General features: G+C 43.5%; 1 protein-coding gene and 2 long non-coding RNA genes across 5 annotated transcripts; 2 read left to right on the top strand and 1 right to left on the bottom strand.

Moving 5' to 3' along the window:
• Positions 1-33,373: 33,373 nt before the first annotated feature.
• On the bottom strand, positions 33,374-34,643 carry LOC136546039 (uncharacterized). Its single transcript, XR_010781225.1, has 3 exons — positions 34,491-34,643; positions 34,144-34,399; positions 33,374-33,870 (listed from the first exon to the last, which is right to left on the bottom strand). It is a non-coding gene; the product is annotated as an uncharacterized lncRNA (long non-coding RNA).
• Positions 34,644-35,931: 1,288 nt separating this feature from the next.
• On the top strand, positions 35,932-40,286 carry LOC136546038 (uncharacterized). Of its 3 annotated transcripts, none has more exons than XR_010781224.1 (6): positions 35,932-36,266; positions 36,350-36,715; positions 37,313-37,386; positions 38,396-38,505; positions 39,808-39,843; positions 39,950-40,286. It is a non-coding gene; the product is annotated as an uncharacterized lncRNA (long non-coding RNA). The 3 variants fall into 3 exon arrangements; XR_010781222.1 differs by having other exon boundaries at positions 39,687-39,843; XR_010781223.1 differs by lacking the exon at positions 36,350-36,715 and having other exon boundaries at positions 39,687-39,843.
• A 1,754-nt stretch (positions 40,287-42,040) lies between these two features.
• On the top strand, positions 42,041-47,310 carry LOC136546037 (carotenoid 9,10(9',10')-cleavage dioxygenase-like). The gene is made up of 13 exons (XM_066538015.1): positions 42,041-42,246; positions 42,354-42,497; positions 42,614-42,716; positions 42,840-43,102; positions 43,196-43,378; positions 44,687-44,765; positions 44,860-44,941; positions 45,174-45,236; positions 45,323-45,461; positions 45,614-45,929; positions 46,147-46,205; positions 46,283-46,438; positions 46,535-47,310. Exons 1-13 carry the CDS (start codon positions 42,121-42,123, stop codon positions 46,637-46,639), a joined length of 1,818 nt encoding a protein of 605 aa, XP_066394112.1. The 5' UTR covers positions 42,041-42,120; the 3' UTR covers positions 46,640-47,310.
• Positions 47,311-72,089: the final 24,779 nt, after the last annotated feature.

The following is a 72,089-nucleotide window of genomic DNA, read 5'->3' as shown; positions in this document are numbered from 1 at the left end:
AACAAATAAAGACACTACTATAGATTGATTTATCACTGTCGTCACTTTCACTGCCGTAGCAATAGAAGCGATAGTGTGATACTTGCATCGTCGGTTGGAACGATAGCGAGGCCTCCTAGGACTAAAACCAGCAGTTCAGTCTTCTACCACCAATGGATTAACGATAGATGCGGTAGTGATATTAGGGTTGCATTTCCTCCGTCGCATGAAAAGCTAGGCCGATTGGGATATGCATTTTGCCAGCCGGCCCTAAAGTAGCATTTTGTCAACCGGTGGTAAATTCAGCGTGAGTGTTGAATTTTCTCAACTTCTAAGGCCGTCAAATCACCATTACTTCCACCACCTAAAGCCTAAGAGCTGCGTATCCACTGCTCTATATATACTTCAAGCCCGGTGCTCTCTAAAACAACCCCTCTTCTTCATCCATCATCCCCTTCTCTTCCAATCTACAAAGAAAATATCGGACAGCTCTATCAAGTTTCCATGTAGCCCATCGTCCAGCAAGGATGAATTGCCTTCAAACCACTCAGCTGAGGAGAATGTCTCCTCCTCTGATGGGATGTCTAATTATAGTCCTCCGTGGAGCTTTGAGAAGGAGGACCCAGAGGAGGAGGACGAGGATGACGCTGACGCCGAAGACGACGACGATAACTCTAGCGATGACTCCGATGACTCTGACTTCGCCTCACCTTGTCCCAAGCGAGCGAGGCGAGCTACGAGAGGACATATATTTAGATTAAGTAGTTTATAGTTATTATAAGTAGTTTTAATAGTTTAGGTTAGTTATTATGCTTTTGGACAAGTACAATCATATACTCATCCAAATTTGTATCTATATGTTAGATATATAAAATCAATCAATGAAAAAATTCTATTTGCCCAGATTTGATCTCTTTAATGCCACATTTTTTATATGAAATGCAAAGCAAGTTCTTTCAAATACTACTTCCAAAATACCAGTGCACGGATTTGATCTCTTGGTGAATGTTTTTAATTTTTCTGTATATTTGTGAATGAAAAGGGAAAAACTATCATGTACGGTTGCGGTTGTTTCTAGAAGAATCTAAAAGCAGTTGAACCACTGACAATCGCCATATTATAGTGTTGGATTAGCGTGGCAATGGTCAGCTTAATACGAACACTGTTTAACTTATCCTGTGTCGTCCATTCTCACTGCCAATCAATCTAGACCATCTGTTTGGCAACAAACCTAGAAGTGCCCGGCCCATTGCCAACTCCCCTTGGGACCTGTCGGCGCCTTGGCGGTGGTTCAACCAACTAAAAACCCCCAATATGAATCCATTGGTTCTCCCTACCCGTTGTTGCTTCATCTTCATTCTCCCTACCTGTAGCTTCATCTTCATTTTGACCAGTCGCCTGTACTTGCCCCGCCTAAAGCACCTTGCATTGTCATCATGGACAATGCCCCATGAAGGTTAGATGAATTCGGTTACCCCCCTGTTTGTATTTGGTTCCAATTGGTTTTGGGTTCGGTATCAGTTTTGTTCATATTAGGAATTCTTCATTGCAACAGATGTCTTACTTCGAAAGAAGTCATTTCAATGCGAGCAACCTTGCGTTTGGGCGCTAGGGGTGGCACCAGGACCCTAGATGATGTTGTTTGCTACTTGGGGATGGAGCATTCACTCGGACCGACTATTGATTGTTGAAACCGCTGTTCGTCACCTTCTTGGACCACAAAATTTGACAAGAATAGTTCAAGACCCTGTTTGTGGAGAGATTTTTGTGCTTTGCAGGATTGGACAAGAAGTAGACATACTTTATAGATACAATCTGTCCATGGACGGAGATGCTATTATCTTCACTATGGTTCACTACTTCTAGCTTTCAGGATCACATCAACCAATTGAGTACCTTAGCAATTGCCTACCCATCCAATATTAAATCTTAGAATTTGTGAAACTTTTATGTTAATGAAGTTTATATGCACTGATGAAACCTCTGGATTAGTATGTATGAGTACTGCATAATCATTGAACTATTACTTTGGTTGAACTATTAATTGAATTAGTTGGTCTTGATTATGGTCCACGTGTACACCTCTATGTAAGCACAGAGGATCCAAAACATGCCTTCTATAGGTGGATAGTACCCTGAACCGTCAGTGACACATCATTTCATCTTGGCGGGAGTGAGAGGGTTTTCAAGGATGTTTTGGTGCCTTGGTGAGAGGCAAAAGCGTTGACAAAAGACCTGCGCCGACCTCTTTCACTCAGAGTGTGTAACAAAAGACCTGCGCCTGACTGCTCCATGGCTGCATCTAGCACCAACTCTTCCTAGTGGTCGGCACCATCCCAGGGCACCATCATGAGAAGAACACCGGCTTCCAGTGGAGGAGGCTACAATTGGAGGGTGCCGCCCATCCCGTGCCGTGTCAAGAACCACCCTACACATACAAGCCACCACTTTAGTGTTGCTGTGGCTTGAAGACGCCTTAGTGGATTTCATGGAGTGATGGAAACCTAGGACATCGGTACCATAGATGCTGCAGGGCAAATAATGTAACTCGATTTCTTTCTTGCTCATTTTATTTTCGTAATGCAAATGCTAAAATCCCGTTGTACTTATGGTAATTTGGTTTTTTCGTAGCCCAACTTAGATTGTGGGTTCTTTAAGTGGCATGATCCCCCATATGGAAAAATTCTGAGGACTTTGATTTTGGATTTACGTAAGAAGATTTGGGAGTTGAAGGCGGAGGCCAATGTTACAATAAATGAAGAACATCTATAGGAGGAGGAGGAGATTATACCATAGATTAAAGAAATGGTCAGGGTTCCAACAAAGATGATGGACGATTTCATAACTTTGAGAAAGAAATGTGCTTCATGTTCTTGTTTCACCTATTTTGTACTTACCTTAGTTCTTGATATGTTCATTGGCAAGTTGTTTAGTTCACCACAGTAGATTCAAGTATCAATTTATGCATCAGACTAAAATCTGTCACTTTTGTACAACTATTGTTGAACTAAATGCAAGGTGATTAACCAGGTGTTCAATTTATTGAACTGGAAATGATAGTAGATCCAAGTATCAATTGATGTATTGGAGGCATCCTACTTCCCTGGACACTAGGCCCTAGTACAGGGGCAGCCAAATTATTGAACTATATATACACTCTCCTATGGTTGTACCACACCTTCCTCCCATCCATTCCCCACTCTACTCCCTTGCTCTGCTTCACCCTGCTAGCATTGGATGAAAGGTAGCCTCTCCCGTGCTCTCTGCTCCTTCACCTCCAACCTCGTCAGTGCACAAACTTTCAATGCACCATCCCTGCTTCTCTGCTCCATCCAGATCTAAGGTAACTACACTGGATCTGCTCCTTCACTGAATTCTATATTCCTTTGTATTGCTCACTCGTGCTCTCTGCTCCTTCACCTCCAACCTAGCTACAATAATTTTGTTGGATCTGTAGATGAAAATGCATCTTCTTGTTCTTGAGTTTATGGCCTTGTATATCCATGGAGTGCAGCTTGTGAGCCTTATTGTCCTCAGTATTGGTTCACCGAATTAGTGCTTTGTAAACAAAATCGATGAGCTAAATGAAAGTGTGCCAATGGATGTGGATAGGGTTGTAGTGGTCAAGGCGTAGGATGACATGGAGATTGACAACGATCCCGTAGAGGTTGACAACGATCTGCAGGATTTTATGGAGATTCACAATGATCCCATGGAGGTCGACTAGGATCTATATGGAGAATGATTAATTATGCAACCAATGATGTACATATGAAGGCTGTTTAACTTTTGCATAGTGTCGACCTAATTAGTATCTGTCTTATTGACCTACTTATTCAGTTTGAATGTATGGAACTCAAGTTGGATTCCTTTCAATCCGAGAGTACTAGCATTGTGCTTTTCTTATGTTTTCTAAGTGCGTGTTTTGGCTTTCTTTCAATTTAAATCTATGTACCATATTATTCACCATTGAATTCAAGTTGGCTTCCTTTCAATCCGAGTACTAGAATTGTGCTTTTCTTAGTTTTCTAAGTGTGCAGTTTCGCTTTGTTTCAATGCCAAACGTTAAGATTGTGTGCCAAAGTGTTCATCACCGTATCATATGGAGGTCTCTAGGTGGTAATAGGACCTAGCCATCGGTGATGGTTCTGTGCATTCACCGCCACTTAGTTGCAAAATTTCCAATCCTACGTTTGAACCCTCCCGTGCGGAACTAATGAAAGTTCAATTTCCACGTGCCATAAAAGTTACACAGAGAGCAAGCAACCCCCTACTCCAACATCCCCCCTAATCTACCCACCCCGCCGCTGTCCTCTCTCCCCCCACACACATAGCTTTTCTTTTCCTCATTGCTACTGTTCGTCATCGCTGCTCCTGCTCATCAACACTTCTCAGCTCTTGCTCTGTGTTGGTGCACATGGCCAGATTGCCCGTACAGGTCCACCGACGAATGAGCTGCTGCTGTCACCGGCGTTACCACTCATGCTCATAGCCACTAGATCCAAAGGCAAGTGTAATAAGGCCTTACTTGCATCGTCGTCCCTTCTCCTCAAAACTCATCTCCTTACTAATATTTATTGATGCAATTCCATGGAAAGGTTGCCTCATCTCTTTGGTTGGTGGTGTCCTTCCAAATGAAAGAGGCCCCCAACATGAGGAATGTAGTGGATAGCCTCTCAGATGATGTGCTTGCCGACATCTTCTGCTACCTCCCTGTCTAGTCCTAATGCTGCTGCAAGTGTGTCTGTCACTCCTAGAAGCACGTCATCTCCGACTCCTGTCAACATAAGAAGCTTTCATAGACTGTCATTGGCTTCTTCTATGGAAACTGGTGGAAGGGCAATTGTCACTTCACTAGCATCATCAGTTAATGGCCCTCCTTGTCCTTTTTGCCCTTCCCCTTCAAAAAGTCCTAGTCTCAAATTGTTGCAGCGGCCTCGTCCTTTGCTAGTGTGCTGGGCCTAATGGATTACATCGCTATGTTGTTTGCAATTCGGCAATCCACAAATGGCATGTACTGCCATGTAGCATCTGTTCTATTAGTCAGGCTCACTTAGGTTTTGACCCAACATCCTCACACTTCCATGTGATTGAATTTGTTGAGGTGGAGGGTGCGTGCGTAGGTGTGGAGATCTACTCATCTAAAATTACAGCATGGATCTTTAAGGAATCAGAATGGGTGATGGTAGTATTGTTCTACATTCAAAATTGAGAAGTGTTTTTCTTAATGGTTTTATGCACATGCTTGAGTACTCTATGATAGTTGCTGTGGATATGGAGGAAAAGACATGGAGGACAATTCGTAAACCAGGTGGTGCTGAAATGTTCATCCATCAAACTCAGGGTCACCTGTGTGTGTGTTGTGCTGATTTTCGCAATAGGTCTTGGCTTTTAGTTTGGATACTTGAAGACTATGGTACTGATAACAAGAGTTTGAAGTATGTTGTGGGCATGGAGGAACTATTTGGACACATGAATATTAAAGTTGGTTCTGAGCTTTGTGATGAGGAGTTCAGAGTGATTATAGTTCACCCGGAATGGAATTTCATTTTCCTTGTTGGGAAGGATAGAACATTGATTGCACATGACATGGACCGTAGAAAGGTTCATGTCATCCATGCCTGTGTCATCCGCTTTTGTAGATCAAGAGGGCGTTTACATATGAACAAGCCTTACTATCTTCCTTATGTTCCCTTATTCATGGAGTCATTAGCGGAGCAGTAAAGGTGCATTTCCTGCATTTCATCATCACGACAGTCTTTGTTCAGGTAGGGAGTTGTTTTCATTCTATGTATGTATAGGCCAATTTTGGCTTGTTAACTAAAGGAATGGTATGTTCAATATTATTAATTATGTTGCTTTGTTTAGGTTGTGGATCAGAGATGAATAAGAGGGGTTCTATGGTGCATTGGCTACCAATCCAAAGGATGCACTAACTATATTCATTTTGTATTGCAAGCAGGAGTGCCACATAGAAGGAGCACAACTACATCGTTTCATTATGTAAGTCTATATAGATAAGTACGTTTAGTATGCTCTATGTACCGCTTGTGTTAGGACATTAGTTGAGAAAGATGTTATGGTAGCGTCCATTGTTATTGTAAAAAGTACTCTTGTTTGTGAACATGATTTATGGATGTAATGATTATATATCTATATGCTTTGTGTTCATGAAGCTATTAAGGGCCTAGCTGAATTAGTAACTATTGTGAAACCAAATGAAATTCTATCACCGTCGTATGTAAACACCATTCATTGTTTTGTTATCACCACCGTCGCTATATGTATGATGTGGCAGGGATCGAAAGTATATCACTGCCGAATCCTTTAGTAACCCAACACCGACTAAACGATCATCAAAGGTGGATCGTGGTGCAAGGCGACGGTGACCATGACCTTTGTACTAGAGGATCATATGTTGAAGCGATGGTGGTGTTAACCTCTACACAGGCGTCTCAGTCGTCGAAGCGACAGTGAACCTACACCGCTAATAGTCAGGTGAAAGTACAAGGCGACGGTGCTGGTGACCACTACATAGGCAGTTGATGTGCCCACACGATGGTCTTGATGGCCTCAACATAGGCGGAGTATTTGCAAATGCGGCAGTGTTAGTGTACATCCATAGCCAGGTCATGCTCCAATGCAGCAGAAGTAAGGACCTAATCATGGACAGATCATAAGCCAATATGACGGTGTTAGTGTACACCATAGTCGGTCCCAGGTGCTAATGGTGAAGGCTATGGCCATCACTATCGACAACTTACCGCTAAAGCCAAAATGTGGCTACGATGGGGGTTATGACATGGCTATGAAAGGTCCGAGTGTAGTAGTGAGAGCAATCTAAATAATCTCTTAAATGGAAATAATGAATAGTTGCTCTATTGTAATTCCTTTTAAGTACCTAGTTTTCAGCCTAGAATTCTCTCGAGTTTTGGATAAAACTATTTTGATATAAAGATTTGCTCTAAACCTGAAACTCATGGGTAGCATATACTTGATCTAAGTCTAGGTAGTTGACGGATATGATATGAGAAGGTCTGAGCTACTGTTTATCTTGTTCCAAGTAACACTAAAGTTCTGGAGATTTATCTTTTGAAAAACACAAAAATGCTACATGATGAGTTACTCTATGACAAAGCTTGAATTGCTACCAGAGCCATACATGTTATTTATGCTAGGAAAACCTTCACTTATATGCTGCTTGTTTTGCATTGAGTTTAGTCAAGCTTTGTTGACCCTTATGAGAGATTTGTCATGCTCTTAAAATCAAGATCACGTACACACCACCCAAATATGCACTACTCCTACACTAGGGGTAAGCGCAAAACATGCCTTCCATCTAGATCCACCCAAAAATGTTCTACTCCTGCACTGGGGGTGAACACAAAAACATGCTTGTTAGGTTTCTACTCAAAATAAATGCTCTAAGTTCTTGTTGATATCTCTCTCAAAGTTTTGTTGCAAAAAAGAGACATGGACTATGCAAAAGTTATTCATAAAAAAAAGACAAAAGGAAAAAAGAGAAAAAAATGGACACAAAAGTTTTTGAGATATTTAAAACAATGGGTTCTTAGATGCCCACCTAAAAAGAAAGAAAGAAAGAAAGAAAGATGAATAAAGATAGCCCCTAATCTTTTGCAAAAATATTTCTAAGTTTCAAGAGAGAGATATGTTTTCAAAGAGCATAGTAGAATTAGGATTCCACCATATATCCACACATATATTCACACACATGCACATCTTGATTTGATTATATGACTCATCTCTCTTTAGATCCGTGGTTTGACTTTACAATATAAGCATTGCAAGTATGCTTTAGCTTTCTCCCTACCTATGAACTCCACATAAGCCTTAGTGGTAGGAAGAGAAAAAGGCATAACAACTTTATTGCCATGGTGAGAATCCACAAATACCACATATTTTGAGAGACTTGAGAGTGTCATACATTAGAATCTCTGAATTTTATTTTGAAAACTTATAAAAACTCTAGAACAATGGTGGAACAAAGAACTTGAGAGATAGTGCTTGACTTGATCGTTCTGTCTTTCAATTACTCAAGACCTAAGTGAAGGCTAAGAGCCCCATGGTTGAAGGTAATATGGGTAAGTTTGAAAATTAGATCAATTTATTCTAATTTGGAGGAGAATTCTTGATTGAACACATGTGTAATTTTAAGGCATGAAATCATTGATGCTACTCCTAATCCATTGCTGAGTTTAGCTTTGCTCAGGGACGAGCAAAGGTTAAGCTTGGGGGAGCTTGTTGACGGTCATGAACATCAATTATAAATCATCAACATATCCTACATATATACTTAATTCCATCACCAAACATAGGTCTAGGGGTTTAAACTAATGAATTCTATGAGCTTTGGTGAATATATGAATGCAGGAGGATTTAATCAGAAAACAAGCAAGGTGGACCCAATCGTTAGAGCAAATCACATTTATCCACGATGAAACCAACTTGAAAAGATTCTAGAACCATCCAGAAGGCTAACCACTAAGACCCGACCCCACCTGTCATAAAGGGAGACCGGTTGGCCCCACTTGTAGTTCGAACAGCCTGTGGGGTCCATAGGTCAGCCCCTCCTTGCTATGTCGGTTCTCCACCACCTTAAAGATCAAATATATGCCATTGCTCAAGGTCGGTTTGATTCGAGGGTCAAGATTTGATGTTGCCCCCTATATATACGCCCTTGTACCTCCTCCAGCGGGGCATCCTAAATCCAAAAACCCTAAGCCACAATTCCTATCCTCATCATCAGGATCGGAGTCAGCAATCAAGAGAAGATTAGTCCTCCAAGTTAGGATCTAGCTTTTGTACATAGAAAATAGTGAGATAGAGAGTGAGGGAAGAGTTTAGAGGAAGTGTCGGCCTATTGGGGCTATCTCTATGGCTTGTACCTTGGTAGATCTAAGTTCTACCTAAGCTTGCTTCTGAGATATCTCTGGTAATCAACTTCTAATTCAAGTAAGTATCATGTTTATATTGTTTATTAGGTTCATGACTCTGTTGAGTGCTTTATTCTCTTCCTAGGGGGAGTAAAGTATTAATCGTAAGTGTAATCATGGTGCTTAGACTTGGGTTAATCGTGGATGCACCCTATATTCTAGACCGGTGGTAGATCATGAGTGTGACATTCTCATTGAGTCCTCTGTAGTCCACCTCCCATCTGTAGGCCAAGTAGGACCCAGTTACTATGGAAAGCATCCTCTACTAGTGTTTTTCCTTAGTAATGTCCCTAGTTGAACAGTAGAAGACATAGCTTACCCAAGTTAGAACTAGAGAACCTTAGAAGTCCTCTATATGCTCCTATTTATTCTTAGCCTTGTTGCTACCCCTAGTTAAGTTAGACAGTAGTTAATCTCACATGTTTCCCTATGGATACGATACTTGGAATACTTCTGGGTGAAAGCTACATCAGTATTCGTACGCTTGCGGATTAATCTATGTGCGTCTAAAGTATACCAACATCCACCAATTAATAAACTCAACTTATATTACTTAAATCCTCTTTTGTGAATTAAAGGAATTATAATGAATTATGAACTTGATTATGATAATGTGATTAATGATGATAAGGTAATGGTTACCATGATGTGATATGAACTCTATGAACCTAAGGATAATAACTATGAAACTTAACACTGGTAAACCTAAACTAAACAACCATAGGGGGCGAGTGAGGGGTAATTTGTGTGGTGCAAGTTACCTTGGTAGGTTCGCCTGGTGAGGATTCCTGTTGGGAGATACTCGCTTCGGTCACATAAGGACCGGTTCATAGACCCTCTCGCCTTATGAGATATTACGTATAGCCACATGTCTAATATGGGTAGACTTGCTCTCACACCCTGTTAGATAGAAGTATAATTTCTATTAGGAAGCCGATGTTGGTAGCAGAATATTAGGAGAAGACACGGATGCTATGTGATCTTCCATGGTCTAGTTGGCATGGTTGCTATGTTCCTCCACATTAAGCCCCTTGACTTTCACCGCATTCGAGCCCATATTATTGTTTATTATGATGATTTGGTATCATCGGCACTATTATGTTGGGATGATTTGGTATTGTCCTAGATTATATGATGGTATGTTGTGGTATCATCCGAGATTATGAGATGGGACGATTTGGTATCCTCACGAGATTAGTGTGTGTTCCAACCCCTGAGAAGTCACGGTAGAGTTATATGGAAATCTGAGGACGCATCCCTTTGGGTATGAGGTCTCGTTTGGCCTGTCGTGCCACCTCTATCATGTGGGGAAATTTGTACACCTCTATAGATTTTATTGAATCTATTCAAATAGCCATGTCCTTGGAATGGGCAGATGTTGTGATGAGTACAGGCCCGATCTTCCGAGAGGTAGCCGGTAAGTTTGATTTGTGGAGATCTCGACGTTGGTGATCCGGCTTCAAATCAGACACGATTCGAACCCTGCAACCGTTACACCACTGCTCCGTTGGTTATCAACCAAGCACAACTTGATTGACCTCGCCAAGAAGGCTTTTCCTGCAAGCGAATCAAAGAGCACAAGCAAGAAGGTAAAACACGCAATCTGAAATTACAAATATGAATGACGTGGATATCAATAGAGGATTCAAGAACTCGGTTCCAAAGGACTAATCGACACAGTGGAGGAGATCAAGAACGGGGGCCCTGGATCACTGTAAAAGGATTTGTCACCACAGTTACAATGAACGATTCAGTTTCTCGATGGAAAACTAAACTCTAAACAAAACCCAATTGTGTAGCAGCGGTGGCGGCTGTGTTTATAGTCTAAGACTCGACCTAGGGTTGGGGACGGCCAGGGGTTGGGCGCCCACAACTTGGGCTTAAGGCCCGACACGATACATGGCCAAGTTGGCCCAAATAGGTGATGCAGCACCTTGCCATGGTCACATAGAATGATCCACAGACCATCTGGAGCTGGGACCAGATCCAAAACGACGGCATCGTTGTCCCCTTTCCAACGCATCCAAGAACGGCCCATTTCGATGTCGTATGAGGAAGTTATGACCGAAACAGTGATGACGTGTCTGTTGAATCCGAGGACGACGTGGCAGCTGAGTTGGAAACGAATTGCAACTTGGGAAAGACCATGGCGTCGATGTGTCCAGCGTGGCGATGTCCTCATCATCCTCCCCTTCTTGAATTGGAGTCGTCCTCGACTCCATCTTGGTGATGTCCTCATCATCCCCTCCTTGTAGAATTGGAGTCGTCCTTGACTCCATCCCATCATCAGCGAACTCCTACAAAAGGTTAGTGACAGCAGGCAATGCACCAGACATAAAAGGTTGACAAAACATAGTATAACATGGTGCATCAGGATTATCACATAACTCAGCAGTAGCAGGAGTTGTAGCAAGAAAAGCACCTCCTTTTAACTTAATCCCATTATTTTTAGCAATGTCTGTTGGAGGTTTATTTTTGATCTCATTAGCATGTTTAATAATATCCGTAGGAGACAAAGGCAGCAATGTAATTTTCTTGTCCTTATGTATGATAGTGTATGTATTAGTTCTACCATGGTGTAAAGCATCATTATCAAATTCCCATGGGCGACCTAACAAAATGGAACAAGCTTGCATAGGGACAACATCAAAATCAGCAGTATCATGATAAGAGCCTGTAAAAAAGCTAATGCGTGCTGATTTAGTTACCTTAGTCTTACCACTATTATTGAACCATTGAAGTTTATATGGATACGAATGTTGTCGTGTGGTCAAGCCAAGCTTGTCAACCAAATCTGAACTCACCAAGTTGTTGCAACTCCCGCTATCAATGATAGTGAGAACACGACAACCCTGCACAATGAGATACATGTGGAACAAATTGTGGCGTTGGATCTTCATCTCTTCTTCATGACCCACACGTGTACTCAACACATGCTGCACAAGAAGGCTAGGGTAGTCCGCGGCAGCAGCCACAGAGTCAATGGTGATGGCCTCCTTATCATGATCGCCCTCGGTGGGATCTGCATCAATGTTAGCAGCAAGGGCTAAATCATCATCAACATCACTAGCACTTACATATCCATCCTCGGTAGCAATGAAAGCGCGATGACTGGGGCATTCGTTCATGACATGTCCCATGCCTTTGCATCGGTGGCAAATGATTTTAGAGCTGGACGAAGAGGAGCTAGTAGAAGCACCCGGAGTGCCACCTTTCTTCAGCTGTGGAAACTGCACATTAGACAATTTACTTACCCCAGAAGAAAATGGAGGTGTAGATGGCTATGGTGCAACAGGAAGCTTAGGCGTCTCCGGCTCGGAACGCTGCTGAAAATTCCTCCCATTGTTAGACCTGAAAGGCTGGTGTTGTTTGCGTCCCTGTACTTCTCGTTTGGCCTTAATAGCAAGATGATACAATTGGGAAAAATTGCGCCATTCTTTGTAATCAAGTATGTTCTGTATATCATGGTTTAAACCACCAAAAAATCTAGCACTAGCATCATCATCATCTTCATTTATACCACAACGTGCTAAACCAATAAGCAATTCTTGATAGTATGTTTCTACTCCTTTATCACCTTGTTTTAAAGTTTGTAGTTTCAAACATAAATCACGTTGGTAATAAGGAGGAACAAAATGAGATTTCATACGTTGCTTTAAAACATTCCAAGTTTGAGGCACAGCAGCAGCATTATTGGCATTGCAAAGATCACTCCACCAGAACAAAGCAAAATTAGTAAACTCACTAGTAGCAAGTCTAACTCTATGCTCAGCAGGAACATTATGAGAATCAAATTTTTGTTGAACAGCAAGCTCCCAATCTAAATATGCCTCTGGATCAACATTACCAGCAAAAGGAGGTAGACTAAATTTAATTTTAGCAAAAGGATCATTATTACCATGATTATTACCTGCCATACCGCGACGATTGAAGTTGAGGCGGCGACGGGCACCACCGTCAGCATACGCATCTTCATCACCAAAAGCATCCGCATCTTCATCATCAGCACGATAAGGTGGAGGGCGTTGCTCAAGCTGTTCAATGCGGGTGACCAGATTGTTCACGTTGCGCGTCAGCTCGGTCATAAGATTGCGTTGTTCAGTCATGAACGTTGCAAGCTCGCCCTTGGACATGCACTCATTGAAGTCCGTCGGAGTTCCTGCCATGGTTAGAAGATAGAAAAAGACAACACCAAAGTATTATCCCTATCAACTAAAAGGAAACAAGTGGTGGTGATGGTGGTGAAAGTGGAATGCAAAATCACAAGTGGCTTACCACCGTCTTGCCTGTATTCTTACCAACGCCAAACAGGAGCAAAACCAAAGTGGCGAAGCAATCTGTTGTTGAGCGTGGGTAACAGTTGCAAGATGAACCTGTGCTAACAGAAGAATATGTGGAGCTATGGGTAGGCACACAATATGACAGCAAGGATTAGCAATTAACGAGTGCAGAGTAGCGATTGTTCAATCTGGATCCAAAGTATAAATCACAGGTGCTGGCTAAGACGTGTCGAGACGTAGCGCAACAAGGTGAAAACAAAGGACGATCGAAAGAACTCACAGAACAAGCAAATAGCCTAGATATCTCCTTTTTCCTGAATTTTTCCCGGATTTTTCCAAAAGGCACTAGTAGGAAACAAACTTTTTTTACTATTTTTTTTATACTTTTCTCTGAACAAGGATCACAAAAGATGCAACCACAAAAATTGGCACCTACAACTGAGGTGGGATGTGGTCTACAGAAATTCAGCACGTTCTCTGAAAAGCGTGCAAAAACTTTGACAATTTTTTTTCTATATTTTCCTGAATTTTTTTGGCAATTCTGATGAAACCAAACAGGGCGAAGCCGAGTTTGGGTCGGGTCCAAATGGTGTCAAGAAGCTGCACAAAAAATTTCAGATTTTTCTGATAAACGAGCGAAAAGTTATGCCTGTTTTACCGAAGGTATCTCAAGGTATGTTTTCCGGGAGGCACAACACGGCGGCGGCAGTTAGGGCAAAGCGTCCCTAAACTCTAACACCGATCACAGCAGTAGGTATTCGCCTGATGATGTAAGGAGGGCTGCGATGCAGGCAAAATAAGAGCGGCTGGCAACCTATCTAGGGTTTGCGCGGCGGCGAGAAGTTACACAAGGTGGCTAGCGGGGCAAGTCGAGTAATGTGGTGGCTACGACTTGTTGTTTGGGAACGGTGGATGGGATAGCGGCGGAAAACAAAATCACAGCAACGGGCGATTGAACTACGACCACGAACACAATCCTAAACCAGCAACAAGACTCGACCACGGACACAAACTCAACAACACGAATCTGAAACGAAATTGCAAAGGCACAAAGGGCGATAGGACAGCGGAAATTGAAATATTTTTGGGCTTTTTGTGGACTCTAGGTAATGAACAAATATGAATCTAAGGCAAACGAGATTATACCTCGCGGTAAACCTAAAATATCTGATACCAATTGATGAGTACAGGCCCGATCTTCCGAGAGGTAGCCGGTAAGTTCGATTTGTGGAGATCTCGACGTTGGCGATCCGACTTCAAATCAGACACGATTCGAACCCTACAACCGTTACACCACTGCTCCGTTGGTTATCAACCAAGCACAACTTGATTGACCTCGCCAAGAAGGCTTTTCCTGCAAGCGAATCGAAGAGCACAAGCAAGAAGGTAAAACACGCAATCTGAAATTGCAAATATGAATCACGCGGATATCAATAGAGGATTCAAGAACTCGGTTCCAAAGGACTAATCGACACAGTGGAGGAGATCAAGAACGGGGGCCCTGGATCACTGTAAAAGGATTTGTCACCACAGTTACAATGAACGATTCAGTTTCTCGATGGAAAACTAAACTCTAAACAAAACCCAATTGTGTAGCAGCTGCGGCGGCTGTGTTTATAGTCTAAGACTCGACCTAGGGTTGGGGACGGCCAGGGGTTGGGCACCCACAACTTGGGCTTAAGGCCCGACACGATACATGGCCAAGTTGGCCCAAATAGGTGATGCAGCACCTTGCCGTGGTCACACAGAATGATCCACGGACCTTATGGAGCTGGGACCAGATCCAAAACGACGGCATCGTCGTCCCCTTTCCAACGCATCCAAGAATGGCCCGTTTCGATGTCATATGAGGAAGTTATGACCGAAACAGTGACGACGTGTCTGCTGAATCCGAGGACGACGTGGCAGCTGAGTTGGAAACGAATTGCAACTTGGGGAAGACCATGGCGTCGATGTGTCCAACGTGGCGATGTCCTCATCATGTTGGGATGGCATCTATGATTAGACTTCTTTTAACATGGAATTGTGATAATCTAGTAAGAGGTATTCTACTAATCTGGTAAATTGTAATTGAGCCTAGGAACTAGTGAGAATGGTAATACTCTTTCAGGGCCCAACCTATAATTATAATTACTTCACCCTACCACTTTTACCTCAACCACTTTAACCACCTCCACATGTAGCCTTCCCCTTCCACCTCACCCCCACCCAAATTTAGGGCTTGTTGAGTACTTTATGTACTCAACCCCCTCCATTCTATGTTTTTAGGAGTAAAGCTATAAGAGCACATACCCGGATGGAACTATTGGAGCTATGTGAGGATAGGACAATAGGAGAATGTACAAGTATGGAGCTATCGAGGACTGCGCTAGGACAATCAGAGTATACCCAAAGATGGAGCTATACGACTACACGAAGGAGCTACACTAGGACTGTGACGATTGGGATATTGGAATATGCTTAAGGAATAAGTCTAGGGTTACGTTCGCACTCCAAGTTGCCTATAGGAATAGAGCCACGACAACATAGGACCATTGTATTAGAACTCTAATATGCAATATAAGGCCAATGGCCTAAGCTATGTAAACCCAAACCATGCATGTAATATGTTTCCCCCATTAGCAATAAAAGTATGGTTCTTTTTATATCAATCTTGTTCGAATTGTGCATATCAGCAATTGATCCAAGGACTGATACATGACGCACAGAGGACACTAAATTAGGGGCCCGACATTGGACATAGGTGATTGACCAAGAAGGTGTCCATTCCTTTGTCCTGGGTGCCAGAGATCCTTATAGGAGCTCGTTCGGTTGCTTTGGCGATGTCCAAAAATGAGAGCCAACCTTGTAACAAACTCAGGTTGTTACAATGTCATTGTCTTAGATTGCTGCAGCGATCTCATCCTCTGCTGGTGCATTGGGTTTCGCTATATTGTCTGTAATTCGGTGACTAAGAAATGGTTGGTACTGCCAAATAACATCTGTTCTACTGGTCAGGCTTGCTTAGGGTTCAATCCGACACTCTCCTCACACTTCAATGTGATTGAATATGTCAAGAAGGAGGAGTCTAGGTCATCCGCTATCCTAGACCTACCTGGAGTCTATATATCAATGGACCTAACTATATTCCTTATGTTCCCCTGTTCTTGGAGACATAAGCAGAGTAGTAAATCCGCATTTGTTGTATCTCTTTGTTATGACATGTCTTTGTTAAGGTAGGGAGTTCTGTTGATTCTATATATAGGGCCATTTTGACTTAGTAATAAAACAAATCATGTGTTGAACATTATTACCTCTGCTGCTTTGTGCAGGTCGGTATGGATGCTTTTCAACAGATTTCCAGGTATGTCTCAGAGATAAACAGGAGGGGTTCCATGGTGCATTCGCTACCAATCTGAAGGATGCACTAATTAAATTCACTTTGCGAAGCAAGCACTATTGGCACATAGCAGGAGCACAACTACCTAGTTTTCATTATGTAAGTATATAGACAACTACCTAGTTTTTGTTATGTAAGTTTGTACTCTTATTTGTGGACATGATGTATGCATTTGATGATTATATCTGTATGGTGTCTATTCAGTAAGCTATTAAGGTCCATTTGAATTAGTTATTACATTGTGAAACCAGGTGCAGTACCATTACATAAAGTCGGTTACGCATAGAACCGCCATTGATTGTTTTGTCATGACCATCATACCACTCCCCATTGTATGCTCGTCGCCATTGGACTGTACCACTATTCGATGGTGAAGCAATCATCAACACCACCGGTACAACATAAGATGCGGCAGGACCAAAAGTTTGTCACTGGTGAAACATTAAGTAAGCCGACACTGACTACACAATCATCAAAGGTAGGTCATACTACAAGGCGATGGTGACCATGACCTTTAAACAGATGGGTCATACTTCCATTCGACAATGATCTTTGCCTGGTTACAGAATGGACAGGTTTCAAAGCGATGGTGAACCCGCACTTAACACTGACGGGTCATGGTAAAAGGCGTCGTTGATCATGAGTCATACACAGATGGCTCATAGACCAATGCGGCGGTGTTTATCATGTATCACCGTCGGTTGTCAACCAACTATGATAACCAGGACCATCATCGTCGACAACTCACTGCCGAGGCCTAAAACCGGTTGTGATGAGGGTTTATGAGTTTCATCCCTGTAGTTGAACAGTTTATACATTTTTCTCATGTGAATATTGCATTTGTGGTACCACTTGCAACATTATACATTTCCATGGAACCCTATTCCTCAAAAATGAACTATATTTAGCTAAATCAGGTTGAAAGTTGTAACACCCAAAATTTTTCATTCTTTAAAATAACTAAATTTGATTTAATTATGTTATTAAGTGTGCATTCAATTATAGGAAATTAATAATTTTTGGGGAATTAAAAATCAATTATAAGTTTTGAAACTTTTGATGCATACATGCTGCAGCACTATTTATTCATGTGATGATTGTTCTTGAATTAGAATTCAAATGAAATCAAAAATTATTTGAAAATGCTTTTGGGAAAATTTGTTTGGAAAATAAAAAGTGAAAATGATCATCTCCCCCTTCCTTGTTTTTGGCCCGCAGGCCATTTCCCTAGCAACCGCGGCCCGTTCGCCCTTCCCCCTCCCCTTTCCGCGCTCGGCCCAGCCCGGCACCGCAGCCCAGCCGCGCGCCTCGGCGTCGCCAGCCCAGCAACCGCTCGGCCCAGCAGCCACGCCAGGCAACCGCCCACGCCTCCACGCCCAGCCGCTGACCGCCTGGGCCCGCTTGTCGGTGCCGTCTTCACCCCCGCGCTCCTCGGAACCGCCTGGCCTGGCCGCATGCCGCAACCGCCCCACTCCGCATCATGGGAGCGTGGCCCCCCTCGTGCCCAGCCGCTTTAAATCAGCACCGAGCCGTCTCCGCCTCTCCCTGCTGCCTCTACGCCCCATTTTCCGTTCACCCGCGCGCGTGGGAGCTACAACCGCCGCCCTGAGGTCTCCGAGCTCCGCCGACCGCCCCTCCGCGTGGACAGCCTCCTCCGAGCCGCCTCCGTCTCCATTTCCCCCTTGGTGAGCTTCGTCGTCCTCCCCTCTATCTCCCCGAGTAGTTTATTTCTCGTTTTGTTGGCTTCTTGAGCCTTGGCCACAAGCTCCGCGGGCCATGGTCGTCGGCCATGGTGGCCACCGTGCTTGCCGCCATTCCCAGCCACCAAAACGGCATGGCCGCGACCCCCTTCCTCCCCCGCGTCTCCTGGTTCACTCGGTTGTCCATTTGGTGAGCCGTAGGCCCCTAACCGCGTGCTCCGGCGAGTCCACTGCCGCCGGCCATGGCGCCTGGCCGCCGATGACCCTGTTCTGGCCGGCCATTCCCCCCAGGCCGATCCTAGCCGCCCATCGCGTGATCAACGGCCAGGATTAGAAGATACCCCTTCGTGGGTGATTTTGCAAAAGAGTCCCTGGACTTTTCTAAGTACTAACCCATAGCCCAAAGCGTATTTCCCAAATGCGCAATCCCGTTTGGAAAGCGTAAACTCCACGGCTTAAGTCAAAAATACGTTTTCAGTATTTACAGAAATGCCATTTGAACTGTTTCGCTTATAAAATTGTCGTTTTAGCTCCGAATTGATCCATTCAAATCGCGTTAGCTTCGTAATTTCATAAGCTACATGTTGGAGCTACTGTTAGTCAAGTTTAGAACTTTTTAATTTCATGATTAGATTTAATTAAATATATGGCTATAGGAAAAACCTGTTTAAATCATAACTTTCGCATTTTAGCTCCGTTTTTCGTGAACTTCGCGTTGACGTGATCGTAGAGAAACGTAGATTAGTTTTACAAACATTTTATCTTGATTTCAATACTATTGGTGTACTCTTCTAATGATGGGAATGTTTGCTTTGCATGAATGCTTTTGGAATGTTGATGTTGCCGTGTTGGTCGCGTTCAGACGGTGAGGAAAACGTTGGAGACCAAGAACTCTTCAACAACCAGCAGGACCAGCACGAGTTTGTGAACCAAAGCAAGTATAACATGGGCCTCCCTTGATGTCCTATTTCACTTTAATCAATTACTCATTTGCATGTGTCTAATTTTGATACCCGTAAGGACATCCTAGTGATTGTTTATCCTATTCCTTGTCTCCTATGGGTTAAATGCATATGGGTAGATTGCTAGTGCTCTAACTGAACTTGACATACATGTTGATGAATGGTACTATGGAACAAAGTGAGTAACATGATTTATAACAACTGTCCCATAGGGCGAAAGTGCAAATGACCTTTGTTCATGTTGCTCCCGGCCCTCCATAAGGACTTATCTGTCGGCAAAAGCTAGGACTAACAGTGCAACCAGGAGAGTCATATGGCTCTAACTTTAGCTCAGTAATAGGACCTTTCCTAGCTAGTTAGAGGTTACCTTTTTGGCACAAATGGGGCTTGCCACTTTGGGTATAGGGCTGCCTCTGTTCCTATGAGTATAGCCGCGATGGATATGTGCCATAGGAAAGGGAGGTCCCTACATCTGCCTGCTAAGGAAACCAAGTGGCCCTAACTTGTTAGGGAAACCTATGAAATGGATTCATAGTGTACCCTGCCCGCTCACCTTGGTAGTGACATGGGAGTAATTAACCCGGGCATATGGGGATCACGACTCGCGGTGAATGTGCACCACCTCTGCAGAGGGTAACAAACTATTATAACAGCCGTGCTCACGGTTATGAGTGGCCCGGAAAACTCACAGAATAACTGGTTAATTGTTGATGATCATTTAAAGTTGTTCAACGATGATATATGGTACACCTGACCCCGATATTTGTTCTTATGGGAATTAAATGGGAGCTTAAGCATAACTTGATAATACTTGAGAATAAAAGCTTGACCTATTAAAAAAATGCTAACTGCAGTAAACCAGAGTCTATCCTTTTTGAGCTTCATAACCCCATGTTAGCTTGCTAAGTACGGAATGTACTTATACTTGTTTATTTTCTTTACTTGGATAAAAAAAATCCCGGATGGATAACAGATGACAACGGGTATGAGGATTTCTCGGATAATTATTAGGCTTGTGGTCAACTAGTTGACCTTCCCTGTGATGACGGCCATGAGAGTTTTATTATCTTTTTATTATTCCACTGTGATGTATAAGACTAAGTTTTATTATAACTCTGATGTATGAGACACCGTGATGATACTCTATGTAATTTGTCAGCTTGTGTGTGTGATTGATTCCTGGGCACACACGAGTTTTGTGCATTCAATTTTATCCTTAAAATTGGGTGTGACAAATTGGTATCAGAGCCGTGTTGACTGTAGGACGCAAGCCTAGTTAGAAAATGGTCGTTTTAGCATCTTTGCTCCTCTGGTTTCTTGCTTACTGACTTATTCTTGTTATTTTATTAAAACATTTATGCTTTTCATACCTTAATCTATTATTTAAAATTGTTGATTCTAATTTCATTTCACTTTAAATCTATAGATGTCTCATAATCCAAAGACTGCTCGACTCAGCACCGCCGGATATCGTGCCATGTTTACCCCACGTGCCCCACCGGTGGAGAGAGAGATTGTGATCATCTCCAACGACAAGGAGATGGCTACACCGACGCCTACACCTACTCCTACACTAGTCGCCGTGCCCGTCTATCCTGTGGTAGCTACACCTGAGGAGTCAATGGCTACTTCCCCTACACCTGCACCCTCCCCAGCTGCCCCCGTGGAGGACGAGGAGATTGGCTAGAAGTGCAAGTACTACTTCAAGCCAGCTCCAGAGATAGCCTACTACCACACTCTCCTCACCCACGTGCTGGATGACTACTTCCCCGACTTGCACGCCTCCATCAGCTACCACTACGCCGAGTACAAGCACCCACTGGAGGCTACCTTCTGGAAGGTAGAGCTAGTGGTCACCGCATGGAACGATATCATTAATGGACATGAGGTGGAGACTGTCCACTATGCCCCTGCCAGGAGAGCCCATGCTTTGGATGGCATGGAGGATGCAGCACAGAATGCCTACATCCACTACCATGGTCGTCACTTTGAGGCCATGAGGGAGGATCACTTCAGGTTCCTTCCTCAAAATGATCATGAGGGTGTTTGGCAGGTTTTGGCTCCACCAGAGAATGACCCAACTCTGGAGGCAACGGTGCAGCATGTCCATGCTATGTAGGGAGTGGATGATGAGGTCAAAGGAGAACTGCGTGCATCTCAGAGGGCGTAGAGACATCTTCAGAAACAAGTGGATGAACTTCGAGCACAACTTGGAAAACCTTTCATCTACAAGAAGAAGCGTCGTTCCTTCACCATGATTGACACCGCTCCATAGGTGTTAGGTGCCTTGATCTAGATTACCGCGTCGATAGATTTGTGTTCTTTATTAGTCTTGTTGGTCTTGTGAATTGGTTGATTAGATGTTTGAATTGTGAACTTGGATTGATTTGGTATTTTTCTTGATTGCTGGAAGTTTGTGGGCATGTCCACAACTTCCTTAGATTGGAACTTTTAGTTTAGAATGAAGTCTTAATGCAGATGTTTCGTTTTATCTTATCTCTGTTGTGCTGATTTCTGGAGCAGCCTGTGTTCTTTATCTGGTATCTCGAGATCTGGGATGATAAAAATTCTGAAATTTTTGTGGAGATAACTAGACCTTTGTATCTTTCAAGTGTCTTTGGAATCACATCAATATCTGTTCAGGTTTGGGAGATCTAGCTGACACAAATTGATGTTCCTGCGCTGTCTGGAACTCAGAACAGTTTCGGTTTAACTCTATTTTTGACTATGTGCGAGTTCGAATCTGTAAAAGTGGTCTAAATGAAAGTTGTAGCTGATGTCCTAAGCTTTCTAACGAATCTTGGTGCACCTCTGTTGGATCTCTGAAACTCGAGTTATAACAGTTTTACTGAACTGCTGAATTTGAACCTTGCCCAGAAAATTCTCAGCATTGTTTCTTATCTTTTGTAAGCTCTCTATAATTGGAAAAAAATCTCTAAATTTTGCACATTTGTTGGAAAACAGATGGCCGCAAGAGGAGGAAGAGGCAGAGGCCATGGTCGTGGGCGTGATGCTCTTATAAATCCACCACCGCCACCTATGACCATGGAACAGATATTGGGAATGCAAGCGCAGCTGATGCAAGCTATGATGCAGCGCTTGGACAATGAACCTGCAAGAGGGCCACCGCCTGTCTAGGTTAGAGATAAGCGTGGAGAGTTTATGAAAGGTCATCCACCGGTGTTTACCCATGCCTTAGACCCTATGGAGGCAGATGATTGGTTGCGTGCTGTGGAGAAACAACTGAACATAGCACAATGCAACGACCTTGAGAAGGTGTTGTACGCCTCTGGGCAACTCTAAGGAGCTGCTCAGGATTGGTGGGAATCATTACAGTTTGGACGTCCCAACAATACTCCTGCTATCACTTGGCAGGAATTTAAGAACAGTTTCCGGTCATACCATATTCCTGATGGACTAGTGAAACTGAAGCAGGAAGAATTTAGATCTCTCAAGCAAGGATCAATGACTGTGGCGGAGTATCGGGACAAGTTCGCACAACTATCATGCTACGCTCCTAATGATGTAGCGGATGACAAGGATAAGCAACGCCATTTCCTCAAGGGACTCTATGATGGACTGCAGCTCCAGCTGATGTCTAATACTTATCCTAACTTCCAGTCTTTGGTGAATCGCGCAATCGTGATTGATGATAAGCGCAATGAGATGGAAGCTAAGAAGAGAAGGCTCTAAGGGCAAGCTTCTGGAAGCAACACTCGCCCACGTGCTTATCCCTAGCAAGGTTACCAGTAGAGAAATCAAGGACCAACTCACCAGGGAAACCGTGGTCAGTATCCTCAACGGAACCAGTTCCAACAACGCCCTCAGTATCAGCAATAGTTTGGAAATCAACGTCCCCCGCAACAGACTAGCAATCCTGCAACACGCCAGGGAGTGCCTAACAATGCTCTTGTGAAGAGTGGTGCACCCAACAATCCCAATGCCTGTTATCGATGTGGAGAAGTAGGTCACTATGCTCATCAGTGTCCTAAGAAGAAGAACCAACAAGCACCTCAGAACCAGACCAACAATCAGAAGTTCAACGCCCGACCACCTCTCACAGTGAAGGTGAACTATGTGTCATCTGATGCAGCTCAGGAGACGCCTGAGGTCATGTTGGGTACGTTCAGCGTCAACTCTATTTCTGCTACCGTACTTTTTGATTCTGGTGCTTCACATTCTTTTATCTCCCAAGCTTTTGTTAGAATGCATAGCATACCTTTGTGTGCCATGAAAAACCCCATACTAGTGAATTCCCTAGGAGGTAGTATGCCCGCTTCTTATTGGAGCCCCTCAACTAGCATTTCCTTAAGGGGGGTAGACTTCAAGGTGAAGCCTATTGTGTTGAGAACAGCGGGAATTGATCTTATCCTGGGAATGGATTGGATGAAACAACACAGGGCAGTGATTCAGTGTCAGGAGAAATCTGTGGTTGTGACATCATTCAATGGGGATAGAATCTGTGTAGAAGTAGTAGTGCAAGCTCAGCCTACAGCCACAGTGAATCAGCTAGATGGTGAAGTCAATGAACAAGATCGTGTCGTGGAGGAGTTCCCAGATGTCTTCCCCGATGACTTGCCAGGTATGCCACCTGACCGAGACATTGAATTCATTATTGAATTATTACCTAGAACTGCACCAATAGCTAAACGTCCATATAGAATGGGAGTTAATGAATTAGAAGAGCTTAAGAAACAACTAAAAGAGTTGCAAGAAAAAGGTTTCATATGCCCCAGTTCTTCCCCGTGGGGGGCACCTGTGATCTTTGTGGATAAGAAGGATGGTAGTCAATGGATGTGTGTGGATTACCGCTCACTTAATGAGGTTACCATCAAGAATAAATACCCTTTGCCTAGGATTGATGATTTGTTTGATCAGTTGAGAGGAGCTCATGTGTTCTCCAAGATTGATCTCCGATCTGGTTATCATCAGCTTAAGATCTGAAACTCAGACATACCCAAGACAGCATTCACTACATGGTATGGATTATATGAGTACACTGTTATGTCTTTTGGATTGACCAATGCACCTGCATACTTCATGTATTTGATGAATAAGGTGTTCATGGAGTTTCTAGATAAATTTGTGGTAGTATTCATAGATGACATACTAATATTCTCCAAGACTGAAGAAGAACATGCGGAACACATAAGGATGGTCTTGCAAAAACTTAGAGAACATAAGTTGTACGCTAAGCGGAGCAAGTGTGAGTTTTGGTTAAAGGAAGTCTCTTTTCTGGGTCATGTTGTCTCCAATGGTGGAATAGCGGTGGACCCAGGCAAAGTGCAAGATGTACTGAATTGGAAACCGCCAACTACTGTAAGTGAGATTCGTAGCTTTTTGGGATTAGCTGGTTATTACCGAAGGTTCATTGAAGGTTTTTCCAAGATAGCCAAGCCCATGACAGCTCTGTTGGAAAAGAGTGCTAAGTATGTATGGTCGGATAAATGCCAGGCAAACTTTGAAGAGTTAAAGAAGAGATTGACTACAGCTCCAGTATTAATTTTGCTCGATTTAAACAAGAACTTCTCTATATATTGTGATGCATCCCGTTTGGGTCTTGGATGTGTGCTTATGTGAGAAGAAAGAGTGGTTGCATATGCATCTAGACAACTAAGGAAGCATGAGTTGAATTATCCTACTCATGACTTGGAATTGGCAGCTGTGGTTCATGCTTTGAAGATCTGGAGACATTATCTGATTGGACATAAGAGTGATATCTATACTGATCATAAGAGTTTGAAGTATATCTTTACCCAATCAGATCTGAATTTAAGACAACGTCGTTGGTTGGAATTGATCAAAGACTATGATTTGGAAGTGCACTATCACCTGGGAAAGGCAAACGTTGTAGCTGATGCACTTAGCAGAAAGAGCTATGCCAATGGAATTCAGATAACATCTATGTCAGCAGAGTTGTGTGCTGAAATGGAGTATCTCAACTTGAGCCTGGTCACTAATGCAATGGAATTGGTGATAGAGCCTACATTGGAGCAGGAGATACGCAAAGGACAATTGGAGGATGAAAAACTTAAGGAGATAGCAGAGAATGTAGTGCTTGGAAAGGCACCCGGATTTAGAATGGATGAGAATAGAACTCTTTGGTTCAAAAAAAGGATATGTGTACCTAAAGTGAAAGCTATCCGAGATGCAATTCTGCAAGAGGCCCATGAGTCTACTTATTCTATACATCCCGGAAGTACCAAGATGTACTTGGATCTCAAAGAAAAGTATTGGTGGTATGGTTTGAAGAGAGATGTGGCAGAATATGTGGCTTTGTGTGACACTTGTCAAAGAGTGAAAGCTGAGCATCAAAGACCTATAGGGTTACTACAACCAATGAAGATCCCTGAATGGAAATGGGAAGAAGTTGGTATGGATTTTATTGTAGGACTGCCCCACACTCAAAGAGGTTATGATTCAATATGGGTAATAGTGGATCGACTCACCAAAGTTGCTCACTTTTTACCACTCAAGACTACCTATAATGGTGCAAGATTAGCAGAGTTGTACATGGAAAGAATAGTGTGCTTACATGGTGTTCCCAAGAAAATTGTGTCGGATAGAGGCACTCAGTTTACATCGCAATTCTGGCATAAAGTACATAGATCTTTGGGGATAAAGTTGAATTTCAGTTCTGCTTACCACCCGCAAACTGATGGACAGACTGAAAGGATCAACCAGATTTTGGAAGATATGTTGAGAGCCTGTGCACTTCAGTATGGTGACAGTTGGGATAAGAGTCTGCCTTACGCAGAGTTCTCATACAACAATAGTTATCAAAAGAGCCTCAAGATGGCACCTTTCGAGGCGTTGTATGGATGTAAGTGTAGAACACCTTTGTTCTGGAATCAGACTGGAGAAACTCAAGTGTTTGGTCCCGATGTCCTTAGAGACGCGGAAGAACAAGTGAGAATGATTCGAGACAATTTGAGAGTAGCTCAGTCTCGACAGAAGAGTTACGCTGATACCCGCAGAAGAGAGCTGACTTTCGAGATTGGTGATTATGTGTACCGGAAAGTGTCACCAATGAGAAGTGTGAGAAGATTCAATATGAAGGGAAAATTAGCACCAAGGTATATAGGACCTTTTAAGATCCTAGAGAGACATGGAGAAGTAGCTTATCAGTTGGAACTGCCTGAGAGCTTGTCCGGTGTGCACGACGTGTTCCATGTTTCCCAGTTGAAAAAGTGTCTGAGGGTACCAGAAGAACAAATTCCTTTGGAAGAACTTGTTGTCAAGGAAGATCTTACTTATGAAGAGTATCCAATAAAGATTTTGGAAACTGCCGAAAGAGTTATGAGCAGCCGAATAGTAAAGATGTGCAAGGTGCAGTGGAATCGTTATACAGAGGATGAGGCTACTTGGGAAAGATGAGAGGATCTGAGAAAGACTTATCCCCAACTGTTTGAGTAAGCAATCACCCGAATCTCGAGGACGAGATTTATCTTAAGGGGGGTAGAATTGTAACACCCAAAATTTTTCATTCTTTAAAATAAGTAAATTTGATTTAATTATGTTATTAAGTGTGCATTCAATTATAGGAAATTAATAATTTTTGGGGAATTAAAAATCAATTATAAGTTTTGAAACTTTTGATGCATACATGCTGCTGCACTATTTATTCATGTGATGATTGTTCTTGAATTAGAGTTCAAATGAAATCAAAAATTATTTGAAAATGCTTTTGGGAAAATTTGTTTGGAAAATAAAAAGTGAAAATGATCATCTCTCCCTTCCTTGTTTTCGGCCCGCAGGCCATTTCCCTGGCAACCGCGGCCCGTTTGCCCTTCCCCCTCCCCTTTTCGTGCTCGGCCCAGCCTGGCACCGCAGCCCAGCCGCGCGCCTCGGCATCGCCAGCCCAGCAACCGCTCGGCCCAGCAGCTGCGCCAGGCAACCGCCCACCCCCGCGCCCAGCCACTGACCGCCCGGGCCCACTTGTCGGCGCCGTCTTCACCCCCGCGCTCCTCGGAACCACCCGGCCTGGCCGCATGCCGCAACCGCCCCACTCCGCGTCGTGGGAGCATGCCCCCCCTCACGCCCGGCCGCTTTAAATCGGCACCGAGCCGTCTTCGCCTCTCCCTACTGCCTCTACGCCCCATTTTCCATTCACCCGCGTGCGTGGGAGCTACAACCGCCGCCCCGAGGTCTCCGAGCTCCGCCGACCACCCCTCCGCGCGGACAGCCTCCTCCGAGCCACCTTCGTCTCCATTTCCCCCTTGGTGAGCTTCGCCGTCCTCCCCTCTATCTCCCCGAGTAGTTTATTTCTCGTTTTGTTGGCTTCTTGAGCCTTGGCCGCAAGCTCCACGGGCCATGGTCGCCGGCCATGGCGGCCACCACGCTTGCCGCCGTTCCCAGCCGCCAAAACGGCATGGTCGTGACCCCCTTCCTCCCCCGCGTCTCCCAGTTCACTCGGTTGTCCATTTGGTGAGCCGTAGGCCCCTAACCGCGCGCTCCGGTGAGTCCACTGCCGCCGGCCATGGCGCCTGGCCGCCGGTGACCCTGTTCTGGCCGGCCGTTCCCCCCAGGCCGATCCTAGCCGCCCATCGCGAGATCAACGGCCAGTATTAGAAGATACCCCTTCGCGGGTGATTTTGCAAAAGAGTCCCTGGACTTTTCTAAGTACTAACCCGCAGCCCAAAGCGTATTTCCCGAATGCGCAATCCCGTTTGGAAAGCATAAACTCCACGGCTTCAATCAAAAATACGTTTTCAGTATTTACAGAAATGCCATTTGAACTATTTCGCTTATAAAATTGTCGTTTTAGCTCCGAATTGATCCATTCAAATCGTGTTAGCTTCGTAATTTCATAAGCTACATGTTGGAGCTACTGTTAGTCAAGTTTAGAACTTTTTAATTTCATGATTAGATTTAATTAAATATATGGCTATAGGAAAAACCCGTTTAAATCATAACTTTCGCATTTTAGCTCCGTTTTTCGTGAACTTCGCGTTGACGTGATCGTATCGAAACGTAGATTAGTTTTACAAACATTTTATCTTGATTTCAATACTATTGGTGTACTATTCTAATGATAGGAATGTTTGCTTTGCATGAATGCTTTTGGAATATTGTATGTTGCCGTGTTGGTCGCGTTCAGATGGTGAGGAAAACGTTGGAGACCAAGAACTCTTCGACGACCAGCAGGACCAGCACGAGTTTGTGAACCAAGGCAAGTATAACATGGGCCTCCCTTGATGTCCTATTTCACTTTAATCAATTACTCATTTGCATGTGTCTAATTTTGATACCCGTAAGGACATCCTAGTGATTGTTTATCCTGTTCCTTGTCTCCTATGGGTTAAATGCATATGGGTAGATTGCTAGTGCTCTAACTGAACTTGACATACATGTTGATGAATGGTACTATGGAACAAAGTGAGTAACATGATTTATAACAACTGTCCCATAGGGCGAAAGTGCAAATGACCTTTGTTCATGTTGCTCCCGGCCCTCCATAAGGACTTATCTGTCGGCAAAAGCTGGGACTGACAGTGCAACCGGAAGAGTCATATGGCTCTGACTTTAGCTCAGTAATAGGACATTTCCTAGCTGGTTAGAGGTTACCTTTTTGGCGCAAATGGGGCTTGCCACTTTGGGTATAGGGTTGCCTCTGTTCCTATGAGTATAGCCGCGATGGATATGTGCCATAGGAAAGGGGGTCCCTACATCTGCCTGCCAAGGAAACCTAGCGGCCCTAACTTGTTAGGAAAACCTATGAAATGGCTTCATAGTGTACCCTGCCCGCTCACCTTAGTAGTGACATGGGAGTAATTAACCCGGGCATATGGGGATCACGACTCACGGTGAATGTGCACCACCTCTGTAGAGGGTAACAAACTGTTATAACAGCCGTGCTCACGGTTACGAGCGGCCCGAAAAACTCACAGAATAACTGGTTAATTGTTGATGATCATTTAAAGTTGTTCAACGATGATATATGGTACACCTGACCCCGATATTTGTTCTTATGGGAATTAAATGGGAGCTTAAGCATAACTTGATAATACTTGAGAATAAAAGCTTGACCTATTAAAAAAAATGCTAACTGCAGTAAACCAGAGTCTATCCTTTTTGAGCTTCATAACCCCATGTTAGCTTGCTAAGTATGGAATGTACTTACACTTGTTTATTTTCTTTACTTGGATAAAAAAATCCCGGATGGGTAACAGGTGACAATGGGTATGAGGATTTCCCGGAGGATTATTAGGCTTGTGGTCAACCAGTTGACCTTCCCTGTGATGATGGCCACGATAGTTTTATTATCTTTTTATTATTCCGCTGTGATGTATAAGACTAAGTTTTATTATAACTCTGATGTATGAGACACCGTGATGATACTCTATGTAATTTGTCAGCTTGTGTGTGTGATTGATTCCTGGGCACACACGAGTTTTGTGCATTTAATTTTATCCTTAAAATTGGGTGTGACAAAAGTTTTTTTATTTTTAACCTTTTTTAATCAGTATTTTAAAAATAACCCATCTTAGAAATATTTTTCTCAGATCTAACACTTTTGATCATATGAGTTCACGTGGCGTGACAAAATAACATTGTCGACGTGCATTGACATAGCACATCTGTCATGATTGCGTCTTGGAGATGCATACCTCTGTCATGCCAACTGAAGTGGCCTGAGTGGCATGACAATGACCGAACATCACACTAGTCAGATTGGTGGGGCAGGGGTCGCCGCCCGCCCTTTCGGCTGCATTTTCTCTCATTCAAATAAAATGTTAAACAGACTCAAAATCTCATGAAGCTGGACATGTTAGTTCTATGCACTGTAAATATTCCATTTTATTGATATGCAAATATTGTGATGTAAGTATTCCATTTCAAAGTAGGCTATGTGCTATTCGTACAACAAAAGGACTTGTAGATTCTAAGTCTTAAAATAAAAAAACATTAATTCAGCTCCTTCCTCGCTTAAATTCACTTAGTAAAAGTGAACCTAAAAAAAATTCCAAACTTTGACATGGATGTACAATGATATGCAGATGTTATATTTTAACAATAATTCCGTTATCAATGCATGTAGTGCAACAACCGCTACTAGAATTCTGATTTACCTTGTGGGCTGAAATCAAACCTCCAAGGAAATTGTATTTTCCTTGGCGGTGCAAGCAAACCTCCAAGGTAGGCTTTATTTCTTGAAGGTTTCTAGTAACCACAAGTAATATGGTGATTTCCTTGATTGTTACACTCAATCTCCATGGAAATCACATATTTTCTTGGGTGTTCTTCGAAGCTTCCAAGGAAATAGTGAATATTCTTGAGTGTTGTTGCCAAATGCCAACGAAATTACATTTTTTATTAGGTGTTCTTGGAAACTCAATATTTTTAAGTGTTGCTGCCAAACTGCCAAGAAATGTGCTAGCTTTCTTGGGGATTGATCAAAATTACATACCAAAGTGAATCCTTGTTTTACTATACATATATATTCCTGTAGACCATCAATAGTAATATGCCACAAATTGTACACTTTGAAAACTATTTGGCTCACTTAGATATATGTGACATGCTACGGGTTGTGCATCCATCGACATGTGGCTCCAATTCCATGTCATCAAAATTAGTACCTAACCACCAATAGAATGTCTAATCTATATGCATTGGTGTTTTAATTGTGTATATAATTTTTGCACATGCTCGCTTCAGATGTTTATGGAATGATATATAGTTTGTTAAAGGTATATTAGAGTGCAATAGTGACTTGTATGTATATATATTTATTTTTGTAAACCCACAACATAACTTTCTAGTCCTTTAATTAGGTTCTTATAGTTATAATGTGTCTGTATTACCCACTTGATGGTTAGTACACATTGGTTTCCTACACACAATTCCTCACAAATTATTTATGACTGTTATGTGACAATACTTGGAATTGGTGGCGAACATAGTCATAGACCCTCATTTGTCCATAGAAATACATAGTGCTGCCAATGAACATGTGGTTCCAATCATAGGTCCCTAATACTAAGTAGGGATCGGTGAGCTTGACCAAAGGAACATGGGGTAGGGAGTTTATATAATTGAGCACAAAACATGAGGAACCGAAATGGCGATGAGAGTGAGGGTGAATGGGAGCCTCAAAATTCTATTCACAAGCATGACACATAGGCCTATATCCGAATAGCACCCACGAAGCTCTATTGGTGGTTAGTAACAGCAGATGGACCAAATGGAGTTTATAACATCACAAAGAACATTTCCACCAAAAATATCAGCTCAATCGGAGCAAGATGAAAAAACTGGCTTGGGCTGGTTTGTACCGGCCTGAGATGGTTTCTACTATTTTAGCATAATTCTCTCTAAGAAAAATTTGAAATCAACAAAAGGGTTCCAAAAATTCCAAAACTTTGTGCACATCTTGAATAACCTATTTAGGGTCTATCCCCAAGAGAGCAATTCAAAAAGTTCAAAGCTTGAACAGAATTTTAAAATCCCTCGCAAATTGTGGTTTTGTCAATTTTTCTGAAAATGGAGATTTCTAGGAGCTCGTGGGAGATCTGCCAAGGGCAGTGACTATGTGTATTCTCAAGCCCTTATTGCACCTAAATATCATTCAAGGACGTCCCAAAAACCATAACATTAAGATCTTCAACAAAATCATCAAAAAGAGGCTTGAAAAGAGGAGTTTTGGGGTTTGGAACAATAGAAATTGGTGCTAGGCTTCGAGCCATCTTTTGAAAAGATCCAAGGGTTCCAAAACACTACAAAATCAAGGTTACAATTAAGTGTCCCAAAACACTCCAAAGTCAAGGTTGCAACCCAGCCAAAACACCAGATAAAAATCACCCAAAAATGGCTCCAAAATCAACAAAAAGGACAAATTTCAGATTTGGGAGAGGAGAGGAAGTGGTGCATGAATTTGATCTTTGGATTATTTCACCATGTGCGATTATAAGCCACTCCTAGCATATTACAAATCTTGGACGGCAAAAGCACAATCAAAGAGCCTCTCCTCTGTCTCCCTTTCTCTAGGCCTATGCAAAACACTCAACCTCACAGGTGAGATCCTAATCCCTAAAGGCATTCAAAGGCATGGCTTCACATCCATCCATCTATTATATACATAGGAACTTGTCTATTTTTTCAAGTTGCCCTTACATGAAGCACTCAACCCAAATACCCTCAGGCGTACAGCCGCCCAAGTTTGCAACCACGCATGTGCCGATCCGCCACTCCCCGCTTTTTAGGCTCGAACCGGTCAAACCCATTGTCGATGGTTTTTGAGACCCAAACCAACAAACCATCCATCCCAAGTTTTGAGAACTAAACTAGCAAACCCTCACGCACACCTCGCTAGCCACTAGGTGTGACTGACCGATGTCGACATGTATCTTACCTCCATGTCCTTGTCCCAGGGATCCACCAAGTTCTACCGACCCCACAAGGGCAAAGGGTTTTTGTGGAGAAACTTTTCGTCACAAAAGCTTAATTTTTTGCCACAAACTAGTCTTTGTGGTGACTTTTAAAATCGCCACTAGTCGCCACAGATACTCTAGTGATGATTTTTTGTTCCCCACAAATGACCATACTCATTAGTGACGAATTGTGGTGCCACTAGTAAAGTGGACATTTGTGGACCCATTCGTTGCCACAAAAACATATGTATTAGTGGCAAAAAATGCCACTCATAATGTTTTTAGTGGTGAGAATAGTTGACACGACTATAGAGTATTTATGGCAATTTTGTCATCACAGTTATCATTGTAAAAGTGACGAATTATATGGTCACTCAAGGCTACATATTAGTGACCAAAGTTTTGCCATTATACAAGTTTACTGTGTCAAAATTTGTTCTCACTATTTTAGTTGCAATTGTGTCTAGTTGATCGCCACAGTTTATATGGGAAAAAGTGGCACCTTATCAACACAAATGCATTTTATTTGTGAAGTAATTCATCCTCACATATATATTACAGTGGCAAAACTTTTCCTCACAATATGATCTTTTTGTGAGAATTGTTGAGACATGTTATGTCCATAATTTCACCACTAAAAACATAGCATTTGTGTGAAAATATTAGTTATGACAAGTTTTGTCACAAGATAAAGTCTCAATTGTGTGGAACAATAGATGCTGTGGCAAATGATTTATCATTATCACCAATGTTGTAGTGAAAAAATGGCTCAACAAATATATATTGTACCAATACAATTCTCTCAAATGTAGACCAATAATAATAATTCAATAATTCTTTAACGATGATAATGTTGCAATCAAGTGAACTCTCAAAATAACTCACACACTACTTTCAAATCTCAAAAAATTTATTCAACTATAGATATTAAACTCTATGGTGGAGACTGCGACACCAGAATGAATGTGTGCAAAGAAATCAGCCATTTGTTGATCAAGTTGTTCTATCACTAGATGCGCAACTTCTCCACTCTATGTCAAGAAATAAATCTAGATCAACATAACAGAGAGTTGCTAAATCAGCAAAATAAACAATGTTGTAAAGAAATGTTTCAAAACACCTTTAGTGTTGTGTGCTATAGCATTTATTTGATTATTTTCATCCATGGTCACATCTGAATCCAATTGATCATGTGCATTGTCACATCGAGAGGCATGTGAACATAACCAGATTGTTATTTCACCTGTAGAAACAAAAGTGGTAGTTATTTGAAAAATACGAAGGTTGGAAACAATCCGACAAAAAAATAATTTGAGAAATATAAATGCTGGAGTGGGCTGGAGGCATGGATGCCCATAGGCTAAACTGATGAGATTTGAACTCAAAATTTTTTTGACAAAATTCTATCCTGGAACCTACACCTGCTAATTTTATTTCATTGAAATTATTGTCTAATTTGTGGCACAATTCAACATCTGAAGAGAACCAAATCAGATTAGAGACCCCTCCTCCTTACCTTGCGGTCGAAGAGTTTGAGGAGGTCGAGTGGGACGGCATTGAAGGCGGTCGTAGACAGGGCCGACGATGTCCTTGACGGTGCCCTCAACATGGTCGACGCCGGGGTGGAGCGGGCCCGCGCCCTGCTTGGCGTACGCGTATGCCGCGTCCGCCAGCACCAGCGCCTGCGCCGCCGCCTGCTGCACGAACTCGAGTTACCGCCGCCTGTCCTCCTCCTCCTCCGTCGCCGCCGCCCTCTCCACCGTCACCTCCTCCTGTCCAAATCATAAAGCGCCATGAGAAGCCACACCAAACCCCTCTCGAAACCCGACCAAACCGAATCGAGAAGGAGCTAGTATCGCTTACCTCCAAGGGCGTGTGCGTGGGGACGGGCGAGTGATTGATTGATCAGCTGAGCAATTGCATGCAAGATAAGATTAGAGAGTGAGCGAGGAAATTAAAGGAAGGAATGGGGGATTCTGCTGAGCGATTGCATGGTTGACGTGAGCGGGCGAGGGCATCGGGTGGGGGCGGGATATTTGTCTCCCATATATGCATGGCAGACAAATGTAATTTTTCTCCTTGTTAATAACATTCGATCTTTCTTTTTTTTCTCCTGCGTGCTTTGGGAGACCAACTATAGTCAAGGAAGTTACGGAATTACCGAAATTATGGAAGGAGAGGCGGGAGAGGAAAGAGGAAGTGTCGCGTCGCGTGGGATGGAGCGTTCAATCCTTTGAGTGATCGTGTCTGTTGATGGTGGTGAAACCTAGGAGACAGGCATGTGAACCATTGATTTCAATGGTATTAGTTTGCTAGGTGCACAAACTCTACAGGGGACACAAACCTTGGTGGACATATGATTGTTTGCATTGTTCCATTATAGAATAGATAGATAGATGATGGCCTAGTGGAGGAAGACTTGGCAAAAAAAAAGGAATACTAGTAGTAGGCAATTAGGGATGGAAATGGATGTCTGGAAATTCGAATTATCCAAATTTGTATCCGTTAAAACTTGTAATATGGATATCTGCATTCGTATATGTTCCTAATGTGGATACTAAATGGATGTATCCGAATTCATTTTTCAGTAGTTTTCTTTATCCGATTTCAGATCCGAATTCCAAAAAAATATGAAATATCCGACATTTATCCATATATGCAAAGAACAAGGTATAATGAATCGATTTAAAAGTTTTCTCTCCATGGCTAGTGACTAATTATTTAATTTAAATATTACTAATGATGCATTGAACTATTTAGTAGAATATCTATAAGCAACTTTTAATATTAATTTAATATTATTAATGATACATAAATATTAAATTAGATTTTATGTAACACCCTAAAATTGGCTCCTTTTGAAATAGAGATAAATTGATTTACTTGTTAATTTTTGTGCTCATGAGAATATAGGAAAATCATAATTTTCATTAAGTTAAAATTTATCATAAGGTTTAGCAATATTGTTGTGCATACATGCCGGTGCATTTATATTTTTGTAATGTGTGGTTTTGACCAAAAACACAAAATGATTCAAACTGTGTTTTAAAAAGGATTTGAAAATGACTTTAAAATAAAATAAAATAAAAGAAAATAAAAAGAAAAATCCTCCATCCTCTACTCTTTTCGGCCCGAGTGGCCTTTTCCCTCAGCTGGCCGAAGTGGCCTAGCAGCAGCTGCTGCGCAAGCCCAGCTAGCTAGCTACGCTCGGATCCATGTCAGCTGCATCCTTCCCCTACCTCCCGTGCAGCAATCGGACTCTAGTCTGATGGCAGCGCTGCCACCGGCGCTCGATCTTGTGGGATACGGCTTGGTTCCCGCATCCGACGTCCTATAAAACTCGGAGGTCCCAAACCGTGCTCCTCTTTTCATCTACGTTACCTGCCGCTGTTTTTGCCCTACCTTCGTGCCGCCACGATCGCGATCTCGCCGAGCTCGGACCTGCAACCGCCGCAACCGTGCCCGCCGTCTGCAAACCGCTGACGAGCTTCGCGTCAAGAAAAGCCCGTTGCCGCCCCATCGAGCTGTACGTCATCGTTCTTCTACACATCGCTGGAGCTTTTTGTCCATGAAGACACGCCGCCACCGACCAGCTGCTTCACCGCCGTTTGCGACACCGCTACCGAGGTTCGAGTCAAGGTGATGAATCCATCGACGCTTCCCTTCCTTCCTCTTTTTGTCCCGTAGCTCACACCACACACGGTATTGCCGAGCTCTTGTAGAAAGCCGTCGTCCATCCGTCGAGCCCAGTGCCGCTGCAGAGCTCTCTCCGATCACGTCGAGCCCCTAGGTAATCTTCCCGTGATCCACGCTACCTCCCTGTTAATAGACCACCGATGCCGTAGGCCTTTTTCCCGAGGTCGCCGGAGATACTTCGTCGCCGTCCATGCAGGAGTCCTGTTACGTGTAGCACCATCTTCTTCTCCAAATCGAGCACCTAGCGCTCCCCTATGCAAGTTCATTTGGACACCGTGATGTTTCATGTTCAGTAGATGCAAAGTCGTGGCCACCCAGTCCGTCCAACAGCAGAATCTTCCAACGGCGCACCAGTAATGAGCGTCACGTCACGAATGCATGCTTGATTAAAGGTGTGCATTATTTTAGTGATTAAAGATTATGCTGATGTCATATATATGTCATTCATGCGTAATAAATGACCATTCTCTATTTATTCCTCAATTCAACACAAATTCATCTTTTGATGTCCCCTAACTACGTAGACTGTCCATAGGGTCTACGTACATCTACTTGTAGAATCTTGGTTTTAATTCTGTTTTGATCCGTTCAAATTACGTTAGATTCATAGCGATGTAATCTGGGATTGATAAATAAAATATGATTAATCTTACTTTGTTTTTTCTAAATCAAATATAAAATTGATTTAATTAAATTTAGATATTTCTCTAAGGTATCCTATATATGTTTTATATAATTATTAAAATAAATGAAGCCTATAATTTTCTTTTTCTCAGATAAAGTGAATCTTACTGTAGTTGTTTCTCTTTCACCGTTGTTCCGATTAGAGTGCTTTTCACGCCTGTGTATTCGTAGCAACGTGTTGAACATCTTTAAAATCTTTTCACTCGTCGTTTCATATGTTTGGTGTACTGTTCTAATTTAGTTCTATTGTTTGTTTCGTGTATATTTGCATGGATGCTTGTGTGGTGTTCTACGAATATGTCCAGTCGATGAGTTTTGCATTGGTGATCAAGAAGCAATCTTTCGGATGTTGAGAATCAGCAGAAGACCAGAGTTTAAGGCAAGTATAGCATGGGATCATCATTGTTTCCTATTAACCTTAATACACTAAATTCATATGCATGTGTCTATCTTGTTACCTCTAAGGATATCCTAGTACTTTGTACCTTGTACCTTGACACCCTGGTTACTTGTATTTGGGTAGAACTTTGCTAGTGCTCGAATTAAATAACCATGATCTGTAACTTGACTAATGGTATATGCAATAAATGTTTAAAATAGACTTTTTAGCAACATGGCTCGAGAGGGCTAGAGCATTAGGCTATTTTTATGGTGCTCTGGTTTCTCTCCCTAAGGACTTATCTGTAAGTAGATTCCCCCGGGACTTATAGTACAACCATGAGTGCTATATGGCTCTACCTTTAGTCAAGTATAAGGACCTTTTCTAGCTTGTAGTAGCTTACCGAAAGGCGCAAGAGGAGCTCCGATCTGTATGTTCTCGGTCTACCAAGAGGGTGCACTTTGGTTTCTTTGTATTTTTGTTAGTCACCCCTTGGAAGGGAGTTCATGCTTATTGATGGAGAAACCTTAGCGGGCTACACTTGTTAGACGAACCTTTGAAAGACTTTATAGTGATCCCTGCCTGCTCACCTTGAAAGTGTTTTGGGAGTAATTAACCCGGGCATATGGACATCACGGCTCATGATAAAAGTGTACAACCTCTGTAGAGTGTAAAACTGGTATATCAGCCGTGCTCACGGTCATGAGCGGCCTGGGCTCCTTACTGAATAGATGATGAATATTAATGATACTGATGATACAGATACTCACTTATGATTAATTATTTTTGCTATACATTATTCTTGTTTACATGATCATGTGATTATTTGGGGCTTAAGCTGAACTTGCTACTACTCTAATGCTAAAATTTGACTCACTAAAATGCTAATCGCAGTAAGCCAGTGTCAACCTTTTGAGCCTCATGAACCCCATGTTAATCGCTGAGTACGATATGTACTTACACTTGCTTTACTTTTCTATACTTTGGAAAAATTCCGGATGGGTACCAGATTGCTAGTGTCTGGAAGAGTTAGACTTGTGATCAACCAGTTAGTTGTCCCTGTGAATTTGGCGCTTTCACCTGAAGATCAGAGTGTCTTTCCGCGATCTACTATCTAAGGTTATATTCTTTGTACTAAATACGCTATATATTAAGCATTGCCTATTGATGTTACCTCTATTTGTAGCCATATATGTGATTTGACTTTCTGGGCTCACATATAGTATGTATCGGGTTTTGTTTTTAAAACCAGGTCCTACATTTTAGTATTTTTTAACTTAGTTTAAACCTAATATATTTATTGTTGTAAATTGTTTTCATACTTTATTTTGCTAAAGATAAATATTATATAAATAATTATTTATTAGTTGATATATTTAATTAATTTTCCCTTCTAAAATTATTACTCTTACAAAGTCTAACTAACTCCACATATTGAGTTTAACATTAATAGCCAATAAAACAAATAAAAAAGATATACATGGGAGGCGAAGAACTCCATAGACCTTGACTGCAAAGGCTAGCAAGTGTACTAAAGGGTCCTTGTCTCCTTTAGTTCCTCGTAGCGAGACAGTGTATCCTCATAAACCCTTGGACGGAGCCAGAAACTATACATAGAGGGGTCAATCAAAGATATATTCAATATATGTGAATTGAGTGTAGCTCATCTGTTTAGGTTCTTTTGGTGGAAGATATTCAATATTTGCGAATTGAGTGTAGCTCATCTGGTTAGTTTCTTGTGGTGGAACCTGACCACCCATGTTAGTTACGATGTAGTTGCTCGTATTTTCATGAATTGATTTCATTGTGATGACTCATTTGGATGGATGTGTGTGTATGCATGTAAACATCTGCTACCTGTGTTAATATCATGTGTCTACCTTTTCATACGTAGTTTTGTAAGAACAATATCATTAAACAACTCAGGATTAAAGTATGAGTATATAATATATGTGAAAAAATTGTCACTTACAAATAAAAGTGTTAAACTAATAATTTAATATATAAAATCATACATAGACAATTATTTAAATCATAGATCAAATATTTATTAAAAAAATAATATAGAATACCATAATTTTCTATTAATAAATACCAAGCCAAATATAAGAATTTATTCATCGGTTAATGTTCACCACAGAATATGGTTTGAATGCTTATATGGTTCGAATGCATATATTATCGGCTTCTATTCATTAAAGTATGATGAGTATAATAAATGTCAAATATAAAATCGGGTCCTTAACAAGTACTAACATTGTTGCCTGCCATTTATTCATCGGCATTAATGTTCACCACAGAAATAGAAAGAAAAAAATAGACTAAGAACCTCCTAAGTTTTTGCACCAAGATCTGGTAGCCCACAAATCTGAACTCAATACTCAATGGCTACCACAAATCTGAACATCCGCACTGGTGCAGAGCTGAGACGCTGGTGTCCAACGCCTCTGCGGACAGGTAATACTTCTAATATATGATCTACAAGTTGTCGGCACTATCATTCCTGTTTTCATCGTAAGCCTCTCCCCTTTCAAGACCATACAAGTGTTTGTTCTTGAAGCAGCCCATGCGGTCAACCAAGCTAGGACAGGTGACGAGGGACCTCGCTGCAGAGCAGAGGCGGCGGCGGACAACGTCGAGTGGTGGGAGAAGGATGTGCTGACGAACGGAGAGGGGGGAGAGCGGCTGGATGACTGGATAAGAATCGCCTCTGATTTGATACTATTGTTGCTTGAGAGAAGATACAAGGGAGAGGAGTAGTGCTCAGTTACTTGGGTGACGAAAGAGGAACAAGGGCCTGTTCAGTTAAGTGAGGAACAGCATATCTGCACATGTGCTTCATCAGTTTCTTATTTTTGCAAGACGCTGTGAAAAAGTGCCAGAATAGTGGTTCATTTGTATCTTTCTGAGCTGTATCGTACATGCGTAATATGGGTATGATTCTTTCAGATTTATTAAACCAAATGCAATAGGCAACCTTTGTTGACCAAACCCAACCGTCCCCACTACGACAAAATTCTAGTTAATTTTCAAAATGTACCCTTTAACTTATGTGTTCAGAAAGAAATAATCGTGACGAAAAATCTTAGAACAGTACGATAGAAATATTAAGTTACAAATAATCCATTAAATGTTGATAATATCATATTTTCCACAGTATTTTTTACTAATTATGTATCATATGCGATGCATGTTTTTGTCACTCATAAAAATTAAAATAGTGAGAAAACTTTATTTGGTCACAATTAATCTGATAAATAGTGACTAAAAATATTTTGCCACAATGTACCATGTGGCGATATAAAATTTATCACTGATAAATGTAATAATAGTAAAGCGAATTTTTTTAGTCACAATTAATATGCTAAATAGTGGCAAAATTTTATTTCACCACAACATTTTCTCACTAACCTTGTACCATGTGGCGATATAAAATTTTGCCACTGATAAATGGCATAATAGTAAGGAAAAAAATATTTAGTCACAATTAACCTATTTATTAGTGGCAAATTAATGTTTCTCCACTAAATTCGCCACCGAAGTTGAAACCTGTGGCGAAATAGTAGTTTGCCACTAATAATCGATGTAATAGTGATGAAAATTAGTTTGGTCACTAATAACATAGGAATTAGTGACAAAACAAAATTTCGCTACAATATTTTTTCTCACTTATGCTCGGTTTCCCTGTAGTTGACGCCTCACCGTGACTTAGTCCATCCTCGTCCTTGACTCAGTCGACGCCATCTCCATCACCATGTGCTCTTACTCTTCTTGTGCCTAATGCCAGCCGCCCATGGTCCATCATCGGTCTCTTAGTCCCTCGGTCCAAGCTTACTCGTCCACCCTTCACCACTCTTGGTCCATCATGCACAAGCTTCCTCGCTTGTCCTTCTCCATCACTTGTCGACCACCTCAACACACACAACACATATACATTCACAAGCCAAGAGACATGCCACACCACATACTCAACACGGCACAACACAACACAACAACACCTCCATTAGCTATTAGTGTAATCAAGCACATATGAAATGAACCCAATGGGAAAGCCTCAAACCTCTCAATTCTTGTGCCAATCATTCATCACAGATGAACGAGACCAAGGCAATCAACTTGGTCTCTCAAACTAGGTTGTTTTAAAATACTGATTTAAAATGTTCAAAATTGAAAAATCAATTGGGCGATAGGCTTATAATGTAGTATGTGCTATCGCATCGAACAATTTTGAACATTACCATATACGAGTCTTGATTTGTCCTTGCTTCGTTCCAAATTATAAGATATTTTAGCTTTTTTATAAATAAATTTTAATATGCACTTTGATATACACTAACATATATTTTAAGAAGTCAAAACGTCCTGTAATTTGAGACAGTGGGAGTACCTCCCTGCACTAAAAACGTGCAAATGGATCTAAGAAACAATGCCTGACGAGACAGTAATGTCATGGCCAAGTAAAGAAAATGCATTCAGTTTGTGCTCTTACGTACGTCAACTGTGAAATTAAAACTACATGCCCTGAACATTGACACATGAAAGAGAGCACGTGACAGGAATGAGGATAGAACGCAAGCACAGACACACATGTCAGCAAGGGATAATAAGTGGTTGCGCCTTGCGCGATCGTCTCTGCACGGGCTCGCGCCTTATATCAACTCTCCTGCGGTCTTGTCTTGCCCCCAATCCTGCGAAGCTCGACCACCAGTCTCAATCTTCTTCTCGCACGACACGATGATGATGAAGGCGTCGGCTTCGTTTCTTCCGAGCCTACCTCCTCGCACCTACGGGGCTCCACCATCCATCATGTCTGCAGGGTCTGCTCGCTCAAAAACCTTGTCTGCAAGATCCAGCTCAAAGGTTCTCCCAGATTCTTCTCACTCTGTCTCATTGTCACTCGTGATTCTTCTGCCGTAGCCTACTGAAGTGACGTGCTCATCATCGTGTTCCTCTTCTTTGTTGGGAAGCCTTTGTCTGGAGGCCTCCTGGGGCATCTTTCGTCCAAGATGGACGAAGCCTCCATGGCACTCAAGGACGTGCCGCAGAGACTGCTGGATGTGCTGGTTGATGCAACCTTCGAATTCACTGGTCAACCTCTGTATCCCTCCGAGGTGCTCCTACTTAGTTCAAGAGAACTCCTCTCTAGCTCCATTGTATAACTATATATAACATGCTTCTGAAAAACAATAGCCTCGAACTTGCTTCTGATTTCGAGCTGAGCTTGCAGAGCAATTTTGCACCGGTCGACGAAATCGGTGAAGCCATAGAGATACACCAGATTGAAGGAGCGATACCAGATGATTTCCCCGAGGGGGTGTACATCAGAATTGGTGACAGTTTGAGTCGTCTTTTCTACTAGTTTTGTTGTTATACCTATACTCTATCATATCATATCAAGGAGAGGAATTGCTTGGAAAAGCAGACGCTGAATCTATTCTGAACTGATAAAATAGGTTCCAATCCACTCTTTGGTGCCCAACATTCGACGACCTCAATCTTCGGACAATCCAGGGAGATATGGGTTGAGGGTGAGGGCATGCTCCATGCCCTCTACTTCACCAAAAGCACTTCAGGCTCTTCTTGGTCACTCTCCTATGCCAACCGCTACGTGCAATCCGAGACGTTCAAGCTTGAAACAGCCCGGCAGAAACCTTGCTTCCTCCCTGCCACTGAGGGCGACTCTGCAGCCATCATCGCCGCCTTCATGTTCAACTATGTAAGCAATGCAAATAAAACTTTGCAAACCCAGATTGATTTCAGGTACTATCTACGTACCTGATGTTCTGAAACGAGTGAGCATGCAACGTAGCTGAGGTTTGGCAAGGTGAACAAGGACATCATCAACACCAATGTGTTTGAGCATGCCGGCAGGGTGTTCGCTGTCGCTGAGAACTCTCTACCTCACGAGATCTTCATAGACAGCCTCGACACTGGCGATACCTGGGACATTGATGGGGAATGGGATCGGCCCGCTTTCACGGCACATCCAAAGGTATGGACAGTCGTTGCACAACCTAAATGAGTTTTGACTACTAGTATCAGTGATTATTATTTTAGCATCGATTGGGAGCCAGAATATAGAATTACAGATATCAAAGTTTATCGTGACAAACAGAAACAAGACAGTCACTCGGCTGTCTTAGCAGGAAAATAACAAAAAATAATGGTACTGCTGCCTCTGTAGCACCAATATCAATGTTTACCATGACAAATAGAAACAAGACAATAACTCAGCTGTCGTAGAAGGAAAATACCAAATAGTTAGCATGTGTATCACATTTTGTCTTACCAACCAAAAACAAAAAAAACAAAAAAACAGTAAGACAGTGACTCAGCTGTCCTTGCCAACCAAATATAGTTAGTATGAGGTAGACAGAAACTATTCATCCTGTGAACCTCATACATAGAAACAAAGAGTAAGACAGTGACATATGTCATATCAGGGAAAGTAGTGTGCCTATATATCATTATCATATATAACAAAACAAGTATTTATGCGCTCCGAAAATAATTAATCACCAGATGGTTTCAACTTACAGTCGCAACAGAATCCACAAATTTAGTCACACACAAAAAAAGTAGAACCCACAAATTTTAATTTATTCCGATCAGTAGGTAACAAGGGGGTGGTGCAGCCACCTGAGATCTCTCCATAGGTCATGAATTTAATATATTTGCTTGAACTTATCAATCATTTGTACGGTGTTTTTCTCTCATAATAAATCAGCGAACAGTACTTTTCAGCCTGACTTTTCAGCGAAGCGAACAGGGCTTGCACAAGCACATGACTCAATCACTTAGTCACTTAGCCACTCGGCTGTTAAGCCACACGACACTTGGTCAGTCAGATACTCAACCACTCGTCCACTCGGCTACACGTCCCCTCGGTACTCACCAACTCGGTCACTCGGTCACTACACGCTACTTGGCCACTTGCCCACTTGGCACTTAATTAGTCACTCACTCACTCTATCGCTTAGACACATGGACTTGGTCACTACACGCTACTTGGCCACTTGCCCACTTGGCACTGAGTCACTCACTCACTGTATCACTAAGACGCATGGCCAACTGATGAATCAATTAGTCACAACGCCACTCAGCCACTCGGTCACTAAGTAAGTTAGGCACAAGCCACTTGCTTATATATAGGTGAGGTGCCTTATAATGACAGTAAAGTATAATGTGCTGTGGCTATACAATCTCTAATAACTACAAACCAAAATATGATACATCTTTCTACACTCTATGAATATGCAGAACCAACGAATTCATTTTGATTCACATGAACGTAACCTAGGTAGCTCCTGGATCAGGCGATCTTGTCATCTATGGAATAAATGCAAAGAAGCCATTCCTAGTAATTGGAGTTGTCTCAGGTATCTTATTTACACTAGTTTGCAGTTTTATATCATATTCTTTGTACCAAGGTTGGTAAAACAAGGTCCTAGTTGAAGTTCTAACTTACTGCAGCTGATGGAACCAAACTAAAGCATAGAGTTGATCTCAAGCTGGACAGATGTATATTTTGTCATGAAATAGGAGTTACTCCAAAGTATGTGCAAAATTCCTTTTCCTGAATAAATTGCAAAGTGAACCATATTTCAGTAGGGGTTGTCCTTTTACCTTTATTTTTCAATTCCAGTAGGGGTTCACATCCCTCCTGTTTCATCAAAAAAAAAGTGAACCATATTTCTAAAATATCACTTTATTGATAAGTGATGCTACAATTGATGAATTTCATTTACAACAAAGCACTGATGAATTCAGTCTCCTGATGTGTATAGGTACAATGTAATCATGGATGTACCACTTACTTTCGACATCAGTAGACTTATCAAAGGTGGCCAGTAAGTAATTTTGAAAACCTTTTCAGTTAAAGATATTGCTCTACTTGATTAAATTTTCAAACATAATATGAAAACCCTCGGCACAGGTTGTTGCAGTTTGAGAAGGAAAGTTATGCGAGAATTGGGGTTATGCCCCGTTATGGCAATGCAGATTCAGTTATCTGGTTTAATGTTGAACCATTCTGCATGTTCCATCTAATCAATTGTTTTGAAGAGGGTGATGAGGTATAACAATCACGAGACTGGTTAGCCTGCTCCATAGAGCTTTAATATCATCATCTCCGGTTACAATCAAGAGACTGGTTATTTATTTTCTATTTTATCATCACTGCAAAGAATATATGCCTTATAGATACTACTCTTCCCCGGTTAAATAGGTTGTGGTACAAGGTCTCCGTTCACCAGACTCTATAATACCAGGTCCAAGACTTGCCCTGAACAAGTATGGATTGTCTGAGCTTACAGAAGATGACAAGCCCATGAAACAAGAAATTAACGAGGAATTTTTCTTTCGGTTATACCAATGGAGATTAAACTTGAAAACAAACTGTGTCTCAGGGGAGTATTTAACTGGAACAGAGTTTTCAATCGAATTCCCAACGATCAATGACCAGTACACAGGCTTGCAACATAGTTATGCCTATGCACAAGTTGTGGACTCTGTAACAATCTCTTGTGGCAAATGTGTGAAAGGTATGTCATTTAGAAAAACGCGTGAAAGGTATGACTGAAATCGAACATAATTTTCCATGTATTTACTAGCTTAGAGTCTAGGAAAGAAAGTAAACAGTAACCTCCAACAAGAAGAATGAAATAAAGAAACGAAGAACCACAGAGGATTGGTATAGGTTACATTTATGTTCATGGTGATGTTATATCTCAGCGTGACTAACTACTATATAATTTGCAGTCAATCCGAAGTATAGAGGTTTTGCAAAATTCTACCTTGATAAGAGAAACAACACAGAGGTGCAAAGCATAAATTTGTCATTGGTCTAATTCTTAATTCTTCTGGATTCCCATGCTTAACTATGACAAAAAAACAGATATCTGGGGCAAATCTCATAAAAACGCATTATCACTGGCTTAGTAAAGATGAGTTCTGCTCTGGAGCAACATTTGTACCGCGAGTTGGTGGGTCACATGAAGATGATGGGTGGATTATTTCATTTGTACATGATGAGAAAACTAACACATCACAGGCAAGTGTTATCTATTTCATATACATCAATGATCCCATTTGTCCTACAAGCATACAGGGAAATTAATGATGGGACCTTAATGTATTAATGTTACAGGTGCATATAATTGATGCTCAAAGATTTGAAGATGCTCCTGTTGCAAAAATAGCATTACCACGAAGAGTACCGTATGGCTTCCATGGAACTTTCATCACAAACTGATGTGACGCACTTCCATCAAATGTTAAATACTAAAGAACTTCCATCAAATGTTAAATACTAAAGAAAATTAAAAAAAAAACTTTGCATGAGTTGCTGAATCAGGCAAGCCATTTCGGTTCTTGAGATGTGTCAGTACAGAGTTTCATCCCTGTAGTTGATAGTCTATACATTTTTTTTTCATTTGAGTATTGTGTTTGTGGTATCATGGACTACATTCAGCTAAAATGGGCAATAAGCTTTCAGTTGCACTACCGATTTCCCAGGAGGACAAATTAGCACGACTACTCTGTTGGTACCTTGAGAGAATATGTACTATGGAGCAAAAAAATAAGGTACCACAAACACAATACTCAAGTGGTTTGAGAAACCGGGTATCTAATCCCAGGAGGACAATTAGCACGACAGCTCCAAAAAGGTTTGAGAAAAAAAATGACTTCTGGTATCTAATCCAGTAGCGTGCTGAAAACTAGACACATGAAATTTACTTGAAGAAATTTCAGGCATCACATATTATATCTGGCTTGTTTGGCTTCTTTTTTCAGCCGAAACAGTGTTTTTCTCTCCCAACATTTTAGCCAGAACAGTGTTTTTCAGCCACTTTCAGCCAAGTTTCAGCAAGCCGAAGGGGGCCTATGGACTGATCCAGCAGCACCGCAACAATCTGCAGCACCACCCGGACATGTTACTTGTATCTCAAAGTAAGGATTTGCTCAAAAAAAATCTCAAAGTAAGGATTAAGTAAGTTGGGTAATTAAGTGATTAGCTACAAAGTCAGCCGATCAGCTGTGTTGGAGACATGCAAGATTGCATCAGATTCCCCTCTCGTACACTAAACCTCTCTCACATCTTCCTCTGTTTTCTTCCTAGCCGCAGGCTTCCATCTGCCCTGTTACTAATCCAGCAAATCTACTCTACCTAGTACCTACCCGGCTACCCTACCAACTTAACGCCATGTTTCTCAAGGACCCTCTACCAACTTAGCCTAAGGCTCAACATCACACCATTGTTGGATGATTCTTTAGCGTGCAACTCTTTCAGATTTCAGTCTAAAAGAGCAAATTACTCAAATACGCATATGGGAGCATGTAACTGCATCAAATTTGAGACATTTTCTCCCCTTTTACCTGCGAGATCTTCCTTTCTCTTTTCGAACCCCTCAATGACAAGATTACAGGAACTGACTTTACTATTCTTGCTCGATCCATAGCCATGGAGAGAAAATCGTCTTCTTGTTTTTTTTTTATTTGGTGTGCTTTAAAAAGGAGCAGTTCTAATTCTAGATTAAGCATTGCAGTTCCAGCTAAGGCCTCGTTCGGTTGTGGATCAATCCTGGCCTGGATTCATTCCCGTTCCTTCCTAAAATACATGTTCAGTTAGCCGACGAAACCCGTATACCGGGTCTGTTCCACTATACGGCCGCACCCCGCGTGGAAAGACCCGGTTATACGGCCGCACCACGCCAGGAATCAAACCACTACTCTGGAGTCGTGGAACGGATCCCCGCGTGTAACATCCTAGATGTTAAAAGCTAATTAAAATCTTAGTCATGGTTATCATCATGCATAATCATCTAGCATTGAAGCATAAATGCACCCCATGTTTCAATTATAGCATTAATATGTTTCATATGTTGTGTTAAATGTGTTGCATGAAATGTTGTCATTGATATCAATTAAAGTTCTTTGTGAATTTATTTATGTGAATTTGCTTAAACAATTAAAATTTTGTTAAAATAAACTTTATAGTTCAAAATGTGCTCTATATTATAGAATAAAAGTTTGTTAGAGTTTTCAAGTCAAATATGTTTAAACTTGAGCTCAGAAATTAAATTCCATGCTGTTTTTCCACACAGCCATTTCTGCCTAAGTCACTGAAAGCTAAGTTCAATTTTGGGAGAATTATTAAATAAATTTTCATGATGTCCAACTTTGGTTTCATGTATTGGTGTGATGATTGTACTTTGATAATGTGTAATTAGTTGTGTTGATTGAATAGTAATTAGCCTCTAATTAATTCCCAAAGTTTGCTAATCAAATCATATTTCCAAAACCCTAACTGAATCTAGTCTTCAGTTTCAAGGTTCATGATTTCGAAATCCAAAATCTTCAAAACCATCAATCTTTTGATGTTGATATTTTAAGCAAAGTTGGAGAGCTCAGATTAGTGAATAATTTTTCTTAAGGAATCTCATCGCGTTTACTAGAGAAATCGGGAGGAAAAGGAAGAAGAAGATCGGGTTTCAGTCATGAACAGTATTACCGGCGGCAGTCTGCTCGGCTGCTCGACGTCGGTGGCCGCCTTCGCCCCGTTTCTCCGCGCGTGGACACGCACCTACTCGCGGTGGCAACGTCAAGCAGCTGCTGGCCACGCCTGGATGTTTCACTCGCGTTTCGCCTCGCCGTCTTAAGCCCGAGCCGCTGGCATCCCCCTCTTTCTTCTCTGTCGCCATAGGCACCGCCCCGCTCGACGAAAAAATTAGTCGCCGTCGTTGTGCCTCAACCCAATTGCCCATGCACCCAGCCTCGCATGCTCCTCGCGCTTATCCTCGTCTCGCTCCCGTTGTCCCGCTCCACCGGAGTCGCCCACGCGCGCCGTTTCCGCCGCGGCGGCTCGCCATGGCTGCCGAGCTTCACCTCACCGTGGCCAGCTCGCCCCGCTGCAGGTCCTGATCTCTCTCCTGATGTTTTGAATTCCTTGTTCTATCGCTCTGCTCATAGGCTCGCCGGTTTTCCCTTTTATCCACAGGACACGCTGGAACATGACCTCACCGTCCAGTTCACGCCGCCGCGCTCGTCCTCACCGCCGGCAGCCACCTCCGCTTTGTCTCCGCTTCAACCATCAAGTCGGGTAAGTCTAGGTGAGCACCTCCAACGCGTATCCATCCTTAGCTAGGCCGATTAGGGGCCGTAGCCGCTGGTCCGCCACCGCGCCACCGTGTTCTGTGCCGCCATGCCGCCAAGGCTGTGGCCAAGCACGCGCGGAGCCCTATTTCGTTCAACCGCCACCGTGGATAGGTTCGCGTGTGTGTGGGGAGCACGTTGGTGGTCTCCCCGTTGCCGGTAACCTCACCGTTGGCAAGGTCCGCCGTGCCGGAGCGCCGCCGTGCTGCCATGGCCACGGTCGTGCCCGCTCTGGAACCCTAGATGTCAAGATGACCCTCGTGGTGTGTGCGGGAGTGGGAGAGGAGCTCACCGGGGTAAGCCCCGTCGCTGGAGACCTCGCCGGTGACGAGCATCCGCCGGTCAAAGGCCGGCGCTGCCGCGGTCAGCGTGGTCACGCGCTGTCGTTGACCTAGCCCCGCGTGTCAGCCACTATGGCTGGCTGCACGTGTGTGAGAAAAGGTTTTCAACCGAATTTTAATTTTCAGAAAATGCTAATAAATGCTGATTCTTGTTTAATTCGTAACTAAATAAATAATGATGATAAAAATGTGAATTTTTTTTGTGTATCCTTGTTATGTTATGCTCTTCCATGTAAAAATATTACTTAGCTATAATCAGTAGTTTTGGTATGCTTAAAAATTACCTCTTTTAATTATTAAATGGATCTTGCATGATTTTTATAGATAAAAATAATTACCCTTTAATTATGAAACTTTTTTTTATGCTTAACATGTTAATTCCTGCCTTCACAAAAAGTTTGGTACTATTTTGATAATTCTAACTTAGTTAATTAATTTAAGCATGTTTAAATGCCTTTTTCTTTAATTGATAAATACTAAAATGATTTAGATAAATACCTAAATGGCTTATGTGTGTTTTTAACATTGTTGTGGACCTTGGAACACAAACCCCCTGCTGTTCCTTGGCAACTCTTTTACTTCTTTGTTGTGCTCATATTTAACTTGTTAGTTAATAAATAAAATAATTTAGTCAAATGACTAGTTAGTAAATGCATGTGATTAGGTCATGTAATGATCCTTGCTTGCCCTCATGGTTGAACTCTTAGTTAAATAACTTATCTTGCTTGACTAGTATAATATAATAAGTGTTGTTTTCATGATACAACTAATTAACTTGTTAGTTAACTAACTAAAATGCTTTTATTTATAATAATAACCCTAGTTCTTTGATGAAGGAAAGTTGTACTCAACTTTCTTAGATTAGTTTAAGTTTTAGTATGCACTTGTGTGTCTTTCATCATGCATCACAGCATGCATTCGATCGTATTAAGTATCCATCATTTATTACGTGTGGTGCATACAAGAGTGAGAAGGTTCGTGTTGATCAAGTTTCGGAGAAGGTCTATCCACGAGTGGTATTGGTGCCAAGTTTAACTTCTGGATCTTCTTGTGAAATCTAACCTTCTCTACAACATAGGCAAGCCCCGGAGCATAAACTCTCTCTTAGTATTTACAAATCTTTATTACACCTTAAAATCTTGTGAGATGTGCATTAAGTAATTAGGAGTTGGTCGAATACCGTTGCTGCATGATTACCTTGATATTTAGGTATCCTTAGTCGTACCCCACTAGTATGTGCAGGTCGATATCTCTAATGCTTAGTAATGCTTAGACTTCGGTAGAAGTCAAATGATGGTTTCACCGTTCACAAGGAATAGGTTTACTTTGACTCTGTTTTTGGGTCATGTGAACACCATGATTATGATAATGTTTAAATTGAGCCTAGGCGGGACTCGATGCTATGTTAAGTGTTCGTGGGCTAACAGGTTTGCCTAGTCATGCTCATTCTGCTTCTGTCGATTAAGGATTGTACCATTGTAGATCTATTGTGAGTCAAGACTTTGTAGTACTAGCCACATACTCCGATAAGCCTGATACCTCGGCTATTCCATTATGAGAAAGGACAACCACGCACTAGAGTGGAGAGATGACGAGAGTAGCGTATACCCACCCTACGGAAACATCAGGGATGACGTACGACCGTGGAGTCTATGCTCTTGGGTGGTGCGAACCCATTCTCATTTTGGAGGATTCGAGTGAAGGTTGATATATGTAGGTCTGGGACCTGCATATGTCATGTGGTAAGGAAACCCCAGCTGGGCCTAATCGATTCGAATTGTCGTTGCTTCTCAGAGAAGAAGACTCGATTCTCTGCTCTACATCATAGTTAATCAACAGAAACATGGTTACTTATGGATAGATAAGATGACTAAAGATGTGATTGATTTAGAATATGTGCAAACTGGATACTACTAATGACTTAATACATGGCTAAAACATTGAAAGTAAGGATCCACTTATAGTAAACTTTTCTGCAAAAATTATTCTTACTTCAAACTTTTCTTTAAGCCTACATACCCTTGGACTCTTTTGTTTTTAGTCGGGTAAGACTTGTTGAGTACCCTCAAGTACTCAGAGTTTGTTAACCCCTATTGCAAGATCTAACTTGTGCTACTAATTGAGGTCATGTCAGTGGGCTCAACATGATCTGATCGTCTCTTCTACCTTAGATGCTTAAGCCAAGTTGCTTCCGCAATTCTACTCACCATTTGGAACTATGTTAAAGTTTTTACTTGAACACATTTTTTAACTTAATGTTATAAGTCTTCCATACTCTGATGTAAGTTATTTTTGTACCAATGTTGTAATGTTGTGATAACTCCAAGTTGATCATGTATGAGTTGTAAAAAGTGGATGATTTAGGGTTCCCTGAGGATACCCGACTGACTACCTGAATTATCTGGCTCTCATGTGCAGCAGTCAAAGGTCTTTGAGACAATGATAGGTGCACGTGGGTCATATAATTGTGGTGGTTTTGCCACACCGCGGAGACGAGCGTGATGACTGTGGCGCTAGGTCCTCATGACGGCATCAGCATGAGATCTTGCATGTCTGTGGATTAGGGGACTCGCGATGGCCAGTCTCGCTGCACACACTACTAGGAATATCCACTTCTATGACGATCAGCTTTCATCACTAAAGGAGCAAAATTCATCATAATTTTAGTTTTATGACAAATTTATGATGAAAACTGGTTCGTCATAGAAGTCACGTCATACTTGAACTTTTATGATGATTTTCGCAAATTGTCATAGAAGTGGCTTGATCTGTGACAAAAACAGAACGTCATAGAACTGTTTTGGCATGCGTGGTAGGAGGGCTGCCACGCTGGTGGGTGCTTTCGTTGTAGATGCTTTCCACATGTGCATGCTATAGCCGGTTGCATTGGTGATGGTTCGGGTACGTGTCATCTTCTTATTGCACAACATGGCCATCTATGGTTCTTGCACATTTCAGATTCTTATTAGACCACGTGTTAATTCTCTGTTGTTCCACATGTCAAATTTCTACTGGCACATGTGTCATGTTGCCGTTGGATCATGTGTCACTTCTTCATTGGACCATATGTCGTATTATTCTTATTTGACCACGTGTCACGATGTTGTCCGTCCATGTGTCATATTTTTATATGTCCATGTGGCTTGATGATTTCTTTCCACGTGATGAATTTTTAATAGCCCACGTGTCGTGCACTAGCCAATTCACGTGTCATGCACTGGTTGATCCATGTGTCGTATTTTTATTTGATCACGTGGCCTATCCTGGTTCTACTGCGTGCATGACTAATTACATCAGAAAACTAATTCGAGATCGTCACTACTGCACAGATTGACAACATAATTATTCAAGCTAGCAATCAAATACCAACAATTAACATTTCACACGTCAGTAGCAAGCCACTGAGAGAGTTTCACCACAACAAACCATCACATGAGTCCACATAATAGACCACAAATGTTCACCGCATCAAGCCGTAGGAATTAAAGACTGAGAGTTAATTACCAAGAGAGCTTAAGCGCATGACTTGCTCACAGAGCATATTGTACTCCTCCTGTCGTTGTTTCTTGAATTCCTCAAACTCCCTTTTAGACTCTTCTGTCTTCTTTAGTTCATTCACTAGTGCGACGAGGGTAGCAGTACTTTCCTGTTCATTAGCAAGCTGCTCCCGAAGTGTCATCTCCATCGATGTCTCTGCTCTGGTAGAGCTTCCCAGGATACCAGCATTCTTCAAAAAAGGTTTTTCCAGCTTGCTTAGGAGGGGGGCTTGCCCTTGTAGAGGCAGAGGACCTTGAAAACAACATCAGCACTAGTCATTGGTTGTTGCCCATCAGCAACAGGTTCTGCTTGCATAGCTTCCTGTGAAATTCAATTAGTAAAACATTAGGTTACACATAGTAGAAGAGGATTTCAATTGAAAACCCAAGAGATTAATTCATAACAAGTAATGCATATGACTTCCTCAGCCTACTACTGATAGAGATTACATAAACATAATGCATAGGTCTTTTGCAGCCTACTGCCGATAGAGATTACATAAGCATAATGTACAGGCACCATATTGATTGGTGTAAAATTGCAACTACAGAATTAAATGATGTTGCCACATTAGGCTCCTATTGCATTTCCTTCTTTTATGGCAATGGGTTCAGTCAATTTCAAGGAAAGCAAATGAGGGTACTTACAACTGTTGCTCTTGCAGCATCGCTCATGCCCTTTTTGTACTAGTATGGAAGTCCTTGAAGACTTCCATAGCATTAACATCTTCATCAGGTCGACCATGTTGTTCAAGTCCTGGATCATCATGTTGTTCATCAAGTCCTTGATCGTGTTCTATGGCCTTCCTCTTGTTCTCCTTCTATTCACATTGCACTTGAGTTTCTATTTATATTTATACAAAGGCAAGAGTAATAATAAAACACAACCATCACTTACAAATGTTTGTAGCTGGACAACATAGGAGCGAGATCCAGTAGACTAATGGTACTTCACTTTTGCATGGTTTCGCTTGTTCGTCTTAGATGTTTCCTATAGCTTCATTTGTGTTAGACTGTAGCACAAGTAGACTATAGCAAGACTAGACAGGAAATCGATGGGTTCACACACACCTTGTCCTTAGCATTAGACCAAGTCTTGACAAGTTCACACCATTGCGCATCGCTCATGGATGGGATAGGAAAGGTCTTACAGATCTGATCAGCAAGGATGCTATTGAAGTAGGTTTGTTTTAACCTATAGTGTGTCTATCATACCCCACACTGCAATACATTCTAGCAAGTTTTTTGTGTTGGTAGGTGAGCCTTGTCAATGTCCAGCCTTGACTGCACACAGTAGTGTGAATGACAAATAAATCCTTTAAAGTTACTCAAAGCAGAGTTGAATGTCAAGAGCGGATACCCATACATATAGTTAGCCCGTCCATAAAATTCCTATAATGAACGACACCAGAGGGCTCCTTGTAATGTTTCCAATGCGTCAAAATTGGTATTTGATGCCTGACTAGTACACCTGCCTCTAAGGTAAACATGGCAGCTTGCACTGGATCATGTGGCCTTCTGTTCCCCTCGGCAACAGAGATGGGCATCCTCAATCCTCCCATTGATTTACTCATTTTGTCAAGCAAAATTCTACGAATTCGAGGCCTCGGCTTCCTCGCACTTCTCAACAATGGTACTACAAAGTTTTTATACATTCAGATTGTTAGAAAAGTAACATGGATATCAAATAGCTAGTGCGAATTGATTGATAGACATCTGTAAGGTAATACCAACCTAGGCAACTTTCATTGTTTGTGGGCAGTCTCTCACAGGACTAGGTAGCTCAAAGGGCTCCTCTTCGGCATGGCTATCATCATCTAGCTGTGGGCAATCTCTCATAGGGCTAGGTAGCTCAGAGGGATCCTCTTTAGCATGGTTATCATCATCTGGCCGTGGGCAGTCTCTCATAGGGCTAGGTAGCTCAAAGGGCTCCTCTTCGGCATGGCTATCATCATCTGGCCGTGGGCAGTCTCTCACAGGGCTAGGTAGGGTGTCATCCTAACAAATGTCTCCAGTCAATTCATGAAGTTTGAATTGATCTGTGCATACAGGTGTCCATGGTGATGGAGAATTATGTTCACCTACTGCTGATACCTCCACCCTTTTGCTAGTGGTAGCCCTTCGAGTATGAACTCCATGAGCAAACTCTCCTGGTTGTGTCGAATTCAACCGCTTGGAGTGCCTTCGCCTAGGACTCATGGTAGCGCTGCCTTTTGTCCTGCTGGCAGAGCATCCTCTATGGCTCCTTCGACCCATACACTAAAATTGGCGATACAAACTTAAGCAGCAAGCATGTACAAACTGCATTGATGTGACAGGGCAAAGCCTCGCCGCCCACCCACGCAAATGTCTCGGCCATGGGGTGGCCGATGGCCTCCAAACTATAACAGTAGAGACACGGGGTGAGAGGGAAGGTTATACCTGCTGCCTTCTATCTCCAAAGCTCTTGAAAAGCTTTTGCCTTCCACCCTACTGCGCCACTGGCACCTCCTGCTAGGACCCTGGCGGAGCGAATGAGGTCGTCTATCGATGTGGAGTCCCTAGAGGCCTTCAACACTGGCAATCCTCCACTGATAGATGGATCTCTCGTCGGCCTGCTCTCTAACCTATCAGTTCCCCCTTTGGAGGTGGATCATCACCGCTCTTCATGTTGTTTATCTTTATTTAACCAGAGTATGCGAGCAATGCTCACACTAGTATTTGTGTTCATACTATTTAATTTAACTAGTATTTGGAATTTGCCTACTATCTCAACATGTGATCTTGGACGTGATGGTGTCCGAAGCCTTGTTGGCACTAGTGCTCGGTTCTTCATCCGAGGTCATGCTCAGAAAGCGGCCCTGCAAGGCATCCCCCGATGGAGGCAGCCACCTACGATTTCGTGCCATGCTACGCCGGTCAGTTCAGTAAAAGTCATTTGCCTTCTCAATCAAATCGCTCTCCCCCTTATCCTATATGGGCTTGAACTTGGCTTGCATTGTGTAGCGCTTCCTCCATGGCGGTGCCATCCTAGGACATCGGGCTTTTCCCTCGGTGATGCTGGAGAGTCATCCCATCACTGCTTGCTGCCATCGAGCCCGTCTGTCCCTGCATAGCCCTCTAGTTCTAAAGTGGGTGAATCTTCAGAAGAGCGTGAATCCTTAGATGACACAGAGTACCATCAATTATTGAAGGATTACTATGAGGTCCAAGTGGATTTGTCATCGACTAGGCTGAACGCTGAGACGCTATGCGGTGAGCTGGACACCATGCACGACGCACTTTAGGCTTCCAAGAATTTGGTCTCCTAGGCGCATCTTATTATGGTACTAAGGACCCTAGTCGAGACCCTGTAGCTATTTGTGCTAGCCACCTGTAACGAGGCCTTCCCCATTGGAACAGTGGATAATCTGTTCACCATAGAGGAGCACCTCCGAGCCCTACCGGCCCGCCTTCAAGCCATGGTGACTGAAGCCGTTCATTAGGGGGCTGCTATGGTGTTGGCTACTGCCCAGGTTTAGATTAGCACAATGGTAAATGTCTGGGTGGTAGAGCAGGGTTTTCCGCTGGGTTCGACGGATGATGACATCGTTGATCTGATCAAGAGTTTTGAGCCAGCCGCCAACATTGTCTTACCAAAGGTGGACGTGGACGATATCCTGCATGCCAACCTCGACCCTTGATCTGTGGGATGCCCTTGCAAATATGTGAACTCTTATTTTCATATAGGTGTTAACTTTTGTTGAACTTTGTATTAGGCCTTGTTTGGATGCATGTGTATCCACATCAATCCATATGTGTTGGAGTGGAATGGAATGAAATTTAGTTTAATTCTACTCCAATTTACTTCAACACATGTGGATTGAGATGAATACATGGACATCCTTGTTTGGATGCTTGTGTATCCACTTCAATCTACATGTGTTGGAGTGGAATCGAATGGAATTTAGTTTAATTCCACTCCAATCCACTTCAACATATGTGGATTGAGATGAATACATGTGCATCCAAACAAGGCCTCGGTGGGTTAAACTCTATTGAGCGTGGTGTAGCTCAGGTGCTTTGGTCATTTTGTAGCTGGTTTGTAGCCCTGTTGGTTGCTTTTTGCTATAGATTTCTTTCTAGTTGTCTTTGATCTGATCTATAATATGCTAAACATTCATGAGTAACTTTGATCTCTATTGAAGCCAAGTCGTGTCTTTGATAAAATTTGTTGAACTTGAAAGAACCATGCAGCGAGGAGTTCATCTGAACAAGTCTAGAATATTGTTTTTGCTTTTGCTTTTCTCTTGTTTTGTTTCAATTTTATTTGTTTCCTTTAGGGATTCAATGAAAGTACTCGAACGAAACATGTCTCCATGTATAACGTGAGATGTGTCTAGCCCGATCAGATTTACGATGCTTGGAATTTTCTTGTGTGCGTAGTAAATTTGAATACCTATGTGGCCCCCTAAAGGAAACAAATCTGAAGAAGGTACATGTGACAACCATTACAATTTCAGCACCAGGAGCAAGTCTCACACTTATAATCTGTTGAGCATGGTGTAGCTCAGGTCATTTCGTTTCTATTTGTTTTTTGTTGCCTTGGTGTCTTTATCGATCTTTATTGAACTTGCAAGAACCTTGCAGCGAAGAGCAAGTCTCGCCTTAGTGTAATGCAGAGCAGAGGAGCCATTGGTATTAAAATATTATTGCACATGTAAGAAAGTCCGACCGCAAGTCTCGCCTTAATCTAATGCAGAGCAGAGGAGCTATTGGTGTTGAAATGTTATTGCACATGTAAGAAAGTCCGACCTCTGTACATTTGAACGCATCTTATAGTATAATCCATAGTTTTCCTCGTCTTCCTATGATGCTTGTTACTGTGTCGTTTATGATTTTAAGTTTGGCTAACTTAATAGTAGCATAGCCTAGTTGTACAATATGGCGGGTGCATTGTAGTGCTTTTGAAATGTCATTTTTATGTATTTTGGAGTGTCATCATCAGGATACCCCATGTACCCATGACATTATAAATCAATATAAGTATTGTACTACAGCTGAATTAACTGATGAAACCGTGACGGGAGCTGTAATAGCACTGTAACACATGTGCGCACCAAATAAATAATTCAATTTGCAAACAAAACAAAGATGGCACACTATTTTAACTAAAATAATGACAACATTCATCATTGAGGAAATTAACATATCCATATACAAGCAAACAACATTGGTCCATTTAAAATGCATGGCAGAGTGATACATCAAAGGCAACTTTATTTACTACTCTGCTAATGAATCCAAGAACAAGGGAACATAAGGAAGATAGTATGGTCTGTAGTTAAACTCTTTTTTAACGGTACATTTACCATACCGAAAGACACGGATAGGGATGACATGAACTTTTTTGTGGTCCATGTTATATGCAATGATTGTTCCATCCTCCCTAGCAAAGAAAATTAAATTTCATTCTAGGTGAACTATGATCACTATGTCCTCATCATCAAATGTAATATTAATCCTTTCAAACAGGATTCGCATGGTGACCGTATGCTTTAATGTCCAATTATCAGTACCATAGTCTTCAAGAATCTAGATTGAAAGCTTAGAATCATTGGGACCATCAATAGTACATACACACAAGTGACCTTGAGCTTGATGCATGGAGTGGTGAAGATCATGTAACCTATCAATTTTCTTCCATGTGTTTCTCTCCATATCCACAACAAGTATCATAGAGTGCCCCTAGAGTGCCCCATAATGTGTAGACAACCGTTAAGAAACACACTTGGTTGTCTCTAAAAATGTGACATTAGTATGCTCGCCCCATTCAGATTCCTTATAGATCCATGCTACGGTTGAGATGAGTAGATCTCCACACCTACACACACAGTGTTGACATCCACATATTCAATCACATGGAAGTGCAAGGAGGTTGTCGGATTGAACGCCAAGCGAGCCTCACCAACAACATGGTCAACATCATGGGTGCTAGGCGACATAATTTTAAACTTCTGGGTCATTGGATTGTAGATGGCATAGCGGTATCCATCAGCCCTAAGGCACCAACATAGGATGTGGCCATTGTAGCAATCTGAGAGAGCTACATTGTCAATGTTGAAGAGTAAGAATTCCAAAGAGCGGGGGCGTACACCACGGACGACGCTGGTGAAGTTTCGATTGTCGTTCTCACTGTCGTAGAAAAAGTTGGCCATAGTCTAGGGCAGCTTCTTACGGTTGTTGGGGTCCGAGATGAGGTTTTTCTAGGAGCAACAGACACATTTGCAGCAGAACAAGGAGCGGGTAGGGAGACGGCAAAGGATCTAAAAAACAACATCCTCTGTGAGGCTGGCCAGTGCGTTCCTCTTGTTGCGGGCCTCCTCCATTTTGTCAGTGTGAAGTACGATGAGAGCTTCCTTAGTAATGAGATCACTGAAGAGGAAAATAATCCAACAAAGATCCATTAGTAAAGTCCACAACTCATACCAAAGTGCAACTTTAACAACCATTAACAGTTTTCATGGTACAACATCATGTAAATTTAGAGTAGCACCACATAGATATATATAACTCAAACTAGAGTAGCAGTTAATGGAGCTATAACCATTACAATTTTAGCAGTTAATTGAGCTTCCTCGGTTTTCACAAGTAGAATGTCAGTGAACAAATGGTAGTGATCATCATTGGCGTCAGTAGCAACATGTGCAGCTTAAACATTATTGGCCTCAGTGATGTGAATGATGGACACAAAGCATTGATTTGCTTTCGATGCCTTCCTCTTGTTTGGAACCAAATGGATAACTTGGTTGTCAATAAGGAGAAGACACAGGAAGCAAACATATGAGCTGCATCCTAATACATCCAACAGTCATGTAGACATCATTGGCACAGAAATGTGGCCTTAGATATGTTATAAGTTCAAAATACCATAAGGACTCACTAGTGGCACTGGAGCATATGAAACATAAATGTAGAATCAATAAGCACTAGACAGAAAAAATAGTTTAAGGCAGAAGAGAAGGGCATGTATGTTTGCCTAGATAGATAGGTATAATCAAGTAAGCACCTAACAATTAATAGGTCTAGTTGCACATAGACATTTACAGTAAGAACACTGAACATATGCAAAAAACCAAGACCCCAGCAGAAAACCAACCAGTGCCATATCCTAGTTCTTTTCATCAGCATTGGCCTAACCAGATCTATAATGCTACAATATTTCTTTCATACCTCATGTTGAAGCAAGGACCAAAATAGTAAAGCGAATAGGAAAAGGCGAGAAAGGAGACGTACGAGTCGGATCTGTCACCTCTGTCGCGGCACACGATGGACACGGACACCAATGCTGCCGCGCTCCACTGGGAAGACCCACCGTCTAGCCTCCAAAAGGACGCCTGAGCCACCATAGCACACCAGGGATCCTTCGTCGCCGTCGCCGCAAGTCCAATGGGCATAGATTTATTTCCACTTGTAGGGGATACATCCAAACTCTTCAAAATATAAGTAAACATGTCCACACAAGGAACATATACTACTATTAGGACTCCAAAGACATGTCAACACAACCAGGAGTCTAGCGCAATGGTGAAGACGGTCTATTCCTAAATCTGGGTCCCAGGTTCGACTCCTAGGTTTCATGTTTTTTTAGTTTGAATTTATCATAACCCGACAACAACAAGTGACACGCAAGCCGTCGGGTCCCATAGGTCAGATGGAGATGGAGAAAGGTCCCACAAGTATATGTGACATGTAAGTCATCGGGTCTCAAAGGTCGGATGGTCCCATAGGTACACGTGACACGCAAGCCGTTGGGTCCCACAGGTCGGATGGAGATGGAGAACAGTTCTACATGTATACGTGACACATAAGCCATCGGGTCCCATAGGTCAGATGCTGAAGGGTCCCGCTGGTACACGTCGGATGAAGAAAGGATCGAGCGGAGACTTTTATGACGAATTGCAAGCATCATGGATGAGTAATTGTAGGTCCCATAGGTACACGTCGGATAGAGAAGGGTCCCACAGGTACACGCTGCATAGATAAAGGATCGAGTGGAAACTTTTATGATGAATTACAAGCGTCATGGATGAGTAACTGTAGTCCCATAGGTACACGTGGATGGAGAAAGTACCGTGTGGAGATCTATGACGAAGCGTCGTTCATTACAGATCGAATATTGTTCATCACAGATGTGTAATTAGTTCAATAACGAAGCCCTGTTGATCACAGTATTAAAGGAGATCGTCATAGATGAGTCACGCGAGTGATCTATGACGAAACCCTATGCTCTTCTATGATGTTTTTTTTTGTGATGATGCCTGATTTTGTCATAGATAGGGAGGGTTGGAGGATCATCACTACTGATCTATGACGAAACAGAAATATTCATCATAAAAAATGCTCTATGACGGTTTCGGATTCGTCATTAAAATTTGTCATAAAAGTGGATATTTCTAGTAGTGACACATACCCTGACTCAATCCCTCTGGATTGGTTCCACTGCAACCGAACAAGGCCTAAGAATATATAAAAATCAGGAAGTATGTAAGCGCCCAATTGTCTCACTTCAACAGTGCGGGCTGCTTGAAACAACAAATATGGTAAAGCATTTAAAAAAAAAACTACTCTTAAATTGTAGTTACAGGAGGAGGATGCTGGAAACTGGGAGAGACCTACTCGGATGCAGTTCTCTATCATGTTGACGGCCTTCAGATTCACTGGTGAAGGCGCCTCACTCGGATGCGGCCTTTGAAGAGAGGCAAGAGACGGCGGAGGATCGGGGGCCACGCCGACGCCATCAACATCCGTAGGAGCTGTGGCTCGGGGGCCAGGTTAGCGGCGTCGGCGGCGTTGTCAGGGCTGGCGGCGGAAAGCTTTGGGAAATGGGAGGGCAGGGCAGAAGTGCGTCTGGGTCCACGGTGTCGGTGAAAGAGTGTAGAATACATGTACCAGCCCTCGTGTTTTTTTTTCCTATTTTGACAGCGTGTTTTCTCCTATTTCTGAGTAATTTCTTATTTGCCTCTCTAATTCTTTTGTATTATTATACTACTATAGGCTAGAGCTAGACTAGAATACCTCGCACATTGAGGTGAAACTTTCTTAAAATAAAATTGTTGCATGTATAAATCTGTATTTATAACCTCCATTCTTATCAAAATTGGACAATGCAACAAAAGAATTGAATAAAAAAAGTAACAGAATTAAATCGAATTATAAGATGACGGAACCATGAAACAAATAACTATGCATGGATGTCTTCTATATTTCTTATATATATTGAAAGTAGTAATTGCGCTTCTAGAGATGACATGGATAGATTGCATTATGAGGTTGAAAGTTACATGGTCATTCAAGAAGATGATGTACACAGTTAGTGGAAGATGATATGGATAGTTTGTATCTTGAGATACAACCTATAGATGGGATAAGATTTATAAGATACGCTCAGTGTCAGAGTTTAGTGAGGGCCATAGTGGGTCATGCCCCCTCCCCCCCTAAGCTAGAAAAATCTTTAATGAAAGTCTTAGTTTGACCATTTTAATCAGTGATGAAACACTAATCTGCCCCCTCTCTTTGCACGTTATATCATATGGGCCCCTTCTCTTTTCATGGCCACGCTCCGCCACTGGATGCGCTATCAAGAGTGGGCTAGGGATATATGAATATGTTGATCTAGTTTATTGAGACAAATATGTTAACATATACAATACCACATGTGGATTTTATGAACTAAATTTTAATATTGTAGATGTTAATGTGTATTTTCTATAAGTTTAACATAGACAAAAAAAATAAAACAACCCACAATTTAGAACTGAAGGGAATAATTAAATGTGTTTGTAGTAGAAATACATAGCTATATGGATAGTTACCGCATGATATTGTGAGACATCATTTTAGTGGAACATCATTTTTGCAATACTCCTTTCAATTGACCATTCCAACGATAAGAAATGAAACTAAAATGTCACACCAGTGAAACTTAATCGCTCCTTGAAAACTTCCAACAGAAGGACAGTAGAAAAAAAACCAAAAAAATGAAAAGGAGGTTGTCGGGTTCATAAACCCGGGTCCCTCACGGACCGGCTTCCCAACAAAGGCTCGGCCCAAGCAGACAATGCGCAACTTATGAGCCAGCCCAAGTATCAGAACAATAGGCCAGAAGGGTGATCCAATCACCGACCGGAAGGCCTGGCCGAGGAGGAACGACACCCGTTTTCTGACTCCGGCCCTTCTCTCCAACCGGAGCACACACTTCGATCACCAACCCACCTCCAGATGGCCTCTCCGACCGGAAGGCTTGGCCAAAACACTACTTCCGACTCCAACCCCACATCTCTGAGCGGGGTATGCAAAAACCCTGCTCACCGCTCTTCTTTGACTGGCGCAACCAGAGCTGAACTGGACTGACCGAACGGGGACGCCCGCCCGGAAAGGACCAGGGAACGAACGGAGAAAGCAAGCTAAGGCGCACAAGTAGAACCACGATACCAGGGACCATACCATGTACACCTACAGAAATAGTACTCTACAACCGCCCTAACACAAACAGTATTGTAGGCGCCATTAACTCCCATACGGTATTGTGGGCGTCATTAACTCCCATACAGTAAGGCTCCCCCACATGCCTCTGGGCATCGACAGTGTTGTGGGCGCCGACATCTACCATACCAAGTGAACATGGTGAAACCCCTCACATGCCTCTAGGCATCAGTAGTATAGCAAGTACCAACATCTGCCATACCGCAAATAAAATGACGCAGCCTCCCACGTGCATCCGACATCTAATAGTGTTGTGGGCGCCTACCATCATCCTGTACCCGCTGGCATGGGCAACAAGGTTTAGAAGCATACGTACTCTCTCCCTCTCACTTGTAAGGCCATCCCCTTCATCTATAAAAGGGGATGTGCTCTCTCCCAACATTCAGGTTCAGTCAAGTAATTCTAGATTCATTAGATCGATCAAGTTCACTAGTTCACAACCACAGAACCACTAGGTTTGAACCTCAAGCACACGCTTGAACACGTAGCTCATAGCGGAGCTCCTGTCGCTCTCGGCCCTTCCAATAGGAGTTCAACCGGACCTTTTGTACTCCCCATCTTTCTTCTTCTTGTTTGTAACCCCACTGCAAACTTTGAGCACCTAGGCTCAGGAATAAAGTCACCGACCGATTCGAACTGGACGTAGGGCATGTTGCCTGAACCAGTATAAACCCTGTGTCATTGAGTGCTAGGCCACCTCTGATCACAACGTACGACAAAACTACAAATATTTACTTGTTGGTCACTTTCTGCACCGACAGTTGGCGCCGTTCGTGGGGAAGACGATGTACGTTCAACACTTTTTGGTCATCGGATGGCCCACTTTTCCGCCACCTTCGCCATGGCAGACTTAAGCGATACGACTCGCTTCGGCTCACTGGTGTTTCCTACACTCCCACCAGTTGGGATGTGGGTTCCACCCATCTTTGAGCCATCCTAGGCCTTCCTCTTTGGAAGCCTGGACTTCGTCACCAACCGGCTCGGCGTACTATGCCTCCACAAGGAGACACTCGTTCTGGCGCCCGTCGGAGGGGCGCCCTCCATTGGCTCCGGGATGCATGACAGCTTCAACGACGTGGCATTTGGGCTTCATTCTGAGCAAACTCTCTGCTCAAACCCCACTGTGAGTAATATGCATACTGTAATCTATTCTCTATTTACTATCTCCCGCCGATTATCCGGAAGGGCCATATTTACCGCATCATGGACACCATATGATCGGTCCCCCTATGGCCTTGTGTCCCCCATGGATGCGTGCGCTCAGGGGCTCTGAGGGACGCTGCCTCCATCACCCCTCACATCCAAATTTGTGGGAATGGCGAGCTATGCTCCTACCACTTTCCATGAACTCCTAGATGACAAGGGTGAGAGCGATGGCTCCAGCTTCGGCGATGTGGCACCTAGCCACCATCCGTCCCGAGAGTGCGCTATGGTGGACGCTCTGGGATAGCCACCGGTCGTTGCGGAGTCTGCGCAAACTCACACCCCCAGACCCATGTGCGGGGGCCCTCGCATTTGCGCAAGGGCATGCTGAGGAACTACAACAACGGTGGCACAACTAGCCGCCGCTTGCGTCGGCAAGCTCGGTGCAGCACGTTGCGCCTTATGCGCATAACCCGGCAGGCGGCGCCTAGGGTCTCTTCCACCAGGTCCAATGGGACATCAAGAATGAGGGAAACGATCTCCCACAGTTCGCTTAGGCTAGCCAGAACATCATTGCTGCAGTAATGCTTCTGCGTAGCGTTCCTGAGCCCGTCGACCCCCAGGAGCGGGTGGTCTACTAGAACCTCTAGGTTCTAGTAGAAACCGCTGCCATTCAACAAGCAAAGAGCTCTGCATCGCAACTTCGACATGTGCCCTCTCTCCCCACTAGGGGAGCAGGGACGCGCCAGATGGATTGCTCCATCCGCTCGTCGCTACAGCCGGCAGGTGTGGCTCAGGAGGCAGCGGCTGTGCCTTAGTCTGACCTGGCGCCGCTCCGCACCGACCATCGGTACATGAATGGCCTAGTCCATACCAGGACACTCACAGCATCATCAACAACCGGCATCAGGCCCGGCATCATGACGATGTCCACCGAGTGATGAGAGCAGACTACATGGATCCCGACTGAACCATCAAGGGGAGTGGTGAAACGCGCCCCAGGCATGATCACCGGTAGGACAACCAGAGTCCCAGCCCCGAGGGCTCGGGACCATGGGCCTTTGACCAGCGTATCTAGAGAGCGTCGTTCTCATAGCGCTTCCGACCACCCACCAACATCACCAAGTACACCGGGGAGACAAACCCTAGTATTTGGCTCGAAGATTTCTGGCTCGCCTACCGAGCCGGAGGGGTGGATGATGACTATTTCATCATTCAGTATCTCCCCATCTATGTGGGGGAACATGTTTGGGCATGGCTTGAATTCGTCCTGCATGACAACATCCGCAACTGGGCGGACCTCAAGAGGGTCTTTGTTGGAAATTTCCAGGGGATGTATGTCCACCCCGGAAACTCCTGGGACCTCAAGAGTTGCCAGCAGGAGCCTAGCGAGTCCCTGCGGGATTACATCCATAGGTTCTCCCAACGATGCAACTCTGTCCCTAATGTCATTGACGTGGACATCATCAGCGCATTCCTCTCTGAGACGATCTACGAGTCCCTGATCCACAAGCTTTGATGCCTGAAGCCCCGTACCACCCGTGACTTGCTCGATGTCGCCACTAACCGTGCCTCCGGTGAGGAGGTGGTTGGAGCAGTCTTCAATGGGGGCCGGGGCAAAGGCAAGGCCAAGCGCATAGACCAAGACGAGGGCCCCTCCACATAGAGGGGCAAGAAGAACAAAAAGGATCGGCGTCGATCGAACAACACCACGTTAGTCGCCGAGCTGATCGTACGGGCAAGCAGCCCTAACAGGGACTACCTGACCACTTCAACAAGATCATGGACAGTCCATGCACCAACCACGCCTACCCCATCAAACACCTCCACAAGGACTAGGAGCGACTCAAACATTTCCTACGATAGGCTGGTGGGCTGAAAGAAGGGGACGACAAAGAGGCGACAGCCAAGAAAGGAGGTGCGGCAGGCAAGGATGGAGACGGTTTCCCCAACACTGATGAATGCATCATGATCTTCGACGGATCTGACATCATCTGGTCCAAGCACCAGCATAAGGTATGCTATAGGGAGGCATGCGCTACTGAGACGGCCGTCCCATCCTTCCTCAGCTAGTCAGAATCTCCAATCACCTTCGATCAGAGAGACCATGCCTCCCACATCGCGAGACCAGGATGCTACCTGCTCATCATCGATCCCATCGTTTGCAAGAAGCGCCTCACCAAGGTGTTGATGGATTGAGGTAGTGGCCTCAACATCCTCTACGTTGACACCCTCGACGCCATGCGCATCCCCTAATCGGAGCTCTACCTGGCGGGCTCTCCCTTCCACAGGGTGATCCCGAGAGCGTAGGCATACCCGCTCGGGCAGATCGACCTACCTGTCATGTTCGGTAACTGAGCCAACTTTTGCTCGAAGGTCCTCACCTTCGAAGTGGTGGGCTTTCTAGGGTCCTACCACGCCATCTTGGGGTGGCCATGCTATGCCAAATTCATGGCAATCCCCAACTACACCTATCTCAAGCTGAAGATGCTAAGACCGAGTGGCATCATCATCGTGAGCAGCGCCTTCTCGCATGCCTTCATGTGCGACCGTGAGCAGTTTGAGCTCACCACTGCGGTCGTCAACTCATCCGAGCTCCCATGGCTTAGGGAATCATCGATCCCGGCAGTCCTAGACTACAACAAACCAACCTCCTCGACAGCCTTCCATCCGCTCGAGGAAACCAAGGCGGTGGGGGTCGACCCCACCGACCTGGCTAAGATGGTGTAGATCAGGACCCAGCTCCTAGGCAAATAGGAATGCGAGCTCATCGACTTCCTATGCGCCAATCGTGATGTCTTCGCATGGCAACCCTCTGACATGCCAGGCATACCACAAGAGGTCACCAAGCACGCACTGTGCCTCATCCCAGGCTCAAAGCCTGCCAAGCAATGACTGTGCTGTTTCAATGATGAAAGGCACAGGGCCGTAGGTGAAGAGATCGCCAAACTCCTGAAAAAAATCATGGCCATCTCCAACATGGGTCCTATACGCAACGTCAAGGGCATGCAAAGGCTCACCGGCTATCTGGCTACCCTAAGTTGAATCATCTCCTGGCTCGGTGAATGGAGGATGCCACTCTACAAGCTCCTAAAAAAGACGGACGCTTTTGTCTGGACCGAGGAAGCTCAGTAGGCCCTAGAGAGCCTCAAAGCATCTCTGATGTCAGCTCCAATCCTCGTCACCCCCGAACGGGGGGAACCCCTTCTCCTCTACATTGTAGCCAACAACCATGTGGTGAGCGCCGCGCTAGTCGTCGAAAGGGAGGAGCCAAGACACCAACTTAAGGTCCACCGGCCCATATACTTCATCGGGGAAGTACTCACCGACCCAAGGTCTGGTACCCCTAGGTGCCGAAACCCCTATACGTCGTGCTGATGGCAACCCAGAAGCTCCTGCACTACTTCACCAACCATGAAGTCACGGTCATCACTTCATACCCGCTCGGGGACATCATTCGCAACTACGACGCTGTGGGATGGATCTCTAAGTGGGCACTCAAACTCATGGGTCATGACATGAGGTACATTCCCCGTAATGCCATTAAATCTTAGGCTCTCGTGGATTTTGTCATCGAATGGATAGAGGTACAGCTACCGACCCCGGACGTCACCCACGAGTACTGGACAATGTACTTCGATAGGTCCGTAATGGCACCCGGCTTGGGGGCTAGAGTGGTTTATGATCTCCCTAGATGGGAGTAGTCTCTGCTACACCATCCACCTCCACTTTTTATCCTCAAACAACGCCACGGAGTATGAGGCCCTCATCACTGGACTACGCATCGCCATCGGGCTTGGTGCTACATGACTCTATGTTCGCGGTAACTTGGAGCTAGTCGTTGATCAGATCATGAAGGAGTCCTCCTACAAAAGCCCCTCATGGCAGCATACTGCCAAGAGGTGCGCAAGCTCAGGGACAAATTCTAGGGGATCGAGCTACATCATGTCCCTCGAAGGGACAACGACACCGCCAATTTTCTTGTAAAATTGGCCACCAGGCGGGATCCATCCCCAAGCGGGGTCTTCATCAACGACGTCCATGAGCCATCTGCCCGCATCCTAGAAGGTTCAGTCCAGACACACCCCAATGACCAGCCAGCATCCAGGGCTCTAACCCCGATGCCAAGCCAGCGCTCGGGGGCTTCGATCCCAGTACCTCCATGATGACATCACCCGCCAACATTGCTATATTGGCACTCGATCAAACCAACTGGCGAGCACCGCTACTCACCTACCTCCTCGAGGAGGTTCTCCCACCCGAAAGGACTGAAGCCCAATGGATCGCTCAACGCACCAAGACCTTCGTCACGCTCGATGACAAACTCTACCTGTTATGTTCGATTTTTTATAGCATATCTTTTTTTATTAACATTCATTCTTATTATGTCATACAGATTGAAAAAAATGAGTACTAGCCGTGATAGCTAGGGTGGACCGGTCGGCTGTTGAATTGTTGATTTTCATGTGCGTGAATAAATTATTGGCGGGTATGGGTGACCCGCCGGGTATGATTTACCCGGCCGAGTATGGATCTAGGGAAAATTCCCCACCCATGGCGGGTATGGGTATTCTAGTGGTACCAAATTTTTATGGCGGGGATGGGTCTGGGGTGGCCATACCCGATGGGGATTTACCCATTGCCATCCTTAATCGGGGGTACTCATTAAGTGCATCCCCACCAACTAGGGGAAGCAGATCCTCCTCGAGGTCCATGTCGGGATCTGTGGACATCATGCGGCCCTAAGGTCACTGGTCAGAAAAGCCTTTCACCAAGGTTTTTACTAGCCCACCACGCTATGAGATGCAGAGGAGGTCATCCATAGGTGTGAAGGAAGTCAGTTCTATGCTCGGCAAACTCATTTGCCGGCATAGGAGCTCCAAACCATCCCCATCACCTGGCCATTCGTGGTCTAGGGCCTCAACATGGTGGGGCCCCTCAAAAAGGGCCCATGCGGCTTCACTCACCTACTCGTAGCAATTGACAACTTCACCAAGTGGATAGAGGCCAAGCCCATCACCAACATCCGCTCAGAAGAGGTAGTCAAATTCTTCCTTGACATCATCTACCGGTTTAGCGTTCCTAACTATATCATCACTGACCATGGGACTAACTTCACCAGAAAGAAGTTCCTAGATTTTAGTGATGGATATGGCATCAGGATCAACTGGGCCTTGGTCGGACATCCATGAACTAATGGTCAGGTCAAGCATGCCAATGGCATGGTCCTCTAAGGACTTAAGTCATGCATCTTTTACCGACTCAACAAATACGTCGGGCGATGGGTTGTAGAGGTCCCAGCGATCCTCTAGAGCCTGAGAACGACCCCAAACTGATCCATAGGGTTCACACCCTTCTTCCTAGCCTACGGAGCTGAGGCAGTGCTGCCCTTTGACCTCGACCACGGTGCCCCAAGAGTGAAGGCTTTCGACCACGACCGAGCTGCGGAAGCTCAGCAAGATGCAGTCGACCTGCTCAAAGAGGCCCGTGAGATGATCGTCATTCGTTCTGCTCGCTATCAACAAACCCTGCGCAGGTACCATGAAAGGAAGATCAAGGGGAGTATACTCGAAGTCAGCGATCTCGTACTCCGAAGGACCCAATCAACGAAGGAAAAACACAAACTCTCTCCTCCATGGGAAGGACCCTACACGGTGACCGAAGTAATCCAACTGGGCACCTATCGACTGGAGGACAACAATGACAACGTTCTCACCAACACTTGGAACATTAAACAGCTACGTTGTTTTTTCCACTAAATTTAGTCTTACCACTTTTTAGTCAACACTTGCCCCTGTAAAGCACCCTAGCCTGAACACTTTTAGCCCGGGTCGCTCGGAGGCACCATGAGGGCACAATACTGAATACTACCTCTCTTTTTTACTCTCTTTTTTACTGTCATATGGTAAACAACTTCATCCCCGAACTGAAGCGCTTTCCTTTTCCTTCGATTGTCCTACATAACTTTGTTCTTACTCCTAACCAAACACACCCCGCCATGACCTACGATTATGAGCAGCCAAGCCCCACGGGCTATGCCCAGGTTCTTAAAAAAGCTGCAGCATATGGAACTAACGGGCAAGTGCCTCAACTAAAAGAGGACGCCGCTACCGGGGTATGGCCACCATGGCTGAAAGAGATCTCATCAAACTTTATGAACTGGCCAACCTGAGTAGTTGTAGGTGCGGAACCCTCCACTAGCACAATCCTGAGCGACTTCCCCTCCGACAAGGCTCACCCGGTGAAGATCCACCGGAGAAAGTCCACACATGGCTCTATCCTGAAGAAGGCCTCATAGATGAATCTAGCATGCCACCCCCTTCGGCGGAAGTCGCCCCTTCTCAAGCAAAGATGGCCAGCACCGCCCCGGGCAGCCTCCAGCTTGACATCACGCTCTGGATTCATGAAAGGATTTATAAGTCCTCCCCCTCGCTCATCCCCTCTCTCACTTAGGAACCACCACAATATACAGGCACTCTCGATAAGGAGGAAGGAGGAGGAGAGACAATAGTGGTAGAACAGGCAAAGGACTATGATGGAGAGCCCTCTCCCTCCCTCTATTTAAGGAAGAAACACGATAGCCGAAGAGGGGCAAAAGATCAAAGCCAAAAACTCTCTCCCTTCTCCCATTCAATGCGGATGGGAAATGATGGGACACACCCTGACCGATGGGACGCACGCTGACCAACGAAACGATGCCTGGTCCAGTGGAATGCCGCCTAGTGAGACAAGACGTGGCCTAGGTATGGCCCACCACTATCGCATGACCAGGCATGAAAACCAAAGTGTCACCACACGCAAGCAGCTCTCTGCATCCCCAAGTGGGATTTGGAAAACACAAAATAGGATCTCCACCGGGAGAGACCATCGGGCTTCCTAAGTCAATCAAATGGCTCAGAAAAACACACCGAGAGATAGGTAGGGAGCGAAGGGATGCCCCATGTAGGCCATGCCAACTCCATCACGAACGACGAGCATGGGTCCTGGTCGGACATTTCCGACTGGAGCTCTCCAAACCCCATCACTT

The sequence above is a fragment of the Miscanthus floridulus genome, chromosome 3 (genome assembly GCF_019320115.1).
Source record: "Miscanthus floridulus cultivar M001 chromosome 3, ASM1932011v1, whole genome shotgun sequence".
NCBI classification, from domain to species: Eukaryota; Viridiplantae; Streptophyta; class Magnoliopsida; order Poales; family Poaceae; genus Miscanthus; species Miscanthus floridulus.
This window is presented reverse-complemented; position numbering and strand designations above follow the sequence as displayed.

Bases quoted from the DNA above. Each gene is read 5' to 3' on its own strand.
- LOC136546037 (XM_066538015.1), top strand. From the start codon at position 42,121: ATGATGATGAAGGCGTCGGCTTCGTTTCTTCCGAGCCTACCTCCTCGC. The intron at 43,103-43,195 runs GTAAGCAATGCA...CATGCAACGTAG, and splicing joins CCGCCTTCATGTTCAACTAT to CTGAGGTTTGGCAAGGTGAA. The intron at 45,462-45,613 runs GTATAACAATCA...CCGGTTAAATAG, and splicing joins GTTTTGAAGAGGGTGATGAG to GTTGTGGTACAAGGTCTCCG.